The 72,089-nt window shown below is 38.4% G+C and overlaps 1 protein-coding gene across 4 annotated transcripts; it reads right to left on the reverse strand.

Annotated features, from left to right (window-relative positions):
• Positions 1-19,714: 19,714 nt before the first annotated feature.
• LOC132644096 (nardilysin-like) lies at positions 19,715-49,998 on the reverse strand. Of its 4 annotated transcripts, XM_060360652.1 has the most exons (20): positions 49,638-49,998; positions 49,490-49,565; positions 40,405-40,451; positions 40,067-40,179; positions 39,920-39,993; positions 39,741-39,836; positions 39,518-39,637; positions 38,943-39,176; positions 37,558-37,706; positions 34,248-34,404; positions 33,310-33,462; positions 29,089-29,465; positions 28,759-28,908; positions 27,869-28,051; positions 26,765-26,968; positions 26,505-26,611; positions 25,822-25,975; positions 25,225-25,346; positions 20,342-20,404; positions 20,105-20,245 (listed from the first exon to the last, which is right to left on the reverse strand). In XM_060360652.1, the coding sequence occupies exons 1-19, from the start codon at positions 49,911-49,913 to the stop codon at positions 20,347-20,349; spliced, it is 2,850 nt and encodes a 949-aa protein (XP_060216635.1). In that variant the 5' UTR covers positions 49,914-49,998; the 3' UTR covers positions 20,105-20,245; positions 20,342-20,346. The 4 variants fall into 4 exon arrangements, with proteins under 4 accessions (XP_060216634.1, XP_060216637.1, XP_060216635.1 ...); XM_060360651.1 differs by lacking the exon at positions 20,342-20,404 and having other exon boundaries at positions 19,715-20,245; XM_060360654.1 differs by lacking the exon at positions 20,342-20,404 and having other exon boundaries at positions 19,715-20,245; positions 40,067-40,171; positions 49,638-49,779.
• Between the last annotated feature and the right edge of the window lie 22,091 nt (positions 49,999-72,089).

The following is a 72,089-nucleotide window of genomic DNA, read 5'->3' on the forward strand; positions in this document are numbered from 1 at the left end:
AAAACTCGTACCATGCTTGTGCTCGTATTAGTGTACATGTCCTCATTCGTATTCTTATACATAGTCTCATCACATTCTTTTACATAATATATACATACATAGTCATTTCGTATACATGGCATTTACATAGCGTACCCGACCTCATTGGATCAGTATTTCATATACATACTTGGCCAACCCCTCAATGTTACTCATACCCCCTACCAAGGCTTCAGGGTTATCCGTACCATCTGCAGATGTGTGCGCGCGTTTCGTAATCGTATACGTATTCTATACATATTCATACACATATATTCTACCCGGCGTTATAAGCTCGGGGTTTCATTATAGCCCTTCATAGGCACGTATGAGTATAACAGCCCGTAGGCACCTTTAGCATCATTATTATCACCATCATCATTACTATCATTATCGTTATTGTTACTTCTATATCGTAGTCTTACTCGTCACCTGAGGTGCGTAGCGCATTCGTAGTACCAATCAAGGATAGTGAGCTTATGAGCTCGGAATGTGAAACATTTGTAGTCAACATGCTCATATAGAGGGATTAGGAGTTTGGCCAAAGAATCATGCCTTATGAAAGAAGGGTTAGCCTTACATACCTCTTTGTCGAATTATTCTACACTTGCACGTACTCCTTCGATGCTCACGTTTCTACCTTCATTAAGGCCATACTATCATTAGTATCGATAACTAGTGCACATGGCTAGAACTAGAGAAAATTGGACAGCATCTCCTTTATCTATACAACATTTGTCCATATCATAATTCAACCCCAAACGTCAACAACACATTTATAATATCATTTCCATGGCCATTAATCATCTACATTATCCACATTCTCAATTCACTTCCATTTGTCCCTATTTATGGTCACAACACCCAACTTCGTTCATCCATATACAATGTCTATTTCATGATCTTAACGTCATTTATAACACACTCATATCACAATACAACAACAATCATGATTCAATTCAAACTATGTCTCAAAAACGTCACTATTCATCATTCATGTCCTAGTGGACCATGTTTTCTACAATCCATGCATTTTAATTCTCCAATACCGTAAACATCATATAAAAATCATGAATCTTACCTTAGAAGTTGTAGGGACAAGCTTTTGTTGATAATACTCCACTTTGAGTAAAACCCTAGTTTTTCTCCATTTGGGTTTCTTGACTTTAGATGATCCTTGATGGGTTTCTACCTTGGATTTACTTGTTTAATGTGGTTGATGGATTAATACCCTTGAAAACTTGTACAAAAGTTGCAGAGAGATGTTTTAGAGAGAGAGAGGAAATGTGGAAATGATTTTCATGAACTTGGTCTTTATTTATTAAATCATCACCGAACTGTCGGGTTCCATTATACGGTCCATTATACGGTCCGTATAATAGACCGTGAAATGGGTCTGCCCAGCACCCCTTCACTGTGACTACTTGACGGTCCGTTATACGGTCCGTAAAACAGTTTTACGGTCCGTATAACTGACCGTAAAACGTTACCAGTGAGCAACCTTTCACTGTGACCATTCGACGGTTCGTTATACGGTCCGTATAAATTTTATACAGTCCGTATAACTGACCGTAAAATTCCACCAGCAACCAACCTTCACTGTGATGGTTTTACGGTCCACTATACGGTCCGTATAACATTATACGGTCCGTATAATGAGCCGTAGAACTCATCAGTCACTGAACTTAGTTTCGCCACTACGTTTGATCTCCGATCCTCATGGAACCTTCTTAACACTTGTTTAACACTTCAATACTAATCTAAGGGATGTTATAACTCTTTCCCAAAATGCCCTTAAGTCATCATTAACCCGATACTCGTATTTCGCTAGTTCATTCACTTGCGTACCAACGGAAGATTTTTCCGAGGTGTAACATATGTTGTAAATGATGTTTAGACCAGGAAATAAGCATTATATATGAGAAAACGCGATAACGAACTACAACCATAAATGTGGAGAAAATAGAGAAAAATGGTGGATTTTGCTCAAAGTATATGAATGACGATCGTTGATACGATATTGTGAAGTGCTGTTGTAAATGTTTGGGAGTAGATATAGACTATGAGAAAAGTAGTATAAATAAAGGAAGTGTTGCCCAATTTTCTCTAGAAATAGTGATGCATTCCCGTAGTCGATTAACTAACGTCAATACGAATTCTTTCGTGAAGGTAGCGACGTGACATTAAAGGAGAGCAAGTGAACGATAGCTTAGCTAAACGACAAAGGTATGTGAGGCTAGTCCTTTTATTTCTATGGCATGAATCCCATGATATGATTCTTCTCCCTTTCCATGATTCTCCTATATCCCGGAAAGCCAAGAGCCTAAGATCATGAATAGCTATATGAGTCAAGAGATATGATATGACGTTCTTATAAAGTAAATGATGTTGTTCCTTGTATACACTCACCTTATATACTAATCCCTTCAAGGTGAGGCAGAATGTTCATATATGTTCATAATGGAATCGTGGGTTCACGACCTTACGTCACCTCGATAGAATGCAGTTGTTCTAGAGTCTTTATGCATGTACGATGATAAGCATATTTTGATAAGCATATTATTATAAGTATTTTATGATGAGCATGTTATAATCATATTACACCGGGCCTAGTTGGCCAGGCAGTCACCGCGAAAGCGGGCAGCTTAGACGATACACCATAGCTAGTTGTCATGGGCAGACACCACTAGTGGGCGGCATGAGATGGTACCCTGGACGCGGGAGGCCTGGACGCGGGCTAATGTTACTGATTATCACACCGCACCTATATGGTCGGGCAGTTTATATATATATGATATGCATACATGAGATGATGATAAGCTTAAACGTAAGTCAGCATGCATTACTTTTCATGTAATTCCCAGTCAGGTACAGTTGCTCCATACTTGATGCCTCCCTTGTTTCCTTGATGCATTATTATTGTTCATGCCTCTCATACTCAGTACAATATTCGTACTAACGTCCATTTTCTTTGGACGTTGTGTTCATGCCCACAGGTAGACAGGGAGGTGAGCTCGATCCAGATTCTTAGTAGCTGCCAGCTGATTGCGAGCACTCCATTGTCCGTAGGTGCTCATGATTATTCTCTTGGTATATGTATATTTTGGGCATGGTGGAGTCTTGTTCCACTTATATGTATAGTATGTCAGTAGAGGCTCGTAGATGCGCAGTGTGGGTAGATGGTCTCACGAGAGGCTTTTATGTATATGTATATATTATTTTGATGGCCGAGAGTATTATGTATCTAAAACAATTTTTTTATTTTCTCAAATGAAAAGATGATCTTCTTATGTCCTAAGCATGAATTGATAAAAGAGCATTAAATGGGTAAGGTGAGTAGCAGAACGAGTGGTGCTCGGTGGCTAGCCCCGGGTACCCGTCACGGCCCCTAGCTGGGTCATGACAAAAGTGGTATCAGAGCATTTCATCCTAGGAAGTGTCTACGAGCCGTGTCTAGTAGAGTCTTGTTTATGGTGTGTTGCGCGCCACATCAATAAACAGGAGGCTACCGGGCATTTTGGAAAAATGACCATTCTTCTTCTATGAGATCGTGCGATAGAGCCATGTGTAAGATTTTATCCTCTCTAATAGTGCGTTATAATTTCAGAATGCCGCCAAAGGGAAAAGCTACAGCCGCCCAAAAGGGTAAGAGAACGACAAAGAGGCGAGCAGAAAGAGAGCCTCCGATGAATGTAGAGGAGGGCGAATCACAAAATGAGGCCTCGCCCGATCTGGGAGAGCAAGGAGAAGCTCCAGCTCCAATCCCTCCGCCGACTGCTTCGGGTCAACAAATGACCGAGGCCATTCAGCTATTGACACAATTGGTTGCCGCACAGGCACAACAGCAGAACGTGGGCTCAAGCGATCGGGCAGCGAGTACAAAGGCCCGTGATTTTATGAGTTTAAATCCTCCAGAATTCTTCGGGTCAAAGCCGGATGAAGATCCGCAAAGCTTCGTAGATGAGATGTTAAGGACATTGAAGATTGTCCATGCCTCTGAGACCGAATCCGTGGAGTTGGCCTCTTATAGACTCCGCGATGTGGCGGTATTATGGTACAACAATTGGATAGCGTCGAGGACAGAAAATGCACCTTCCCCCATTTGGCAAGAGTTTGTTGATGCTTTCATTCGCCATTATTTGCCGCCCAAGGTCCGCCGAGCTAGAGCGGACAGGTTTCTGAACCTGAAGCAAGGAAGCATGAGTGCTCGGGAGTATAGTATGCAGTTTAATTCTCTGGCCAGGTATGCCCCGACTATGGTGGCCGACATGGGCGATCGTGTACATAGGTTTGTGAGCGGGTTGGGGCCGCACTTGTTCAAAGATTGTTTGACAACTTCATTGCAAGATGGGATGGACATTTCCCGCATACAGGCCCATGCTCAGAATCTTGAAGAACGACAACAGCCGCCGAGGAGTGATCGTGATATTAACCGAAGGCAAGGTAAGAGGACTAGGTCTGTGGGAGCAAGCAGCGAGTATGGAGGGGGTCGAGACAGATGTATTCTAAGCACTCGGGACAGTCAGTGACTAGTGCGCCTCCCAGATTTTCAGACAGAGGGTTTGATCGTTCTTCCCGATCAGGACAGGGCCAGAGTTCGAGGGCCTCAGATTCTCAGTTTAGGGGAGATTTTAGTCAGAGGAGACCTCCGGTACCACGGTGCAGCCAGTGCGGTAGATTACATTCCGGATGATGTTATCGGGGTACGGATGCTTGCTATGCTTGTGGTCAGACTGGGCACATGATGAGGGATTGCCCGTCGGTGAGAGATAGGGTTGGGGCTCAGCCCACAGGTTCAGCAGCGGGATCTTCTTCAGTATGCCCTACAGCATAGACTCCTCAGACATCGCCAGGTAGAGGCAGAGGAAGAGGGGGAGCATCTACTTCCGGTGCTGTTCAGCCCCGCGTATATGCTTTAGCTGGGCGACAGGATCTTGAGTCCTCCCCAGATGTTGTCACAGGTACATTGACTATATTTTCCCGTGATGTGTATGCTTTGATCGATCCGGGTTCTACTTTCTCGTATGTTACTCCGTATGTTGCTGATTGTATTGGGGTGAAACCCGAGCCAATTAAACCTTTCGAGGTATTCACTCCAATTGGTGATTCCATGATAGCAAGGAAAGTGTATAAGAGTTGTTTCGTTATGATATGTGATCGCCAGACCAAAGCCGATTTGATTGAGCTTGACATGGTAGATTTCGATGTAATCATGGGCATGGATTGGCTGGCTTCATGCTATGCCAATGTTGATTGTCAGACGAAAGTGGTTTGATTCCAATTTCCGGGAGAGCCCATACTTGAATGGAAGGGGAATACGGCATCCACAAAGGGTAGGTTTATTTCCTACCTCAAGGCAAGGAAGATGATAGCCAAAGGCTATATTTATCATTTAGTTCGAGTTCATGATACAGAAGCAGAACCGCCAGCTTTCCAATCTGTTCCGGTGGTGAATGAATTCCCAGACGTATTTCCAGATGAACTTCCAGTTCTTCCTCCGGAAAGGGAAATTGATTTCGCTATCGATGTATTACCGGACACCGAGCCAATTTCTATTCCTCCGTACCGAATGGCTCCGGCAGAATTGAAAGAGCTAAAAGCACAGTTGAAAGATTTGCTTGAAAAGGGGTTTATAAGGCCCAGCTCATCGCCGTGGGGAGCACCAGTCTTGTTCGTGAGAAAGAAGGACGGATCCTTACGAATGTGTATCGACTACAGGCAATTGAACAAAGTGACGATAAAGAACAAATATCCTCTTCCAAGGATTGATGACTTATTCGATCAACTGCAAGGTGCTAAGTGTTTTTCTAAAATATATTTGAGGTCGGGCTATCATCAAGTGAGAGTTAGTGAAGCAGATATTCCCAAAACAGCTTTCCGAATGAGATATGGCCACTATGAATTCCGAGTAATGTCATTCGGGTTGACTAATGCTCCGGCTGTATTTATGAATTTAATGAACAACATATTCAGGCCTCTTTTGGATCTATTTGTGATATTATTTATCGATGATATTCTGGTGTATTCTCGCACAGAGTCAGAACATGCAGATCATCTGAGGATTGTACTTGGCATTCTTCGAGCCCGAGAATTGTATGCAAAATTTTCAAAGTGTGAGTTCTGGTTGAATTCTGTAACATTCTTGGGCTATATTATTTCAGATGATGGTATCTGAGTCGACGCTCAGAAAATTGAAGCTGTAAAGACTTGACCAAGGCCTACGACGCCCACAGAAGTTCGCAGTTTCCTGGGTTTGGCAGGATATTATAGAAGGTTCGTAGAGGGCTTTTCATCTATTTCAGCCCCATTGACGAAGCTAACTCAGAAGTCCGCTAACTTTCAATGGAACGATGCATGCGAGCGTAGTTTCCAAGAGCTGAAAGACAGGTTGACCTCAGCTCCGATCTTAACACTCCCAGAAGGGTCAGATGGCTATGCGGTATACTATGATGCTTCCGGTGTTGGACTAGGATGCGTATTGATGCAGCACGGGAAAGTTATTGCATATGCTTCGAGGCAATTGCGGAAACATGAGAAGAATTACCCCACTCATGATCTTGAATTGACTACGGTCATCCATGCGTTGAAGATATGGAGATATTACTTATATGGTGTGCATGTGGACATCTATACAGATCACAAGGGCCTCCAATATATTTTTAAACAGAAGGAGCTGAATTTACGGCAGAGGCGGTGGTTAGAATTATTAAAAGATTATGACGTGAATATTTTGTACCACCCTGGTAAAGCAAATGTAGTAGCTGATGCACTTAGCCGCCGATCAATGGGCAACTTATGTGGAATCCCTCCGGAAAGGAAAGAGATGGTTCAAGAACTACACCAATTAGCAAATTTGGGAGTGCGTATAATTGATTCGGGCGATGCCGGGATTAGTATAAATGATTCCACAATTTCGTCCTTGGGTATGGAAGTGAAAGAACGGTAGTGCGAAGATCCGCAGATATGTCGTTATAGAGACACATCTCCTGGGAAAGAAAGGTCTCCGTTTGAAGTTTCTATGGATGGAATTCTTAGGTACCGAGGCAGGTTATGTGTGTCGAATGTGGCGGATTTGCGCCGACTTTTTTTAGAAGAAGCACGTTGCTCTCGATATTATATTCACCCAGGTGCAACCAAAATGTATCGTGATCTCAAGACGATGTATTGGTGGGATGGCATGAAGAGAGACATAGCCGAGTTTGTGGCACAATGCCCAAATTGGCAACAGGTAAAAGCTGAACATCAGAAGTCAGGGGGCTTGTTACAGGCAATAGAAATCCCTACCTGGAAATGGGAAGTGATCAACATGGATTTCGTTGTGGGATTACCCCATTCCCGTGGCAGGTATGACTCTATATGGGTGATCGTGGATAGGCTGACGAAAGCAGCCCATTTTCTTCCAGTCAAGACCACGTACTCAGCAGAAGACTATGCAAGGTTATATCTCAAAGAAATTGTGCGACTCCATGGAATCCCATTATCTATTATCACATATAGAGGAGCACAGTTTATAGCTAAGTTCTGGAAGTCTTTTCAAAAAGGTTTGGGCACGCAAGTGAGGTTTAGCACGACATTTCATCCGCAAACTGATAGGCAGGCTGAGCGTACTATTCAAACCTTGGAAGATATGTTACGAGCATGTGTGCTGGATTTTGGTGGAAGTTGGGACGATCATTTACCCCTTATTGAATTCTCATACAACAATAGCTATCATTCCAGTATTCAAATGGCTCCATATGAAGCTTTATATGGGAAGAAATGCAGATCTCCAATTGGATGGTTCGAAATAGGAGAAGCACAACTAGTGGGCCCTGAATTGGTCCAACAAGAAATAGAAAAGGTCAAGGTGATCCAAGACCGGTTGTTGACAGCCCAAAGTCGCCAAAAGTCCTATGCGGACAATCGCCGAAGAGACTTGGAATTTCAAGCCGATGATTGGGTGTTCTTGAAAGTGTCGCCAATGAAAGGGGTGATGAGATTTGGTAAGAAAGGGAAGTTAAGTCCCAGATACATTGGACCCTACAAAATCATCCGCAAGGTGGGTCAGGTAGCCTATGAATTGGATTTGCCTTCGGAGCTTGAATCAGTCCACCCAGTTTTCCACATTTCGATGCTCCGCAAGTGTATTAGAGACCCCACCAGGATTGTCCCGATAGATGATGTGCAAGTGATAGAACGGCTTACCTATGAAGAGGTGCCTATTGCTATTTTAGATAGGCAGGTGCGGAGACTTCGAAATAAAGAGGTAGCTTCAGTTAAAGTCTTATGGCGGAGTAGAAATCGGGAATAAATGACTTGGGAAGCAGAAGAGAGCCTAAAGTCCAAGTACCCACACTTATTTCAACCCCCGGGAGAGATCCAAGACGAAATGCCGACGATATGAGGTATGTACTCTTTATTTTTATGCTTTTGGTCGTGTGTGGCCATGGATATGTTGATATTGTGATGTAGCCCTGTGAGGCGATGATATTATGGGTTGTTATGATAGGCTGGTAGTGTCAAATTACAGGGGAAACTCTGACGAAATTTTCGTAGAATTCCGAGTGTTTAACATTCGAGGACGAATGTTCCAAAAGGGGGGAAGAATGTTACACCTCGGAAAAGTCCCCGTACATGTACAATGAATAGACCAACGAAGGGTATGAGTGTGTGACATTTTACTAAGTAGGGAATGACGATTCATGAATTTTTGGAAATAGGAAAGTTGTAGAATTTCAATTCAGCCAGTGGTCGTAAAGCAGAATACGGCCCGTAAAGTGATTTACGGACCGTATACTTCCATCGTCCTCCAACGTTCCAAAAAAATTTCAAATTTCTGTCCAAAGTTTAAATGGTAAAATACGACCCAGTTTACGGACCGTAAACTGAAATACGGCCCGTAAACTGTGGTCGTAAACCATCGACACCTCCAGCAAACCTTTCTGTTTTAATATGCTTAAAAACGACCACGTTATACGGCCCGTAAACTAGTATACGGTCCGTAAACTGTGGTTTACGACCACTGTACACCCCGACGACTGTTCATTAAAAATCAGATTTTGTGACTATTATAAGTGACTTTCTCATTCATTTTCATTCATATTTCATCTACAACCTTCAAGAACCCTCTAGAACTTATCCAAACATTTCATCCAAAAAATTTAATAGAATCAAAGGGAGATCAAGATCAACAACACCAAATCCATGAAACAAAGTGTGTGAAACTCAAGTGAAGTTCATCCAAATCAAGAAATTCCAAGGAAGGAAAGATAGGGTTTTGAGGAAAGAGGAAGAACTCCACTCTAGGCTTGTTCCACCACCATCTAAGGTAAGTTTTATGACTTTAGCATGTTGTTTAAGGTATTGGAAAGCTAAGATGCTTGAATTGTAGAAAGACATGGAAAATGGGTCTTAAATAGGAGAATAGTGTCATAATTGAATAGTAGTTGAATGGAACCATAAACGTTGATGTGCCATGATTATGAATATGTTGTAAATGATGTTTAGACCAGGAAATAAGCATTATATATGAGAAAACGCGATAACGAACTACAACCATAAATGTGGAGAAAATAGAGAAAAATGGTGGATTTTGCTCAAAGTATATGAATGACGATCGTTGATACGATATTGTGAAGTGCTGTTGTAAATTTTTGGGAGTAGATATAGACTATGAGAAAAGTAGTATAAATAAAGGAAGTGTTGCCCAATTTTCTCTAGAAATAGTGACGCATTCCCGTAGTCGATTAACTAACGTCAATACGAATTCTTTCGTGAAGGTAGCGACGTGACATTAAAGGAGAGCAAGTGAACGATAGCTTAGCTAAACGACAAAGGTATGTGAGGCTAGTCCTTTTATTTCTATGGCATGAATCCCATGATATGATTCTTCTCCCTTTCCTTGATTCTCCTATATCCCGGAAAGCCAAGAGCCTAAGATCATGAATAGCTATATGAGTCAAGAGATATGATATGACGTTCTTATAAAGTAAATGATGTTGTTCCTTGTATACACTCACTTTATATACTAATCCCTTCAAGGTGAGGCAGAATGTTCATATATGTTCATAATGGAATCGAGGGTTCACGACCTTACGTCACCTCGATAGAATGCAGTTGTTCTAGAGTCTTTATGCATGTACGATGATAAGCATATTTTGATAAGCATATTATTATAAGTATTTTATGATGAGCATGTTATAATCATATTACACCGGGCCTAGTTGGCCGGGCAGTCGCCGCGAAAGCGGGCAGCTTAGACGATACACCATAGCTAGTTGTCATGGGCAGACACCACTAGTGGGCGGCATGAGATGGTACCCCGGACGCGGGAGGCCTGGACGCGGGCTAATGTTACTGATTATCACACCGCACCTATATGGTCGGGCGGTTTATATACATATGATATGCATACCTGAGATGATGATAAGCTTAAAAGTAAGTCAGCATGCATTACTTTTCATGTAATTCCCAGTCAGGTACAGTTGCTCCATACTTGATGCTTCCCTTGTTTCCTTGATGCATTATTATTGTTCATGCCTCTCATACTCAGTACAATATTCGTACTGACGTCCGTTTTCTTTGGACGCTGTGTTCATGCCCACAGGTAGACAGGGAGATGAGCTCGATCCAGATTCTTAGTAGCTGCCAGCTGATTGCGAGCACTCCATTGTCTTGAGGTGCTCATGATTATTCTCTTGGTATATGTATATTTTGGGCATGGTGTAGTCTTGTTCCACCTATATGTATAGTATGTCAGTAGAGGCTCGTAGATGCGCAGTGTGGGTAGATGGTCTCACGAGAGGCTTTTATGTATATGTATGTATTATTTTGATGGCCGAGAGGATTATGTATATAAAAGCATTTTTTTATTTTCTCAAATGAAAAGATGATCTTCTTATGTCCTAAGCATGAATTGATAAAAGAGCATTAAATGGGTAAGGTGAGTAGCAGAACGAGTGGTGCTCGGTGGCTAGCCCCGGGTACCCGTCACGGCCCCTAGCTGGGTCGTGACAGCTCTGGTGGTCCGGCGAGGTACCAGACTCCACGTACCCACGTGGTGATATCACATGTCGGTTTATGAAATGCTCTCCCTACTTATCATGTTTTACTTATGTTATATATATGTACTCATGCTCATGTTCATGTCCAGGTTTTCAGTTTCAGTTCTTATCATGTTATTTCATGTCCCATGTTATTTCATTCAGTTGCTTTATATACCAGTATATTCAATGTGCTGACGTCCCCTTTTATTGCCCGAGGGCCTGCATTTCACGATGCAGGTACAGATTTACAGGACGTCGCATCTGCTCAGTAGGATTTGCTCGTATCAGCTCATTGGTGAGCCCCATCTCATTCGGGGTTTAGTCACTTATATTTATTTTACTAGTCATACTTTTAAAGGTATGCTTGGGGGCCTTGTCCCAGCAAGTACGTTTTCCAGTCAAGATTCACGATTAGAGGTTTCATAGACTAGCCAGTTCAGTTATATTAGACATGCAAGGTGTTTAGCCATCTTTGGCTCAACTCATGTTATTTCCGCATTTATGATTTAAACAAGTATTTCATTAAATTATTATGACATCTCATGTTTTATAAAAGTTCATCACGTTCATGCTATATTTTCGCTCATGTATGCCTCATGATGATTCAGCAAGCCATGTGGTTCGCTCGGTCACATGCAGTATGGCACCGAGTGCCGTGTTACGCCCAGGCCATGGTTCGGGGCGTGACAATGTCCTCTCCACAATGTGTTGATTTCTTTCACCACCATAGATACACTTCAAGGCACTTCCCATCCTCTATTTAATATCATTTTCATTGCCATTAGATCAGTTTTCATAATTATTGGTGTCAACTGATGTGTAATGCAGCATTTCAGCCGTTGTTTTATAGCAATGGCTTCAGCTACAAAATAACCCTACACAGCATGTATATGTTGAGATTAGTCTCATGAATGACCCTGTTGAAATTCAATTTCCCTCCATACAGCTCAGTATTTCTCCATTTCCAGATTTTCCACATTATTATTGTAGGGAGACCTTTAAAGATTGGTTTGAGCTTATAATGACAGTCGGTTGTCCACCAAGTCCTAATAGCATGCTTGACTTATGTATGTACAATTTTGATAGCTACAGTATATTGAATATCCTCCAAGTTTTTGCGGCAAATAATTTATCAGGAACAAATGATCTATTATTTCTTATTGACAGGTTAAAACATCAACAATATTTAGACACTACTGAGATGTCAATACTAGACAAAACTTCATAAACAGGAATCTTGAGCTTTCATAACCCACAAAAAGAAAGAAATCTTGAATGGTAAACCTTTTTACCCACATATTTTTATATATTGTACTGAAGTATGAGACTTTTACCTCAATAGTTCCCATGCACTCCCAATTGTAAATTTTTCAAAACTTGTCCCACTGATCTGATACTTCATGCATGTCTATCTCCTGTGTAATATGTTGCACCATATTTTCTGAAAAAATTTGCAGAAGCTTGTGCACATTCCATTCATCCTCCACCATCAGCTCTGATAAATCCTCCACACTTTCATTCACTGGATAGTTCCTAGTTACTACATAGTATAGTGCCCAAGTCTAGTCCATTTATCAAACCAAACATTAGGGGTGCCACTTTCAGGTTCCCACCAAATTTCTTGCTCCATACTGTCTCTAGCTTGTATCATCATTTTCCAAACTTAAGAACCTCCTTTTTATTGTACATTCTATGGAATCTGCTTCTTGCAATACTTGTTCCACATACAGTTGCCCCATAGAGAGTTGGTTGTTCTAAATCTCCACCACAGTTTTGTACTTAATGCTTTGAAAACGTCAAAAATGGATCTAAAACTCAAACCACCCTCCTGTTTTGGCAAACACATGTTTAACCATGCACACCACTTTCTATTTCTGCCTTCTTCCTTGTTATTCCAAAAAAAAAAAAAAAAACTTAGCAAAGATCTCATGAACTCATTTATAACACATTTAGGAGGTTTAATTGCTGATAACAGATGAATAGAAATGCTTTGTAATGTACTAGTGATTAACACAGCTTTTCCCCCATATGAAAGCAACTTCCCCTTCCATGCCTTCAGTTTATCCCTCACATTTTTAAGCAACTCAGAATAATCATTTTTCCTCTTTCTAGCATGAGTAATACAACAACCAAGATATGTAAATAGAAATTGTCTCCTTGTGAATCCATTTACTACTTCCACCTGTTGAATCAATGCATTGACCACCTTATTTTACATGTAGAATGAGTTGTTCCCTTTATTGATCATTTGACCAGAAGCTTGTTCATACTCCTAAAGAGTTCTCATAATAAGTTCCAGAGAAGTATTCTCAACAGAAGTAAAGATAATTATATCATCTGCATAGGCAAGATGATTCAAATAAGCACTCCATTTTGGCATCCCATATCCTTCAAAATCACTATGTTCAAACAGTGTGTTTAATACACTGGACAGCACTTCTGTAGATAAAATGAATATGGCAGATCTCCTTGCTTGACACCTCTTGTAGAATGAAAAAAACCATGTGTTTGCCCATTTAGTAACATTGAATACCAGTTATTAGCCAATAACCTCCAAATCATATCAATGTTGTTTTTAGAAAATCTCATTTTCCTCAACACCTTTGTTAGATATACCATGAAATTATATTATAGGCTTTTGTCATATCCAACTTGATGACCACATTAGTTGGTTTTCCCCTCTTCCTGATGTCAGTAACAATCTCTTGTGTTAACAACACATCAATGATGTTCCTACCCTTTACAAATTCACATTGATTAGTGAAGGAACAATCTTGTCTAACTTATCATGAACCTCCCTAGAAATCACCTTGTTGAAGAAGTTACTGAGGCTGATGCACCTCATGTCTGAAAATGTCTCTACTACATTCTTTTTGGCAACACCAGTTAATATGTGTTATTGACTTAGGAAGAGCTTGACCTTCAAAGAAAGCCTTCACCACATTATAGACATCCATACGTATTATCTACTAGCATTCTGATAGAAAATGTTTGAGAAACCATCTGGACCACAAGAACTATCACCTGATAATTCAAATACAATCTACTTTATATTTTGAATAAACTACACTTATAGCGTAGAATTCTTTTATGCTGATAGTGTGAAATATTTTATTTAAATCCGTAAACAAATAATATAACTAAAAAGACAAGAACGTGGGAGAAAAAAAAAGAACAAACGGTCATAAATCTTATGGGACTACCGCCAAATTCCCTAATACTACTTACGACTTATGAGAAGCTCATAAAATTGAACTCTTCGACCTGCAAGACGAGATTTTTTGGCTATATCAAAAGCTCTACACGACATGAAGATAATGGAAAATTAAAATTAGATAACGAATATTTTGCTGAGATGATTGCATGTTCGATTTCACACCAAAATTCATTTCTAAAATACCCAGCAGATGATTCATCTATGGCATTTAATATGTCAACATCACCGTTCAGAAGACCAATTTGCTTTTTCAAAGCTATAATTATATACCTATGTAAGATTTCTAAATATTTCTCACTTTAAAACTGTACTAAAACTTTTACTAAATATTTATAAGTGAATCCAGATATTACCATATATTGACTTGTAGAAACTCATAAATTTCAAATTCATTACAGTTAAAAGGTGAGGTACAAGGGAAGGACCTATACCACGTTAGGCGATTCGCTGCTTCTCTTTCACTCACCCATTCTTTTCATTCGAGACTCGTTTAATTTGTAGAACAAAATAAAATTGAATAGTTTAGCTTGCTTTTAACTTTTATGTCACCGTATACTTAAAAATCATAAGAAGATAGAAGAAGATGATGATGTTGCACCCATTCTTTACAAAAAAAAAAATGAATTTTGTAATTTACGGATCTATATTAAAACAAATGAAAGATTCATGCAACATGGTATTTTTTTTATAGTGGTAAGTTGTATATCATCAATCCTTTTGCCAAAACAAAAATTGGGGTAGTTTGCTGATAGAGATATCTGAGACTTTATCATAACACATCAAACTTTGTTCTCACGTGAGGACCAAAACAGTCTTTAAAAGCACCACGTCCTTAGAGAAGCATGAGGATTTTATCCGCCTTCTCTCTTTAATTAATCACTGACAGGGGAGGCAGACTAATGTCTTTCTAATAAAGACGACCTCTGTGTAGTCCACTTGTCAAACATCGATATTTTCTTGACAGATTTTATTAAATCATTTTGGCAAATAACACGCAAACTGAATAGGACTATGTGATGCATAATCAGTCACATGTTTGTTAAGCCCACCATGTGATATTTCTGTTCATACACTTGGGAGCTAAAGCAGCCAGCAATCTTCGTGGGTTTAGAAATTGCTCAACATCCCATTCAATTAAGTTAGTTGATGTGGGGTTGATGTGTCACGACCCGACTCGGGGCCGCGACGAGCACCCGGTGCTAGCTCACCCGGGCACCCTCTTAGCTTACTCTTATGCTTACATCTAGGTGAGCCACATAATTATACATGCATTTCCATTCATTCATCAACTAGTCCCAATTGGACAACGGTACATTTATATCACCATAGGCATCTATGCCACATCAATGTACGTGGTCAACGTGGCCGACAAAATGATATACAAAACATAGGCCGACGAGGCCGGACATGTCTAACCATATACACATGACTACGAGCCTCTAGGAACAGTATAACACATCACATGAGCGGGACAGGACCCCGCTATGCCCATAATTATATACACAAAAGAATAGGTACCCAAAAGTTATGGCTCCGAAGGAAATGGAGCTCCGCTATGTAATCTCTGAATAAGCAGCTATGGATCAAGTCTGTCTCCCTGTGCACCTGCGGGCATGACGCAATGTCCACAAATAAAAGGACGTTAGTACGAAGAATGTACTGAGTATGTAAAGCATGATCAACATCAATGTAGAAGCATCATAGACAATATATGAAATGGCATAGGAGGGAAGACAATAATATCATCATCATGGCACTTACCTGCCTTTCATAGGAACTTTCCATTTCTCATGCGTATTTCATAATAGGGCTCGCATTCGTATACATAGTCTTTTCACATTCATATTCATATTATATACATAGCCATACACTTATATACATACATAGCGTACCCGACCATAAGGTTCGATGTTTCATACGTACTTGGCCAACCAAGGCTCAATGTTATTTCTACCTGGCCCTACTAAGGCTTCAGGGTTATCCGTACCATCTGCAGACGTGCGCGCGCGTTTCGTAATCGTATACATACTTCATACATATTCATATACATATATTCTACCCGGCGTTATAAGCTCGGGGTTCATTATAGCCCTTCATAGGCACATATAGGTATAATAGCCCGTAGGCACCTTTAGCATCATTATTGATATCATTATCATTACTATCATCATCATGATTGTTACTGCTATATCATAGACTTACTCGTCATATGAGGGGCGTAGTACAATCGTAGTACATGTTAAGGATCGTGAGCTTATGAGTTCGGAGTGTCAATCATTTGCATACAACATACTCATCTAGAGGAATTAGAAATTTGGCCAAGAACCATGCCTTATGAAAGAAGGGTTAGCCTTACATACCTTTCCGTCGCACTATTCTACACTTGCGCGTACTCCTCCGATGCTCACGTTTCTACCTTTATTAAAGTCATACTATCGTTAGGATCGATAACTAACACACATGGCCAAAGCTAGAGAAAATCGGACAGCGTCTCCTTTATTTATACAACATTTGCCCATATCGTAATTCAACTCCCAAACGTCAACAATACATTCATAATATCATATCAATGGTCATTAATCATCCACATTATCCACATTATCAAGGTTTCTCAATTTACTTTCATTTGTCCATGTTCATGGTCACAACACCCAACTTCGTCCATTCATATACAATGTCTATTTCATGATCTTAACGTCACCTATAACACATTCATATCACAACACAACACAACAACAATCATGATTCAATCCAAACTATGTCTCAAAAACGTCACTATTCATCATTCATAACCCATTTTGCTATTCTCTCCTAATGACCAAGCATTTTAACTCTCAAATACTTTAAACAACATATAAATATCATGAATCTTACCTTCGATGTTGTAGGAACAAGCCTTAGTTGATAATATTCCACTTTGAGCAAAACCCTAGTTTTTCTCCATTTGGATTTCTTGACTTTAGATGATCCTTGATGGGTTCTTACTCTTGATTCACTTATTTAATGTTGTTGATGGCTTATAATCCTTGAAAACTTGTATAATAAATGTAGAGAGATGTTTTAGAGAGAGGGAGGAAATGTTGAAATGATTTCATGAACTTGGTCCTTTATTTAATAACATTCCACTGATCTGTCGGGTTCCACTATACGGTCCATTATACGGTCCGTATAATGGTTATACGGTCCGTATAATAGACCGTGAAATGGGTCTGCCTGCACCCCTTTACTGTGACCATTTGACGGTTCGTTATACGGTCCGTATAAATTTATACGGTCCGTATAACTGACCGTAAAATTTCCACCAGCAACCATCCTCCACTGTGATGGTTTTACGGTCCATTATACGGTCCGTAAAACATTATACGGTCCGTATAATGAGCCGTAAAACTCACCAGTTCACTGAACTTATTCTCATCACTTCGTTTGATCTCCGATCCTTGCGAAACCTTCTTAACACTTGTTCAACACTTCAATACCAATCTAAGGGACGTTATAACTCTTCTCCAAGACATCACTAAGTCCTGGCTAACTCGTTGCTCGTAATCCCTTTCCGATATTCGTTCACTTGCGTACCAACGGAAAATTCCCGAGGTGTAACATGATGTTTTTCCTAGTCCAAATCGTTTGACAAAATTTCATTTGTAACAACCTAAACCTATTGACAGTGGCGTTATAATACAATCGTTGCAAGATATCTAGGAACAGAAGTTCAAAATAATTTCCCTTCATTCCAAGATGTGAAAGTTTCAACTATAGATGTTAGCCTCTTCTCAATACTTATTATTACTATTATCAGTAGCTAGTAGAAAAATCGAAATATATTCAGGAACGCACAACAAAGTAAATGCACTAATACAAATTAAACTGCAACTTGGCTTCCCTTTAAAGCCAGATATTGCGATTTAGTCATAAATACCAGTGTTTTAAAAGGCGTTTTCGGGACGAGTCCCAGGATTAGGCGTACAAAAAATGCCCTGAGGCGTACGGTGGTGCGTAACTATCATGGGCCGTAAGCCCCGATCTTCCGGGCATTTGCCTAGGCGTAAGCCCAACATTCTGGGCGTTCCTTTGGGGCGTAAGCCCCGAGAACTTTTTCTAATTTGAGCAAAAATTGCTTAATAATTTTATTTATTTATTTTAAAAAAAAAAAAAACTAAATATCCAAAAGTTAACTCATATTAAATTCTCAAACTAAAATATCAAAAAATTCAAAGGTTTTTTCTAATTGTTTATCCTAATTTTATAATCTTTTCTTTTTGTTATTTACGGAGTAACATATACACTTTAGACCTTTGTATGCAAAGTGCAAACAAAAAGCAAAGAGTTTTGTCCTCCAATTCTTACTATGCTTCCATGCTTGCATTTTCCTTCTTTATGCTTTATTTTCTTCAATTTATCCTTTTCAAGATAGTTTTTAGTTTTAGAATTTCTTTTGGTATCGCTCCAGTTTAGATAACGTTTTTGCAAACTCTATTCTAGCTATTTGTATTAGAATAAGTATTAATTTGTTATCTAGTTTTAGGTTTTAAATAATGACTTTATATTATTGTCATTTTTATCTTTAAATTATTAGGATAGATCATCATTTTTACAACTCTAATTATGTTTCACCATAGTCATATTATTGGTGTAATGCCTACATCTTTCCCTTTTTCAAGATTATTTTATGGTTCGTGGACATGTTAGCATGTTAATAATAGATATATACATTTTCCTACTAATTTTTTTAATTTTTAATTTATTTATATGTTTATTTTATTAATTTATAAAATACTAAAAATTAACTATCCATGGGGCTTACGCCCCATGTCTCGAGACTTACACCTCGCCGAGGCATTTATAAAACACCTCGCCTTACGCCACCGCTTTTTAAAACACTAATACATACTAATTATGAGCCACGACAAATAGTGAAAATGCTATTGCATACTAGTCATGCATAATAACAAAGTATCACGCAATTGAATATATCTCACCTCCTTTAACATTACGAATTAGCCGCAATAAATCATAAAACCTAAACATATTTAAATTGACGATAATGTGTACAATTAAAGAAGATAACATATTTTAAGTGATTAACTTATTTACATAATGGGCATTTGAAATCATGCACAAAAAAAATCCGAACTTTGAACTAGAAGTGTCTTATAAGAATATTTTATCATGTGTTAAGGTGCTTAATTGGAAGAAGTAATATAGCTCTCGTGTCTAAATTAATTTTGCTGGCAAGTTTGAGGAGCTATTTATCTATTAAGCCTTAAGAATATGGTTTTGCGAGAATAATGAATTATTTAGCTATTACAAACCTTCAGCTTTATTAACAAAGCCAATCTGTTTCTTCATATCGAGTTTGTAGACAAAGGTTACGAAGTTTCACATAAATATTTGACATACAATGGCCTCCAAAATGATAGGGAGTGCCACAACTGTAGAAGCACAAGACAACACAAGATAGGGAGTATCAGCTGATCTTGAATACAAGTAATCAAATGGAAAACAAGTATCCCGTGACACCAGATGGAATCGCAAGATACAAGGCTATATACCTTGGAACATGCAAGTACAAACTTCCCCCTATATCAATCAACGAATACAGTTATTTAGCTTTGCTAAATTGAATCTTCCATATCTTCTATGATGAAGACCTTAAATAATTTTTCCGCGTGTTCAAACGATAAATAAAAGACCTCAAGACTATAGATGTCTAGCCAACACTAATAATACAGGAATTTAAAGTTCTCAACATAGGCTTGGATAAAACTTGGCCGACTTCTTGAAGGAAGTAAGGTCTTTGATGACCTGAGCAGATGCTACAGGCGAATCAGCATCTTTCCAGTCAGTGTTGCAACCCCATAACCGAACAGACAGTCTCCGGCACTTGGGAGATGGTCGTCTTAAGTAGGCATGGTACCACTCAATTAAATCACTTTTTTGGATTCTCCGCAGCTCCTCTGCTTCTTTCTCAGACATGTCAAACATGTACCTGAAAACCAATTAAACAGAGTTGAGGTGCACACTAAACATGAAGTATTTCTTTTTCTATTTCATTTGACAACAATGATTCATTATAAGTCTTAACTGCCATCACATGAAATGTTTAAGCCCGTCAGTTGCTGGGAAAAATGAAAAGCTTCTTCTGCATCTTTTTGGATTGGACACCACAGAATTAGAAGCAGAAGGCACTGGATAGATTACTAGAGAAGCAAATTCTGCTGGGCTATGACTATACTAGCGCCACCATGCTGTTAAAACCATTTTGGAAAGATGTTACGTATTTAATTTTTTAAGCAATGAACAAATATACAAAAGATGTACACTTCTTAGACAAAGCAAAAGGCGAGCTGCTCGGATTTGAATTAAGCTAATTCCTTCCCAAGCCAGTTTGTCCTGAAAAATATAATAGCCATTTAATATATACAGCCAGCAGATCAATCACACACACCCCACTGCATCGATAGCGATTCAGAGCATTTCCATATACCTGCACGCTCTAATTAATTTGTGACCAACCGATCATCACAAACCAACAAATCCCCAAAATAAGAGCACCTCAGATACCCTTTACTTTTTTTTTTTTTTTTTTTTTGAGAAACTGGTACTGTAAATACCCTTTACTTTTTATATATATGTATGTGGTGTATAACCCAAAAATTGAAACCAGAAAACCCAGCCAACCTAGGCTTCTCAGCCATAACTGTAGACCACATAGGTAAATTGATCAAATCTAGTGTTTATCCCACACCCACATTATTTTTTTTTACTTTTTTTTTCCTTTGCATGATGGTGCTCAAGCCAACTCGCTGAACATGGACTAATTGACAGGACAACCTACTAATGCTAGGAATTGAAACTACCTCTCAGTCATCTCCTCAAGGACACATCCACACCCAAATTGAGTTGGATTGACACAGGTCCGACAGAGGATTCCGTGACATAAGTCATCACATGTATCCATCCTGGTGACATTTCAACTTGCGTCAAATACCCGATTTTGCTCCACTCAGAAGCATATTGGGTAACTACATACCATCACCATCAATTGAGAAACTTCCTTTGTCACCATACGAGCTGACAGGTCGCACAATTTGGCAAAGTACAGTTACCTCTTCGATAAACTACTATATTACTGCCCTTGTCCCATTTTATGTGGTAAACTTTCTTTTTAGTTTGTCCCAAAAAGAATGATACCTTTTTCTTTTAACTGGTATCCTAAGAACTGGAAAATCCCACTCTTAGTATGTGTCTTCCTTCAGCTTGTTCCACAAACTTCTGATGGATTCCAAATCCCCACCCCCAGTGTTATTAAAAGCGCACGCTTCGGCGCTTAAAGCGTGAAGTGAGGCCACGGTTCTGCGCTTTTGTTCCCTGAAGCGAGGCGACATCAGAAAAGCGTTCGCTTTATCAGAAGAAGAGAGAAACGAGGCGAGGCGTGAAGCGTTGCTTTGGCAAAAAAAATGAGGTTTTTGAAAATTTAATTGAAATAAGGGTTAATTGGAGGAGAAGAAGAGCAGCGAAGAAGATCCGTAAGTCCATTGCACTTGTTTTAAAATTAGACCTAAAATTGACCCTTATTTCAATTAAATTTTCAAAAACCTCACTTTTTTACCAAAAGCGATGCTTCACGCCTCACCTCGCTTCCCGCTTCTTCTGAAGCAAACACTTCTTTTATGTCCCCCCACTTAAGGGAACAAAAGCGCAGACCCGTCGCTTTGTCTCACCTCGCTTCACTCTTTTAAGTGCTTTTAATAACACTGTTTCATTATACCTCCATAGCCACTTCATCAGGAGGCTTTTATTATGGATCCTCAGGCTTCTGATGCCCATCCCCCCTTGTTTCTCGCTAAGCTGAATTGTTTTCCATTTTACCAAATTATACCCTTTGCCATCCTTGTTGCCTTACCACATAAATTTTCTTCTTAACTTGCCTAATTTCTTCACCACTTTCATAGGGATTGGGAACAATGACATCACATAAGTAGGCAAAGAGTCTAAACCAGAGTTAATCAGTGTGAGCCTACTCCATAAAGAGAGATATTAGGCCTTCCATCTTGCCGACTTGTTCTCTATATTCTCTATGATTCCATTCCAAACTTCCACTGCCTTGTGTCTATGTCCCATAGGCATTCCAAGATAGACTGTTGGCAAAGTTTCCATCCTGCACCCAAGATGCCCAGCTAAGTTTGGATATTAGGAACTTCCTTAATAGGAAAAAGAATGCTCTTTCTCCAATTCAACTTTAACCCAGAACAAGCTTCAAAAACTACCAAAGTCATTCTGATATACATGCTGTGTTAAACCCTAGGTTCACAGAAGATGATTGTGTCATCTGCATAAAGCAAATGGCACATTTTCAAATTATCTTCTTCCTGCTTGCTAATTTGAAACCTTATCATACTGTCAAAAACCTCCATAGCTAGGATAAAAAGGAAAGGAGATAAAGAGGGTGTTTGGATTGGCTTTTTATAAGTAGCTTATAAGCTAAAAGCAAAAAGCCATAAGTTGGGGATACCCAACTTTTAGCTTTAAACTTATTTTTGTACTTCTTTGGCCTAAAAGTAAGTGCATAAAAGCACTATTTACGTTTCCCAAACACCACAAAAGAACTTAAAAGCCATTTTGGCAAAAAAGCACTTAACAAAAAGCCAACCCAAACACCCTCAAAGGGTCCCCATGTCTGAGCCCTCTTTCTCAGTGAAACAAAAAAAAAAAACAATCAGTTCCCCATTCACAAGCACTGAGAACTTAACTGTCTTGATGCAGAAGTTGATCCAATTCACCCACCTCTCACCAAAGCCCATTTGCCTGAGGATGTTCAGCAGATAATCCCAATTAACATGGTCATAGGCCTTTTCTACATCTAGTTTACACAAGATTCCAGGCAGTGTTGTCAAAGGCACACTTACGCCCTGAAGCGATCATCAAGGCTCTAAGACATACTTTTCCTTGCCAATGAGCCTCTTTTGAAGAGATGACACTAGATAATTGATATTTCATTTTATCGTAATGTTTTACAATTTCTTTGTCCATATATTTGTTATTCAAGCGTATTATTATTAGTCTTGGACTAAACATATATATTTGTATTTTTGCGCCATTGCGCCTTTTTTCAGTAAAGCCCCAGCTTTATTTGCGCTTTGCGCTTAAAGCCCCAGCTGACCATAGAGCTTTTTTGCGCTTTTCACTTTTGATAAAACTGATTCCAGGAGCCTCCCCCGTTAGTCTAGAATCCACACATTCATTAGCAATTAGAGCAGCATCCATGATTGGTCTACACTTGATGAAAGCCATCTGGTGTTTATTAACCAAACTTTCTTCAATCTTTCTGCCAAAATCTTTGCAAGGATCTTATACATCCCGGTGATCAAGCTTATAGGTCGGAAGTCTCTAAGCTCTAATGCCCCCACCTTCTTTGGAGAGAAAACCACAAATGTGGCATTAAAGCTCCTCTCAAATCCCTGTTGTGTATGGAAGTATTAGCAATTAGAGCAGCATCCATGATTGGTCTACACTTGATGAAAGCCATCTGGTGTTTATTAACCAAACTGTTAATCACTTTCTTCAATCTTTCTGCCAAAATCTTTGCAATGATCTTATACATCCCGGTGATCAAGCTTATAGGTCGGAAGTCTCTAAGCTCTGATGCCCCCACCTTCTCTGGAGAGAAAACCACAAATGTGCCATTAAAGCTCCTCTCAAATCCCTGTTGTGTATGGAAGTATTGAATTCTACTTATGATATCTAGCTTCAACACCTCCCAAAAAACTTGAAAGAAACTCATAGGAAATCCATCAGGACCTGGTTCTTTTCAGAGGCACACAGTCTAATGCATCCTAGAATTTCTTCCTCTTCAAATTATCTCTCCAACCACTCCTTATCCTCACTAGACATACCAGCATTGTCTTGAATCTGGAAATCTGGTCTCGAGGCTTCAGTCTCCAGATAAAGCTGTTGATAAAATGGCTGAATTGCATCTTTTAATTCTGCTGAATCTGTGATAGTGTTGCCATTTACTTCCAAAGAATCTATTGTATTGTTCCTCTTATGTGCAGTAGCAATTCTGTGGAGATACTTTGTGCTTTTATCCGCTTCCTTCAACCATTGGATCCTGGACCTCTGTCTCCAGACTATCTCTTCCCTTTTGCCTTCTTCCTCAAACTCCATTGCCAAATGATTCTTTTGAATAAGTTCATCATCTGTCAAAGGTCTCTGTTCTTGTATAATCTCCAAGCTGCTGAGTTGGTTTAGAATATTACCTTTCCTCTGCTTCCAATCCCCTCTGTTCTCCTTAATCCACTCTTTTAATTGTCCTTTGAGAAGTCTAAGCTTTGAAGCTAACACAAAGCAAGGTCTGCCAGTCACTGGAGAGGAATTCCACCAGTTTATAACCGTCTTTGAATCCCTCCACCCCCAACCACCAATTTTCAAATTTAAAGTACGATTTTTTGAACTCCCAGTTTCCACAAGTCAACATGATAGGATTGTGGTCTGAAAACATTTTAAAAGAATGATACCTTTTTGTATTTAGAAGAAAAAAATAACCTTAAACTTCCTATTCTACCCTTAAAAGAATGATTTACAGCCAAAAAAATACCTATGGCTTGTTTTAGAACACAAGTTTCAAAAGTCAGTCGCTCTTTCTTAAACACCATGCCCAATCAAACACCATCAATAAAATGGGATCGAGGGAGTCATTATAAATCACGCTAACATATCACCATAACGAAAATGTAATAAGCTGCCACGTTATAACTACAACTTATAATTTGTTGGCATGTTCATGAAGTAATAAGGCTATGTGGAGACTTACATGATTCTACATGTTCATGTTAACTAGAATGATAAAAATACAATTAAATCACCGAAACTATTATACTGCAAAGCATCATCACATTTCTAAACTCTCGTAGTTAATAGGTGATATCTAGATATCCAGCATTGTGCAACATGGCATAGACCAAATACCTTTTATCAGTGATCTGACCCCAAAAGCGACTTGTTTCATATGCGAGCGATGGATCTTTCTCCAAAAGTTTCGCTATCAACCCACTCCTGTAGCTCTCAAAAGATTTATCATCGAGACCGTCCTGTCAATTGAATAATATTTAAATTAATGTGCCTGAAATCTCCCTATTCATCTCATCCCAGCAGTCAACCAATGGTGCAAATTAATATTTTCTAATATAATTTGGGACAAACTCCTCGTAATGAATACCATTAGGCATATGAAAAGTCTCTGGCCAATAACTATAATATTCTATCCTAGCGTCGAAGTTTCAGATCTTACAACTTAGTTCATTTTATCTGTGCTCTAATTGATAATCCTTTTTGTACACACATGAATTCCTAATGCCAAAGCATTCTCAAACAGTGAAACCTGCTAGTATATCCTACTCCATGCAACATATCTCAACACAATGTAGACTTTTGGTATTTCAAAACATATTTACTTTTCTGAAAGGTCCTAGGACAAAACCCTAAGCAGAACAAGAAGCAAGTAGTTAAACAGAGCATTAGAGAGCAACTCATGAACCACTTAACAAAACTAAAATTCATGCTTACCAGTAATTCTTCCACACCATTTAAGAAGTTGTCAATCCTCCCTTGTAAGTAGACAGGATCATAGTCAGATGACTGAACACGGAAACAGAAACCCATTATGCGATATGTTACACGTGCGCTACAGTCAACAACATAACCAAGCTGCTCCTTTGTCCTATTTCAGAGAAGAAAAGGTAACACTTAATAAGGTGAAAGTAGTCCTTATGGTAGAAAGTAACAAGTGTAAACAGATTACGGACATGTTTGCTACTTCATACATAACCAGGACTAAAGCACACGGTTCTCAAAAGATAAAGGAAGCAGCTTTAAAATATATCCTAAAATTAATATAACATTAGAAAACTTGAAGATGTGTCCCTCAGAGTGTCAAAGAGGTAAAAGGACCCATCAGAAAATATCAAAGACGCATGAAAGGAAAACACTAGTGGCATTAGGTGGGTCAGGATTAAAAGAACTAACAGAAAATTACACGCAAGCCTGGACACCAATATGACAGCCACATAAAGCATGTCAGATTCACAGAATGCAAGTCATATCACTTATCACAATAAAGTTGTATTTAATTCACTCTCTGCATTAAGGACGGCTTGGAGCTAGAGACGAATCGGATGATACATCTGCAGTCAGAGTACTTATTGAAGCCTCAAAAGGTGGTCATACAAGAGTGAACACTCTCATTTTACCTTAGCTGATTAAAAAGTGGCTCCTCCACAAGTTCATCAAAGAGATCTATTACAGCTTTCAATTTTATCAATGAAGTGCCTTCTTCAGGTTCAATCTGAAAATACAGCTGCAGACAAGGAAAACAGATTAGTCACATGATTCATTGGATTTCTAGAAGAACTGAACAAACTGAAAAGATGTGTGTGTGTGTGTATAGAGAGAGAGAGAGAGGAGAGAAATATAAGACCAAAAAAATGCATAAAGAATCATTTTTAACTACCTCAACCACAGAGTTTGTTTCCAGTTTATTTTTTACTCTGACATCTCTGACTAGATCAGCGGCAGTTGGAAGACACATGACATACTCTTTATGCCTCATCTCAAATGGTAGCGGCTTCACAGAGAAATTACTTCTAAATATGTTTGATATGTTGAGTGCTTCTTCCTCCAGCAAATTGCCATGGCAAAGGCCCTCAATATACAGCTGCAATAATAAAGATGTCAGTGACAAACGGTTGCCTCGATACTGTATATCAATGAAATTCATCACAAGGCACAAGATAACGGATAGTGTGAAGTGCCACCTGTGTAAAACACCACGTCAGCCATATATAAGACAATAAATAGTCAGACTAAAAAGTGGCTAAAAATTTATTGCCAGATTCGAAGTAGGTACTCGAAATATTTCCTGTACATTTGTTGGACACTTCTTTTCAGCTCTTTGAAGCATGCAGCTACAGTAGTTATCGAATCCTGGCCTCAGCAGATGGGGGCCGCTTTAGATTTATCGTTCTGCTTGTGATTTTTTATTTTTCTCATAAACGCCATTACCCTATCGTATTCATAGCTGAAAGAACCCAAAAGGCATAAGGTTTACTCATCTCCTAGGATACATTCATTCCCAGCTTGAGGATTTTCCAGTTACCAAATGCCTCTTGTAAATATTGATAACCTAGAACTACGAAACAAGTAACATTCCTTGCCAAAAGCGCTCAGAACTATGCATCAAGGTCACAGGCTTAACTAGCAATAAATAGTACTTCAGTTATATATTTTGGCAAGCAAATTGGAGTATCATTTCTTAGTTTATTTATCCATCTGAGTCATTTCAAGGCAACAATTGGCCAAGACAACAAACATGATACCAAAACTTTAATCCTGTCTTTTGCTTATTATGGGAACATACAGCTTCAACTTCCCCTCCAGCTTTTGCGCATATATAAAACCACTCAATTGTTGCTTATATACACAACCATTCACCAATACCATCTTCATTCAGAAAAAAAAAAAAAAGGCTCTTAAAAAGGTCAAGATCACAGATAGCTGTATATAAGTTGATGACAATTGACAATCTCCTGGAGATTAATAACTTTAACTGGCACACCTGGGAAAGAAGGTCTGGAATGAAGGCTTTCAGATCAGCGAGAGTCAAGTCATTCAACAAGAACAACTTCTCTTGCACGTCCCAGAAGCTCTGACACAAGACTTGCAGACGCAGGTATGACGAATGATTCAAGGGCTTCATATTGGTGTTTTTCAAAGTTCTTACCATATCTTCCTTGATAACCTGTCAAACTTCACCATTATTTCAAGAAATAAAGCACCTAAATCTCAATTATACCAAAATCATTATCTCAGAAATAGAATGTTCTAAAATGGTCATGTAGGTAACGCGTTTAACTCATGCTAGAGATGCTGAATAGTTACCAATCATGCAAATGGGCCAAAAAGTTCTTCAGCAACAAATAGTGGTTATAAACACAAGCCCATTTAACATGCACCAAATAGTGGTTGTAAACACAGTTACACACATGCCCATTTACAAGCACCTTACTAGCGAATTTATCAACAGAAGTAACGTTGCTTAGGCCTCAACAGAACTCAGGTTCATACATGAAACACTCACAAAGAGGAGACAGTGAACAAGTAAGTCGAAAATGAAAGAGTTGGTGATCATGAGCTATCCTTTCAGTCCTCAAGCATAGCCTATTAAAAGAATGGTGCTAAACTTCTTACATTTTCTTCCTTCAACTCTCACCACAAAAAATGAATCATTTCATTTTGTTTCTGATAGGTAAACAGGGAATCAAAAATGTCCGTAGTTGAAGTGCATGTTCAGAACAATCCTTTTCCACTCCCCTTTTTATTTCCTTCCTTGATATTCCAATGTAGCAGCAGCAAAGAAATTATGAGAAACATAAGATTCAAACAAAAGAACAAGCAATATAGAGGAAACCATATCAATGGAAGCATGTTAAAAGCATTCGCATATACCATGAAGCGATCATCCCTTGGCAAAAATGTTTTTGTCATTGCCAAAACCTTTGATAAAAGGACTGGAAGCTTATCATTGAAACCATAGACCTTAAGTTCCAACTTGTCACCATATAGAGAAACAGAAGTTTCCAATTTGGCCACACTAGCCTGCATTTAGATGCAACATTAACAGCCAAATACCACAAAATGGATGTTAGAATTCAACAACTAAAAAGACCACGAATAAAAGAACTTTGACAGTATTACACCTGCTCTTAATAGATCTTACGTAAATGAGTTATTTAAAAGCTGTTCATCTTTGTAGAAGGCAATAATCAAGTAAATAACCTGATATGTAATCTCATTCAGCTCATCTTTTAGAAGGTGAATAAATAATTCAGTCAGCAAAGCTTTCTTCAAATTACTGTATCCCCCTCTTAGTGTAATACGGAAATATGTATTGGCACGAGGAAGCTTAAATGTGTTATCCAGCTTGTACCAGATCTTCATCAGTGGTTCATCAAGTATGCATCTTGGTTTCGCATTTTCTAAGTCACACTTAGCCTTCTCAGCACGTATTGAAAAATCAGATGGAACAAACTCATTCTTCGCAGGCAAATGTAAGCAAACATTAATTTCTGTAGGGTCCTTCCATAACTCAAATAGAGAAGATGGAATATCTTTTTCCACATATCGTGACCCAAACCATGGTTCCTGCTGAACATCTGAAAGAAAAAGGAGGCCATTTAGAAAAACAAGAAAAGGGAAAACACAGGTAAAATATATGAGATATAGATCACTCTGTACATTTTGGCTTTCTCTTCTGACTTCTGAGAAGTTGAGGGGGGGAGGAATGAAAAAAGGGGAATAAATATGAATATTAAGCTCCATCCCAGAAACAAAAAGACTTGCTGGCTGAGGTGCCTCTGGAGTTTTGCTCATTCGACAAAAGTAAATATGTCTAACGCACGCCTCAGCAGTACAGAGTAGACATATATCATCAGATCCAAAACTCAAACAAGAAGTCCCTTCACCACATATCACATTGTTGCAAGAAGTGAAGTTTTACTTGCAAACTTTATCTGAAAACAACAGGTAGCGTAGGGAAGTGGAGCCGATCTTTTCTGTACTCAGCGTAATCCCTCAAGTGGGTTCAGGGGAACGTGGTGTACACGCAGACCTTACCTTACCTTGAGAAGCTAGCGTAGTTATACGATATGTCAAACCATCAGTGTTATCAAAAGCGAAAAGCGCAAAAAAGCTCTAAGGTCAGCTGGGGCTTTAAGCGCAAAGAGCAAATAAAGCATGGGCTTTAATGAAAAAAAGCGCAATGGTACAAATATATATATATATATGTTTAATCCAAGATTAATTATAATAAGCATGAATAACAAATATATGGACAAAGAAATTGTAAAAATATTACGATAAAGTGAAATATCAATCATCTAGTGTCACCTCCTCAAGCGAGGCTCATTGGCAAGGAAAAGTATGTCTTAGAGTCTTGATGACGACACTGAAGCGCACATAAAGCGAGGTGAAGCGCTCAACATGTTTTGAGCCTCGCTTCAGGGCTTCAGCGCGCTTAAAGCGCGCCTTTGATAACACTGCAAACCATATAACTAAAATCTCATATCTTGAAGACAGTTTATGATCATTTTCCATGGAGAACTTAATTGGAAAAGTTGTGCAACTCTGAGGTTTAAATTTTGATATGGACAGCATGTATGGGATAGTTTGACTTTGGTATAATCTTCGACTTGGAGGATTCAGATTAGCAAATTGATTCTCACATATCAAAAATATTCTTCGTAAGAAAGAGGAAGAATCAGCTAATCATCTTCTTGGCTTTTTATTGTTAATCAGCTAATCATATTTTTAAGGCTAAATACATCGACAACCCCTTAAACTTGACACTATTTTTCATTTAGACATCTTATCTTAGGGTGAAACCTATTGAACACTTGAACTTGGAAGATATGTGTCTATAGAATCTTTTTTTTTTCTTTTTCATTTTTGTTCCTTTTTCTTCTGGTCCCAAAAATCAGAGAAACACTGCAAACCATATAACTAAAATCTCATATCTTGAAGACAGTTTATGATCATTTTCCATGGAGAACTTAATTGGAAAAGTTGTGCAACTCTGAGGTTTAAATTTTGATATGGACAGCATGTATGGGATAGTTTGACTTTGGTATAATCTTCGACTTGGAGGATTCAGATTAGCAAATTGATTCTCACATATCAAAAATATTCTTCGTAAGAAAGAGGAAGAATCAGCTAATCATCTTCTTGGCTTTTTATTGTTAATCAGCTAATCATATTTTTAAGGCTAAATACATCGACAACCCCTTAAACTTGACACTATTTTTCATTTAGACATCTTATCTTAGGGTGAAACCTATTGAACACTTGAACTTGGAAGATATGTGTCTATAGAATCTTTTTTTTTTCTTTTTCATTTTTGTTCCTTTTTCTTCTGGTCCCAAAAATCAGAGAAACACCCATTACACATAAAACTCACTCTTTCTCAGAAGGGTCATCTTTTTATCGATCTTTTTCATGGAAATTGGAGAGAATACCAAGTGGTGAACTCGATGGCCTGCAGATGGCTTCTAAAACTCCCAAGTATTGATACAGTAGAGGAATGGAGTGAAGGATGAAGCTTTAGCTGTTTAGGATTTTGACAGAATCAGTTGCAGAGGAAGATCAGATTGGTGTTAGAAAATAAAATTTCACTTCTCTAGGAACACGGTGCAGGGGATCCTTGAAGCGACGGTAAAGTTGTCTCCCTGTGACCTATAGGTCACGGTTTTGAGCCGTGGAAGCGGCCACTAATGCTTGCATTACTGTAGGCTGTCTACATCACACCCTTTGGGGAGCGGCCCTTCCCCGGATCCTGCTAACGCGGGATGCTTTGTGCACCAGGCTGCCCTTTTTTCTCTAGGAACACGGCAAAAAATGGGCTTGAGAAATGAGAGTACACGAAGGGAGAAATACCCAGCAATTTAAGAGTTTCATTAACGCAGTTGTAGTTTACTTTAAGCAAGGAGGTAGAGAAGGAGGTCATCCTTGGAGAAGGGCAAAAGAAGCAAACTAGTGGTGAGGGAAATTTATATACAAGAGATCAGATTTATTAGCAAATTGCTATTCTTTCTGGACAATGGAGAGAAAGTATAATAAAAAGGGCAGCCCGGTGCACTAAGCTCCCGCTATGCGCGGGGTCCGGGGAAGGGCCGGACCACAAGGTTCTATTGTACGCAGTCTTACCTTGCATTTCTGCATGAGGCTGTTTCCACGGCTCGAACCCGTGACCTCCTGGTCACATGGCAGCAACTTTACCAGTTACGCCAAGGCTCCCCTTCGGAGAGAAAGTATAATAATGAGTTGTAAATTGTGACTGGCATAGATACATTTCTGGGTTATTTTAGCTAAAGAAAAATGAAGAGAGAAGATGAAGAAAACCCGGGAAGGCTTCTCTTTCTCAAGAGAGGGAAAAAGCTTATTTTAGTAACTATGCCAGCACAATTGAGTTACTTTTCACGCTTAATTTTAACTGTGAAACACGAGACCTGCCATGTCAGCACTTATGATTCAATACACAAATTTGACAAGTTGAAGTGTTCAATAGGTCACTCCTGAAGGTTAGCTGTCTAAATGAAAATTAGTGCCAAGCTTAAGGGGTCATCGATGTATTTGGCTCATTTTAATGTTCCACCATCTTTTTATGGCATAGAACCTACATCGTAAACGTAGAAGAAGAGATCGGCAGACAGTTTGATTTGCCTGACTAGGGCCTACTGAATAAAGATATAGTAGATGATCTAAAACAGAATCTTTTTTTTTTTTTAATGATGGAGGTGCCCTGATCAGCTTGTGCACACCTAGACTGTTCCACCGGATATCTGCTACCTCCCACCAGCAAAGGTACTGAGTAACTCTGCCCACCAACGTTTAGGCAGATTGGAAGAAATGACTAGTGTTTTTTGCCTCCACTGGGATTTGAACTTGACCTTATGGTGAACTCTCTCCAACTTCATTGACCACTAGACCACACCCTTGGTTGCAAAACAGAATCTTCACCATTTACAGTATGATATCTTAGATTATCCACTTAGGTTAAGAAAATGTCTGGTAAAGGTGCTCATGAACTTTCCAATACTCTTCATTGGGGTAGTTATTCTGTTGGCTAGGACTTTTTCTTCTTTTTTGTTAAAAAAAAAAAAAAAAAAAAAAAAAAAAACTTTTCAATGTCGTATATCAACTTGCAGTTTGTCATATCCATGCACACCCAAGCTATCTATATATAAAATAAGCTAATGGACATTACACACAAGATCTCCAATCACAACATAGTTCATTCTTCCATTCAATTGAATTGATATTCTAAGCTTTAAGCTGGTGACGCCTACCTGAAACCCATTGTCTACACTTTTTCTTGATCAACAGAATTGGTACCAAAGTCATCTTTACAAGAAAAAGATGCTACTGTAAACAAAGTCATCTTTACAATACAAATATGTTACTGTAAACTTGAAATGCTAAGAAAAATGAGGTTGTGGAAGTTACCATCTGACTTCTGAAAAGACTTCGTCACAACATCAACTCTCATGTTCTCGGGCCTGAAGAAATCCAAAACATACTTTATGAACTCTGCATCCCAAACATCATATGCGTAGTCACCATAAATGACATGCTTGGGAGGATAAACAAGTAAACCCTCTGCAGCAAAGAAGCTATATTAGTAGACATGAGAAATATAATTGAGAAATACAAGAGTTCCCCTGTTACACATCATGCCTATTATATAAAGAAGGAAAAGTATGAAAGGGATTCTGAACAACTTTCTACAGATAAAGTAACAAGCTTGTTGCATACCACCAACTACTCACACCAAGATCCCCATGAAAAAGGTGAGCAAACTTCTTTTAAAGAGATAATGGTGGTGTTGTCATACCTTGACTAATTGCATCATCACACCAGCATAGGTACAGGATGAGCATGTATGTAATACTTGTATGCCTCTTTTAGTCAAGGTACAATTTCACAAGAAAGAGTTAAAACTAATCTCTCTTACTTCTGGACCCTATTGGCTACGGGGAAACAAAGGAGTTTTTTGTTTTAAGGATAAGTGGGAAATGAAGAGGCTTCTTCTTGTCATCAAGAACGTATTCAAAGACCTCAAGTGTTCAACTACCAGATCGTGCTTAACGGTTGCTTCACAGACCACAAGCCCACCCACCCCAAACTGCTCACCTCATGTTATCCTAAAATTTCACAAGAACTAAGATATTATAGGAAACATTTCTTTTGTGCTATTCAATGGATCCTTTGAGTTGGTCAGAACACTAAATGGGGGTGCCAGATTACATATTCTGAAAACAATAATTTATTCAAAGAAAAGAACAGTTTCAGCAACTTGCAAAAGGTTGGATCAACCGACTGTCTGTCTCAATGTTGTTGTAAGCAGAAAGAGATCCAGAAATACACAAGGAAAGGTAGATAACCAGCAAGTTCTGCAGCATAATCATCTTGAGGTTGCTCCTCTGCATATCTAAATTCCATATTTGCAATATTTTGGAGTTCCTTGAATATCCACTCTTGAGGAGAATTTTGACGCAGGAGCTTGAGGTATTGATAGACAAAGCCAATGATCTCATGGATCTATAGAAAAGAAAAAGTTAGATATTAAAGCCACCAATCAACCTAAGTATAGATGATTATGTAATCCTAAAGGTGCAAAATTCTCGATTTTTCTAGTTAGAATGGATTGGTCATACCTATCCAATCAATAATTGTTTATGACTGACTCGCTATTCACTTGGTTTTTGGGTCATAATCATTATGTAGGAGAGATGGCCGAGTGGTTTTGTAATAACACAATTTTTAAATAAGGGTTTAGTTGGTAATTTTAGCTAAAAGGAATTTAAAAGAAAAGAAATTCGTAATTAGAATTAAAGAGAAAATAGAAAAAGAAGCAATTTAGTGGGCCAAGCCCAAAAAAGAAAAGGAAAAGGAGAGAAAAAAAAAAGGGCAAATAGCGTCGGATTTTAGACTTCTATATATCGTTGGAATCCTCTCGTTAAGGCCTTTCCGAAAACATAAGTCTTGTCGGGTTTTGAACACATTGACCAGAGGGCGTTTTCGTCCTTTAAAATTTAACTTTAACCGTTTAAGCCTCTAAAAATATAGAAGTGGTTTACCCTAAGGGTTTTGACCATTCTAAATCCGTTTTTGTGTAGTTTGAGGCAATCCGGAGACTCGAGAACACAGTTTTGATTTATTGGGAAGTGTGCTTGAATTGTGAATTTGAGGTAAGTGAGACTTTAAGCTTTGGGTACTTGCTTTTCAAAACCCGTTTTAAAAATATGTTTTGTCTGCCTGGTCCATGTGTTGGGGCGAGCGTGTGCTTGGCAGAATCGGTGGTTCTTAAGGCCAACCGCATATACTATATTTTCAAATAATCCAAAACTCTCTTTATAAATTATTTTGTGATGTGATATAACTGTGAGCCATGATATTGGGGCATTGTGTATGCTTCCCTTAGCATTGTGTATGCTTCTTGATTATATTGGGGCATTGTGTATGCTTCCCTTAGCATTGTGTACGCTTCCTGACATATTTGGCACATTGTGTATGTTGCCGTGGATTCATAGTGTTGACTAATTCTTTAACTGCCACTTATGACGGTTCGTAGTGTAAATTGTGTTGAGATATATAATATATTTGATAAACAGTGGTTTGGACCTTGGTTGCTATTATATAATAATATATTCATGTGCATAATATTTTTGTGCTTGTTGTGTGTTTGTATTTTCTAACACTTGTTCCAGGGGTAGTTGAAGTGGCGGGTCGAGGATCTTACTGGGTTATATTTATGTATAACTCACTCCTTACCTGCACGTCCATGCAGATACTGTCGTTGAGAACGAGGCTGGTAATTGAAGACTTCGTGAGTGAACTCTGTTGCTGAGGTGAGCCACCGCATTGTTCGTGGAGGCAGTCATTTCAACTTTATCTAGTTTATTTCTAGTTATTTCTTTTATTTTGGGTTTACATGCCCGACACTCAAACTCATGTAACTCTGTTAGATGCTCCATGGTCTTAGCGTGGGATGTGGGCTAGAGATTCTTTTTATCTTAGCGTTGGTTGGTTTTCATAAATCGATTATGGACTTGATTGGCGACTATTTCGCATTTTTATCATTAATAACGTTATTGGACCTGCACTTATTTTCTTTTAGTGCTTTTGTAAATAATTAAGAGTATGATATATGATTCGCCTGGCGGGTGGTGTTTGCTGGGTGTCAATCACGTCTAGCGGGTATTTTGGGACGTGACAGGTTTAAGGCGTAGCATTGGAATTGCTATGTAGACTTTTGTTTACCGAGGGTTCGAATCCCTCTCTTTCCGCACTTTCACCTAATTCACTAATGTTAATGACCGAAATGTATCAAATAGCAATGGAAAAAATGATTCCAACAGTTAGACCTTTCTTTGATATATATTCTCTATTCCTAATTGCTGTTTTTCGAAAAATACTAGAAAGAGTGTGATCATTGGACTTCAAATTAGGTAAGTTGAGACCTTACTTGACTCTATTTAAAGCATTGTGGTTGGTTAAATTTACTAATAAGGAGGAAGTAATGGAGCAACTAAGGGGGGGGGGGGGGGGGGGGGGGGGGGGGCGATACAGGCATGAGTTCAAATTCCAGTTAACCCACACAAAGATTTATAGCTTATGGGGTACCAGTGAGAGTCTCCTTCATAGTAATAGGTGGGTTCAATTCTCACTATTTAAGATGGATATGCTGTCATATAAGATTATAAATGACCGATAAGATTATAAATGATCACATTCGGCAGAAGATGCATAGTACACATAAAGGATAAAATGAGAGAGATGGCCTTGTAAACAACAGTTCAAGTCCCAATAGAGAAAAAAAAAAGAATACTAGGTGTCGTAATTTCTTATCATCTGCCTTAGGTGAATAGAATAACATGGTACATGTGTTGGCGAGAGGTAGCACATTTCCAGTGGATCAGTTAAGGTTCATTAGCAACCAAACAAAAGTGAGCGAATAGGTCACATGAAATGGTTCATTCATTCATGTCCTACATCACAACTTCCAGAAGCGACGGTCTAAAGTGTGAAACCATGGTGATTAAAGGTAAGGGGACAAGGTAGCCCTAAAACGACATAGAAATACAATCTCTGGGGATCAATATATGGAATCTATAAAGTCTTAGCACAAAGTAGAGCACATCCGAAGGGGAAAAAGTATTATGGAAGATGCCAATTAATTGTAATTAAGGTTTAGTTTGTTAGGAGTCTTAGTCTTGTCAGAGATTTAATATGTCAATAGAAAATGTAGAGAACTTCAAGTAGAAAACCTAAATCTTCAAATATTGGATTGCTACGAGTCTAAATAGAACAACATGGTTAATGAGAATTTATATAACTGACCCCAACTAGCTTGTGATTGAGGACACAGTTGTTACTGATCAAAAAGCTATAGTTTCCCTCTTAAGGATCTTTTTTCCTGGTCAGAATTCCCATCTTAATTATTTAATGGATCCGCATACCTACATGTTCATATTCTAGTATCAGCATGATTTAAGCTACTAAAGATCTAATATTTTTATAAAGCAAAGATACTTCTCCTGACTATCAATTAACATTCATGCATCAAAAGGTTGTCTTTCCACACAAATTATACTGGAAGCTTTACAAGCATCAATGATTATGAGAAGTATGTCAAATGATTGTTCAATATGAAATTTTGATCAGAAAAATAAGGGAAGCAAAGTAAACAACCTTTTCCAAGCCAAAATCAGTTAGATGTATTGACATGCCAAATATGTACGCAAATGAGGAGCGATGCATTCCTTCATCACCAACGCCAGCAGATATTGATGTTACCCAGCCTCTAGCCTTTAGGAAGAAAAGCAAGGAACCTTTTCCTTCTGAAACATTTTAATTTTCTCAATGCTCAGATCTCAATAAAACTACCACCTTCATCAAGTAAAAGCACACTTGTACAAGCACAGAATTTAAATTTACCAGCCACAATCATCACAACTGAAAATTTGCTAGTGAATCTAAGTGTGATAATGATACAGTATAAATTTCTTAGAGACTGTTATCAAGTACTAAGTTGCTTGGACTCGGGTGCGGGTGTCCGATACAGGTGCTCATCTAGAGGTCAGATCCTTCAATGATCTAAACAAGATTCGGGGTATGGATACGGGTGCGGATTCAGCTAAAAATAATTCAATTATTCAAAAATAGAGTTATAAAATATGCCTAAGTTATGGTGGACTATTTGGAAGGGAATGAATACGTGAATGCTTTAGAGCAAGTTTGAATCTGTAATTATATTAAGTACTGATGCATCTCCTTACTGTTTTTTGGTGTAATGGGGCTATTGCAAATGAAATAGAGGCCATGATAAGACTTCTTGAGTTCATTGCACATTCAACAGTGATGTTGACCTGTAAATATCTTTAAACCACCTTCTGGTTGTTGAATTTTTAATACAAATATCTACTAACTACAAAAAAACATATGCCTATAAGATTTCACCCTAACTTTCGTTTTTATTTCAAAAATCATTGTCTCTGTCTTGAACTTCTCTATCAATTTTGGTCAAAGTACCCTAAATCGATTGACCATATCCGGTACGGATCCCACGCCCATGTTGTGTCAACACGGGTGCGGCACCGTAAGTGAAGAGTCCGCACAACTTAGATCAAGTAAGGTCACGACACAAAACAACTCAAATAACGAATATGGCATATAAACACACCAAAGGGAAAATAGAGATTAGAGATACCAAAATTGTATCTTCCAAGTCTAAATCAGCTTAAGCAGCATTAGATTTTATATGATAGTGTTCTCTTAGCCCCGGATGATGTCTTACTAAATGTATCATTACCCAATTATGATGCTGATCGACTGCACTTGAACACATGACAGTCTGTCTAACCAACTGCAGGCAAAAGCTAACAAGCAATGCAGCCTGAAAACAATACTATAAAGGGAAGCAGAAGCATGGCAATAGGCAACTATAATGCATAACAAGGTGCCTGGTAATATATCTTTGATATGAAGCAACAAGAACTACTGATAAGACCTCCGTTACATTGTAACATATGCTTGACTTGAAACCAAAGGTAAGACACACATCTAGTACACCTTACCATGCCCCAGTAGATGAGCCAGATAATCTTCAGCTTTCTTCAAGTACCCTTTTCGAAGAGAAGGCAGCGTCCATGATAAATCAAGGATATGAACATCTTTAACTGCCTCTAACCAATAAAGTTTACCAACCTTCCAAATTGGAAGTTCACTTCCTCTGTCTGGATTTACCAGAGGGCCTTTTTTGACACTGCTAAATAATTCAAGAACCCAACTTTCAAGGATATCTAGGGACTCTGCAGTATTAAAAAATTATAAAATTAGTACGGAACACTTCGAAATGAAAACTTATGCGGCTACTTCCATAACTATCTGAGGACCATCTAAAGTAAAATATCATGAACATATTACCAGAAAATTTTCAGATACAATGAAAGAGCATTTAGAGTGGAGATCATCCACATCAATGTGGCCAGTATGTACTTGAGACCAGTTTCTACAGATTACAGAAACTAATACTCTATATCAAATTGTCATCTACCAACAAAAACCTCCTTGAAGTGGATTTAGCTAAACATAACTTCTAAATATTATTTATTGAAGTTCCTTTCCTTATTCTGAATCGCAAAAAAGTTACCTCCCCCTATAATAACCAGTTTCATGGATCCACCACGATAATTATCATGGTATAGTTTTAGAATTTGTTCCCTCAAATTGACTCCTTTCTCCACCGCATCAGCAAGGCTCTTCTTATTCCCTTCAAAAATCACGACAAGAGCATAAAAGGACAGTTCATATATTAAAATATTACATCCAAAGGAAAAGACAAAACAGAGATGATTTTGATGTCGTAAACTTACCCCAAAAGAACCGGTTAAAGGGATGGCCAGGATTAGATGTATGGCACTGTAGTTGTTGCAGGCGGCAGGAATCATTTTGTAAGACCTGATTAAATTCTGTAACACAAGTGTCAAATAACAGCATCTGAATTGGGTACGATTTGCGTTAGTGAGATTAAGAAAATTATAGTACAGCATACCTGAGTCCACAGCTAGTACCTCTCGCTCCATGGCTTCAGCTTTAACCAAAGGTGAAACAAAAAACTGAGAAAACCTGAAAAGGACACATAACGAGGTAACCACCTATTGCTCATAAACTTAAAAGAGACATAAAACATGCATTTTACCTTCTCAGTGCGCCCTTAAGGCAATCCCTCTTAACTTCAAAATGGTAGCAGGTATGTTCTGTTTCTGTGTATGCATTTGAACACCCTCCACGCTTGGACAAGTAACTATCATACTAGCAAATAAAAGAGTCAAACTGAGATCCACATTCTCGAATTGGCTGCTAGAATTGACACTTCATTCCTCTAAGCCATGGACTCGTATTTATTAATGCTTTAACAAAAGCATGAGATGTGAAGAAATTGCAAAGGTTTGAGCGGATGATAATTTTTTCAGTGAGATTGAGAAATAATCAGAGGACACCAAAGTATATACAAAAAGCAAGCAAAGAATGACGCACCTCATTTTCATCAGGAAAATCAGTGCTTCCCATGAATAGCATGTGTTCTGAATGCATAACAAATAAGAAGGATTACTTGAGTGTCAAAACGAATGATATCAAAATGCACATTACCAAAGTCAGTTTTGTGATATGTTCTTCAGCATTATTGACACTGGTGAATGAGAAAATTGAATTTTGGAATAATATTTGGCTTGGGTAGGAGGAAAAGAAGATAAAAAAGAAATTGCAGACTATACTAAGAAATTTTCATACTAGCGTGGTTTAAAAGAGAAGAAAGGCAAGAAGATGAAAAAAAAAAAAGTAGGGAACAAAAGAAAACTAGTATCTCCTCCTCACACTCTGATGTGATTCTTCGAGTTAACAAAGAACCAATCGACCAGGATCTTGTTCTTGAAGCGATTGATGGGCAGAATTCAAGAAACAGACGTAAATCGGGCTATACTTCTCGGAATTATGTGATTTCAAGACGAGGAGAAAGATGACGATTTGAACTATAAAAATGGCTCTTGAATCGTTTAAAACAAATAAATATTGAGGGTACAACGATGGAAAGAAAATTAGGATTCTGTGTATGAACTAGAACGAATTTTAATCAAGAAACGCGTTCTTAAATGATCAAGAACAAATAAAGTTCCTAAGTCACCACTTGAAATCAATTAACGTGATAAAGAAACACCACACGCAACTGAAAACAAGGTAAAGACTATCACCACCTTGCTTGGAACCAAAAACAAGGATAAAGAACAAGAAATAGAGAGAATAACTCTATTGCAAAATTTAGGTTTATGCTAAAAACGTGAATAGTGTTTAACAAAGAATAAGAACCCTTTATATAGGCCTAGGGTCTCTTCTTTTATGACTACAAATCCCTATTCTACTCTAGAAAGGAAATAGCTAAAAACAAGGAAAGTAAAATCCCTATTCTACAAGGAAAAGAATAAAGAAAACTGAATCCTACTAGATCTACGATAAAAGTCCTACCAATGATAGGAAATTAAATCCTACTAAAATAAAAATCAAGAAACAAGAAACCTATTTAGAAAAGGATTCAAGAAACAAGAATTGGAAGTAATCTTCAAACTTGAGCTTCTTGGACTTTTTCTTTTTCTTGAATTTCAGTCTTGTGTTTCTTGATTTTCTTGAATTTCTTGATATTCTTCATCTTTCATTATGTGTTCTTGATTTTCTTGAATTTCTTGAATTTCACAAGTAAATGCTCAAAAGAAGGTTAAAGGGGCACACCCACTATCTGCGAAGTTCCAAGTCATGCACATACTGGCTGTCATGAATTTCTCAGCTACCAATAAAAGAAGATGGATATTTCACTTTCCCTTCTCCCTAAACAATGTGTAAGATGCTACTTCAATTTTCATGAACAGATTCATATTTTTGCTCAAGTGTCTCATGAGCTCAATCACCAAGATAACAAATCCAACTTCCATTCAAAGCTTAAACAATATGTTAAAGGATCATGCATGAATTGTGCATCTTGCAATAATTTAACTTGGCAATAGAAAGATAGGTACCATTTAAGAAAGAAGCCAAGAACTAAAGCTCAAGACTCTAACCCCAGTGGTTTATTAGCTCTTCACAATTATGGTTCCTACTACTTTAGCACATTAGTCATTGAAAACCACCTAATTAATATGATTATATAAACATCATTCAAGACACACGATTCTCCCCGAAGAGGAAAAAGGGCATGAATTGCCTAAGTGAGGAGAGGAGACTCTCCGAGACTTGGTACGAAGCACTTCATCCGGAAAAGAACCATCAATTGTTCAAATTGTCAATGATTTATTTGGACTATTTTTATATGAATAATTTATCTACACCGTCATTAAAACAACCTTTTCTGGGTCCTAAGCCAAGGGCGTGCGATATATAATTCTAAAGATGTAGCTTCAATAGATTATGCCTGAAGCCATGGAGGATGGCCTGCATTAAAAGGGTTACAAGTGCAAAAAGTCTAGCCAAAAAAATGAGGAGTTCAAAATAAACAAGGTTCAATAGTTTCCAAGCTAATTCTATAATTTCATAGAGCAACAGCAAAGGAACATCGATCGAGTTTGACAGTTGTGAGGGGAATTAAACTATGCAGTAGATGCTTTTTGTGCGAATCTGACAATGAATCCCCTGCAGACCTACTATCGTGTTGTTCATATTCATGGGAGGTTTGGACCTTGTTCCTAAATATACTTGGGGTGCAAATAACAGAAGATAGGGTGTCGTAATAAAAAAAACATATCTTTTTGTCAGTTTTTTTTCTTTTTTGTATACTACTTTGTTTAGGGGTGTTTTTTTTTACATTGATGTTTAGGGGTGTTTTAACCCTTCATTCATGAAATTTATTACTTTATCAGAAAAAATACTTGGGTGCAATGGGTGGTTCCAGCATTACTGAAAGTAGCAATACGGAGATGGCATTAGGAGAAAATAAGGAAACAACTAAAATGCTTATGGAACATCATCCATTTAAGCATCTTTGTTTTTTGGTAACTGTGGCAGAAAAGAAACAACAGAGTTTTTCAAAAGCAGGCATAGAACAATACATGCAATGGAATATAGAGTCTTATCATCTTACAATTCTTATAGTCCTAGTGTAATATACAGGTACCAACCAAGATGTGTTGCCATATCCCAATAAAGGCTACAAAGATTCTCGACTTTTGCTGCAAAGATGTCTCTTTAGCTTTCTCCAACTCCTTCATAAGGGTAGACTTCATAGAATCTAAATCCCTACTGATTTGAATAGTGGAGCGTAAGAAGTCTCCAATCATGCCAAGGACTTCCTTGATCTATTTTCTGATGTCTAGCTTCAGTTTTTTCTTCGCTAGGGGAGCATCTTGTCTCCCTGTATCTCATAACAATTCCACCTTTAACAACTAAATCAACACACTCCTCATGCTCCAACCACATTTTTAATTTAAAAAATCATTTTCCCTTCTACCAATTCCCACACTCAGAATAGGACAATAAGACAATGGTCAGAACAAGATCTTAGAAGAACCCTTTGTTTTATATACTTAAAGAAGTCACCCCAATCATTGGAAATGAGGAACCTATCAATCCTTGAATTGAAATATTCATCTTCATCTTTGAAATAAGTAAATTGCACACCATGAAAAGGACGATCTATTAGTGATAACTCTCCAATGTTTTTTGAGAAATTTCCCATAAATGTTGGCTCTTGCACTTCTTTTCTCACTAAAACTTGTGACATTTAAATCCCTTCCAACAACACACAACAACGCTTCCAACCCCCTTATAGCAGCCAATTCATGCCAAAGCTCTTTGTTTTTTCCCTATCTCAGGTTCATATATATCAATAAACATAAAACTAATCCAGACTTTAGTTCTTTGATAAAGGAATTAGCAAAATGAATACTCTACAATTTATCATTACATTTCCACCTTTTATTCTAGAAAACTATAATACCCCCACCATTACCTCAAAATTCCATGATGTCCACCATCTATCGACCCTTATTTGCCTCATAAAAGAATAATCAACACTCTTCACTTTTTCTCCAAGAAACAATTGATATATGCATTCCATTCTTTGACCGTATTTGTTTCTCTTTATCGTCGAACAACTTACGTTCCGACTGGTTATCTTTAAGCTCATTTCTTCTCCTCTGCCATAATTTTTCCAACTTCGCCATAATTGACATTGAACTCAAGTAGTTTCAATTCCGTCTCACTATTCTTTTTTGGCATAGAGCTTTCAGAAGAGGACTCCATCTTGTAGACTATATTTCAATTCGTAACAACAAATCAAGAAGCTAGTTTTCAAATTGGAGGTTATTTAAACTATCCCTGGAATTGTGAGCTTCACCTTCATACATGGAAGCATGAGTATAGCATAAGAGTCAATTGCATGTCTTTTTCAGATTCTTCTTCAAAATTGTGGTATCTTACCCTCTCAAGTAGGCATGTTCATCAGTCAGATCGGACCGGGCTTAGCACATTTCGGATTATAATTTCGATTTTCGGATTTCGCAAAATGTAATCCGAATTTGATCCAAATACGTTCAGATTGGATCGGATTTTTTAAGTTCAGTTTCGGATAAATTGATTTGGATAATTCGGATTTTTGGTTCGGGGCATAAGTTGAATTGCTTCTTCTTCTTCTTACAAAATGACAACCAAATAAAATATTCATACTCAATTGCCTTAATATATAGTTCCTCATTGCTATCACAATCATACAAATAAAGTATTCATACAACAATAAAATCATTTTCAAGAATCCAATGGAAGCACTGATCCTATGAATTAACAAGTCCAATTTGGTAAAATCATCTCATACATAGAATATACTTACAATGACAACAAAAAGGAAATCTAAAAAGTAGCCATCTTTAAAATTAACAAATTCAAGCATATTGAACTTAGTAATATTTTTGAATATATGGGTTGATGTGTAATGAGTAGGGTATATTTGACTTATTAGATTGGACATATAAGTAATGCGCTAATATCCAATGGATAGTCGGGTAGGCTAAATATAAGGTATAACTCATAAGAAATTCTGTTTTCGGATATCCAAAAATCCGAAATTCCAAATCCAAAATCCGATCCAAAATCCAACAATGTTAAAAATGAAATCTGAAATCCAATCCAGAATCTGAAATTTTCAAAATGTAATTCCAATATGTTCGGATTTCGGTTCAGATTTCAGGTTTATCCAAACTATGCACACCCCTACTCACAAGTGAATGGAGTTCTTTTTGCTCTGATGTTGTTATATGGAACACTATCTCTGTGAAGGATCGGATCCAACTCTCCTCTTTCACCATCAACATTATCCAGAAATAAATTTTCATCCTATCCAACAGAGATATCTTGGACGTACACATCCAAATGAGCAGATTTTTAAACTGTTGCATCTCTGATTTCCACCATTCCCAGCATTTACATGAATTTTGTAGCTTTCTGACAAGGTGAATTTAATTAAGGCTTTTGGCCTCCATCTCAATTTCGAACGTGTTTTAGAAATTAATGGAGGAGAATCTGTAAAATTTAAAGGCTCGGCAATTTAACATGGATGAGTAGCTTTGCACCAGTAAATAAGTTTTGATTATCACACCGTGCTTGAGAAACATTTTAAGTAGAAATTACTAGGTTGTTTTTTCTCTCTGTCTGCTTATCAAAAGGCTGAGGCCCGACAGGTATAAAATTAGAGGTCCCTTACAAGCTGGCCTTCTAACATACTTAAAATTTGAATTAGGCAGCAAATTTGATAGGTATCACGTATGCATGTTATAATACAATGATGAATTATTGGTGAGAGTCAATGGCTCAGCCTTCAGTTTTCCAATGCACGCCTTCGATAAATCGAAAATTACATGCCGACTAGCTTTTCCAACCAAGATATTGATTCCACCTATATTGAAATACTAAATCTAAATTCATACAATGCAACTCTGAATCCATGCCATCTTCTAATCCATTTCTAGAAAGCCACTTAGTGTCACCAATCACTTTGAAAATGCTCTCCAACGAAAGAGGAGTTGGAAAACCAAGCCATTTTTCCATACATGATCGAGATGCCAATTTTTGCGGTAAAAAACACTGATTGGCGAGAACCATTAAAGATGTTGATCAAGATTTTTGAAACCCCAGCTAGCCATTTTAATTCTTTTCACTTCACTTCTTCAAGGATATTCAAACATGAAAAAAAATTACATTCAATTCTTTAACTCCCACTGAAATTTCTCAATTTCTATCGGCCCAAATTTTAATCTCTCAGCGACTGGAATCACCAAAACAACCACGATCCAAGTACTCTATTCTTAATCTGGGGGTGTTTGGTCAACTAAGAATATATTACTGCATTTTCCTTCTATTAAGATTTTGATATCTTCTCTTAGCCAACATGTTTTTTTATCAATTTGCCAACGTGTTATCTAAGCAACTTGGACATAACTCCACTTCATAAGACATAGACATCTCCTTTAGGCACAAACTTTTCTCCACCAATTTGATGATTTTACTAACATAATCCAGCCAGCCACAAACTTAGTCCAATCTCCTTAATGATAACAGTAGATTTGTTCCTTCCTTTCACGAATACTACTCTCATCGATTGTTACAACAAAATTCCCTAATGATATAGTAGATCATATCAAAGCAGATATTCGTGTGGAGGAACTGGAAGCTAATGGGAAAGACCGTGGTGGATGGCTACTAGCACAGGTAACTTTACTATCAGTAGTGCGTGGAATATAATCATAAATAAAGCCACCGCTGAACCTGCTTTGAAGCATATGTGGAACAAAGGTGTATCATTCAAAATCTCCTTCTTTCTATGGAGATTGTGGAAGCACAAAGTAGACAAACACAACAGGAAAGAATTCAACATTTGTTCCTGACAAGCACTTTTGCAACAGGGGTTTGGAGAGTGTTTTTATCGGCAGCAGGACTGAATGTGCACATGGCTCACATACACCAGGTAAAAATAGCATGGTAGGAAGCAGACTGTTGTGCTAAGCTTAAACCTTTGTTTAAAGCAGTGCCAGCATTTGTAGTATGGGAACTGTGGAAGGGGAGGAACAATCAAAAGTATAGGGTACCTAGAAAGTGGTACATGAGGTGAATAACAATTTATTTTATTTAACAAAGGTGATATGTCCATGGTTGAAAAACATACCTTCCTTATGGCCTAACACAGTGGCGGAGCCAGGATTTCCGCCGAGGGGTTTCAAAATATAAAAAAGTAAACATACGAAGAAGCCTAAGGGGGTTCAACATCTACTATATATACATAAAAAATAATTTTAACCTTGTAAAAACAGTGTTTTTTTCCGCCGAGGGGGTTCACATTTTAACCTTGTAAAAACAGTGTTTTTTTCCGCCGAGGGGGTTATGAACCCCCTCGGCTCTATGTGGCTCCGCCACTGGCCTGACATGATCAAGTACCTAGAAGATTACAAACCTCTTATTGTAACAAACACAGTATCTTGGCAGTGTGCACATGAAGGCTGGTACAAATGCAATACTGATGGAGGCTCAAGAGGCAATCCAGGACCAAGCTCTCTTGATTTTTGTGTGAGGGACAGTCAAGGAGATCTAGTATATGCTAGGGCCAAGAAGTTGAATGATACAACAAATTTGGTGGCTGAGGCTAGAGCAATACTGGAAGGACTTACACATTGCCTGGTGCAGGAGCTGCATCCTTTAATACTGGAAACTGATTCTATGATGATGAAGAAGGTGGTGAAGGGGAGTTGGGAACAACCTTGGAATATTGTGATGGAAGTGGACAAGATCAACCAGATGCTAAATAGTTTTAATGTGATTGTGCAGCATATCTTCAGAGAAGGCAACACCATGGCAGATTATTTAACCAATATTGCTTTTGATTTTGCAGGTGAAATTAATTTCAATACATTCTCTGGAACTGCCAAGTGCAGGAAGTAGGATTCTTAGTTTAGACAAGGCAAATACTATCTTAGGATCAGAACATACAGAAAAGAGGCGCAAATGAATAGCAGGATAGGTTGTATGAATTAATTTTTGACATGTTATTGACGGATTTTCGACGTGCGGTATTAGCTTTGCTCACTCTATTGAAAGTTAGTCAATACATGGTAATCTTGAAACATACAGTTAGCCAAGAAGAAGAACAAAATAAGAGCAGCACACAGAAGAAGCAGATGTTAGAGGCAGAGGAGTTCATCAGCACTGAAAAAGCAACCATCACAGTTCACGACTGCATGCACTGTTTGTGAGATTCAGGCATTACTTTCTCTTTTGAGTAATTCTCAGCATGGCGTAAGATTAATGGTACCTGGTGAGAGCTTGAGGTGTTGTTACATGATATTAGCCAAAGGAAAAAGGAAGAATATAATCTTAGCAGCAGTTCATAGTCAAAAATCTATACTAGTTGCTAGTTTTCCAGCTTTCATAAGCGTAGTTTCTTTCTGTTTTTTGTTTTCTTGTAATACTTGATTTGTTTTCATATATGATAGTAAACCACTAAGCTGCCTGCTTAGTGGTATATTTGCCTAAAAATAACTATTATATCTTTCAAAATAGTTGTAGTTTTGAAAGACAACACAGGAATTAAGCAGACTAATATTCTTCCATCTGCTATAAATACTCCTTTTTTCCTTCGAAGCCAGCATTTACGTAGTTGAGAAACAACTTCATGCAGTTGCAAAGAACCAAAGTTTTTTAATTACCTAGAAATCCACAAAAGTGAATGGCGCATGGTTCGAAATCCGGTGGATAATAAGCCTGCTCTTCTTTGACCCTATATCTGGTCAAATGCTATTATGTGAACAAATTCCTTTCCTCATTCCATAATCTCATACCAATTTTCCCCCAGTTCAGCCACTCAAAAGGATTTTATCCCAGAAAGAGAGAAGGCATTTCTTCCCATAATATCCAAATAGTTCCACAACAATTTCCTTTCTGTTCATCATAAAACTAGGCTTAAGTTACAAAGTCCTTTACTTTTCCTTCTCTCTCCCACTACTATTCTCACTGCATAAAAATTGGCCAAGCAACTCTTGATTTTTTTTATAAGGTAAATAATCAGGCAGCTCTCGGTTCTTTAATTTGTTTGTTAAGATCTCTGTCCACAAATATTAGTTAGTCTCCACCTTTTGAATCTCAATAAAGGCTACTTAACCTCCTTTCACTTACAGACACAATAAGTTCTCCACATGCTTTGTTCAACAAAGAATTAGACATGCCCTTTTCCACTATTCCCGCAAGTCAAAACAACAGAGTAAAAAACTAATAAGAGAAAAATATACCTGGCTTGTCCACTATGCCTGTTTCATCTTTATCCCTTTCACTTCCTTTGTCAGTTACAAGACTTACCGTGCTTTGCTAATCCATTCAACCCCCCCCCCCCCCCCTCCCGAAACACTCCTCACCCATTTAATGATTAGAGAAACCCTTAGCCCGGTCAAGTACTATTGAAAAGTACACCCTAATTTATGAAGAAATTAAGTAGATGTCCAAGCAATTAAGTAGATGAACAATATAATCAATCAGCTTGTCTTGGGGTTCAAGATTTGTGAAGGACAAAGTATTTTATTAATAAGTAATGTAATACAAAACTAACCAAGAAAATGTGCAAGACCCTGAGCCTCATTAGGATCAGAAAAGCTGCCCATTCTTACACACATTGCAGCTGCTGCCTGCAAAATGCCAACCAAATAAGAATAGCAACATATACTCCCTTGATTGAATGAAATAGAATAGAAACTGACCTTTTTCTGTGAAGCAGCTTTAGTACTCCCTTGAGTTTCTTCTTCTTCATCATCAGCGGCATCACTTTCTTCTTCATCATCAAAATCGCTATCTTCAGTTTCCTCATCATCATCATGTTCGTCGTCTTCACTTCCTTCATCATGTTCATGTTGTGGAAGTCCGATATCAGGATCGTGAACAACAAGAGCAGAAAGGCCATTAGGGAGTTGTATGTATCTGTACAAACGCTTATCATTTGGAGACTTTTCTACTACTATCTCACTACTAGTAGCCATTGTCGAGTATATATCTCACAATCTCAAGTCTTCACTTTCACCCACATCTCTTCTCTAGGGTCTCTCTCTCTCTCTCTATATATATATATATATATATATATATATATATATATATATATATATATATATATATATATTCCGCCTCCCACTTTCTCATTTGCACATCACCAAAACCCTCCAATTAATTTAAACAGAAAAGGGTCAAATTTGTCCCTCTGTTATGCCAAAAGGATACATCTTACCCTTTAATTATACTATTTTGTACAAAAGTATATCGTTAGTTCAAATATATCCCTCATTTATTGGGGATGTTCAAAGTGGATTCCCAATACTAAATGGCATTAATATTTGACTGAGGTGGATATCACATTAAAAGCCATCTCAACGCCCCCATTTTACCCATCCCATTCACTTGTTCTTTCATTGCTGACATTTCATTTCCCTCCATCTTCATTACAGTCACTATTTATTTTGCATCTCGTTATACAAAATATTTAGTGAGGTATTTAGGTCACAGGGGTCTAATCATTTCGACTCGAAAAGAAAGAAAGAAAATGGGCATTCCATATTTATGTATTTGTTGAAAGGTTATTGGTTTAAATCTATGATAGGTTAATTGATATTCTGTTTAAGAGAGCAGCATCTAAACTAAACTAAATCACGCTGAAAGAAAGAAAAAACTTATTATTTGATCAAACATTTTGCATAATATCTTTCTAATATCCCAACTTTTAGTACTTTTTTCATTATAAAAGGCAAATGACAAACGGTTGGCTATGGTCAGAGAGAGCCCTAATTCTCGGGAGGAATACACATGTGGTACTCTTATTACAGAGAAGAAATAATTTAAGGTATTTTTGTTGGAGCGTTGTTATAATGATTGAAGTTTCAAAATTTTATAACATCATAATGGTGGTGAAGGGGAAGAAGAACAAGTGGAAGGACGGGTAAATTGGGTTGGGGCACTGAGGTAGAATGCTACGTGGCGTCCACCTCATCAAAATGTCAATGTCGTGTGGGATTGGGTGTCCACCTTGAATAGCAATAACAGAGGAGGGGTATATTTGAACCATTTAGGTAATGCGCAGGGGTATTTCGTACAGATAGTATAACGGAGGGTACAGTCGATTCTTTTAGCATAGTAAAGGGGAAATTTGAACATTTTCCCTAATATAAATACAATTACTAATTAAACAATTCCCGATGAATTTTCATAAAGCTGGCGGAAAATCTGACGAGAAAATATGGCTATTAATGTATGTGGATTGGATTATTTTAGTCTTTGATATACTCTCCCGACAGATATAACCTTTAATATATCTAGAAAGGTGACACGTTTGATTTTAAAACGTAATATATCAAATTCACTCAAAAAAAGGTCCAAACTTACACTAACTATTAGTTGGTATGACTTTTTTTGGACTGCTTATTAATATTATTCACTATTGGAAATATGTATAATTGAGAAATAACCACTTTTTAATGAGAAAATAAAATTTTGATAGGAAGACTGTCACACCCCGATCCTACTAGGGTGTGATGGGCACCCGACCCCATATTCGGAGCCGAGCGAACCCGCTGACTCTTATTACACATATAAACTTGTGAATCAATTAAGAAACAAATACACAGCAAGCTCTCCAATTTTTTTTTTCTTATAAGTAAAGTCTATCATCATGTGGGACCCGTGGCATGAAACATAATAACATATTGACTGGCGAAGCCGTCTACAAAGCTGACACTCTATACCCACGACTCTGTCTGCAAAGTCTCTAACTTCGAACATAGCGTCATAGTACATATACTCTGACTTGGCAGCACTCCAGGACAAATGGAGCCTACCAACTCCGCTGGAACATCTTCTATGCTAACTTCGCATCCTTTGGGTGTACCTGCGCGGCATGAACGCAGCCCCCGAAGAAGAGGGGTCAGTACGAGTAATGTACTGAGTATGTAAGGCATAAATAGTAACACAGTAAGAAATATGCGTATGAATAATAACTGCATGGAAACGTAGAACATATCATAGGATAAAAGAGTGACTTGTACATATGAGTGCCGCTGAGGGCGAGTACCATGCATGCTTGTCTTTCCTTTTGTAAAAATATTTCTTTTTCATAGACATAGAAAATAGAACTTATATCATATCATGTCTTATCATATCGTATCGTATCGTATCATATCATATCATATCGTGTCATGTCATAGCATATCATGTCATATCATGTCGTGTCATATCATAGCATATCATGTCATATCATAGCACCGAACAATGTCGGCTCGCCCACATAGCGCCGAAATACGTCGGCTCGCCCATATATCCCGCGTCCGGGCATCCCGCGTCCGGGATGATAAGCCAGCTGACCAGGTGGCAATGAAACATGTTTCCCTTCCCATTTCCCCCATGTATACCTTCCCCCCATCCCATGTTCATATACATATCTTATATACATATGTCATATAAGCATGCAAGAGAGCCCAAAGAAAAATCATGTAGCCATCGGAGTGACGTAAGGTCGGTGACCTCCGATTACATTATGGAACAATCGTGGTCGCTTTGTCTCACCTTGAAGGAACAAGTATTTTAAGGCGAGGCCACCAACGGAGAATAGCATTAGAAGTAAACATAGAATGAAATCATGGGCATCATAGACGTCAATTCATAGGCTTTGAAATCCTTAGAAAATAGTGTCATAGCTAGGAAATAGAAATAAGGTTCAAGAACTAGTTTATCACCTTCATTTTCACATTGAATCCTTAGCTTAGAAGTCTTAGTCATGGAATCATTTTGGTCATACTTATCATAGGCATATTCTCTTTTCTAACATCGTCGTTATCATTATCGTCATAGAAGTATTCTCGTTAGAATAGTTATAGTACTTGTCATTTGGTAACGGAATCAGGATCAAAGGTTTCCTTTGGATTCAACCTCAAAGTAAGTCAAACAGAACCATAAGGATAATCCGGGAGCAACGGGCCCGCCTCGGGCCGAATGAGGTAGCGTACACGATTTACATACGTTACATTTCATGACGTCACTTGTGAGAGTTTTAAGGTAGTCGGGTCCTATTTGTGCAAGTTCTAGATGTTTAGGCAATTTTTCAACATTTCATACAATATTTAATTCAATTCTACTGAATGAAAAAGGGGAAACTTTGGGTGCGGATTCCGGAGAATAGAATTGTCCCCGAGGCTTGTATCCAACTTATTATGTCTAAGACATGCCATAGAAGGAAGGGTGAAGCCTTACATACCGTTTCCGCTTCATACACGTCTCCAAAATCAAGTTTCAAGTTCGCCAAAATCTACAATTTGGTCACAATTACCAAATGTTAATTGTAAGACTTTAAGATTTCAATCTTAACCAATACTTGTCTACAAAAATTTGGGCAGCATCTCCCCTATAAATACACCATCCCCAAAATTCAACTTAGCCAATTTTTATCAACAACAATCCGGGAATTCAACCCGGCCAAACTATCAACACAATGACAACAACCATGACTACAAAACACAATATAACACAACTAGTCTTCTTTCCAACATAATGCAATAGCTTTCATTCCAACTTCACATTTCCAAACCAATCTCAATGTTTTTACATCCATTACTAATCAAGATCATTACAATATAATTCGGAAGCATTTCATATCATTTCTACAAAATATTCACAAGATATACAAAATATACAAACTTTCCACCAAAACCATAATCCATCCAAAACTTCTAATCTTCAATCTACATATTCATAACATATTTCCATCTTCCAATTTCATCAACCATAATCATAATTTGCACCTTAACAATTTCATTTTCATAATTACATAAATCTACCATAAAATCACAAAACTTCTCATAACCACTTAACAACCAATTTTTCATGTCAATATGGACTATTATCCTTCCAAATTCACCAACTAACATAATAATTCACATTTAAAACTCCACTTCCATAATTACATAAAAACTTCATTAAAATCACATAATTTCCTATAACTATTTCCAATAATTTTCCATGCCAACTTGAACCATTTTCTTCATTTCCAATATAAGGTCCACCACAACTACAACTAGAATACAACATAAAATTCAACTCATCTTATTTATACAACCTTACATACACATGCACACATGCAAACCCACTTTGTAAACTTCCACATTTCCATAAATTCTACTCATTTCTACATACTAAAACATAAACCAACCTTCATAACATAATAAAAAGGAATTAATTCTTACCTTTTTCTACAATCTTCTTCACTTAACCAAGTTGTCAACTTGAAGAAACAAGTGCTCTTTCTTCCAAAATAATTACACCAAGTTGTAAAGGACCCTTGAATTAGTAGGAATACCACAAGAAAATAATTTTTGGGAGAAGATTTCAAAGGGACAAAAATTGGAGAGCATGGCCGTATGCCATGTCTCCTTTGCTCTTCATTTTTTTGTTTTTCTCCTCTTCTAATGTTCTTGAAACTTCTATATGTTTCAAGACAACTAAATGACCCCTTTTATTTAATTATCACATGGAAATTAATTAGAATCCATGGGCTTGGGCCATTGTATGGCCGGCCACCCCTCTTTTGGGCCTAATTTTTCTCTTCATTTTTTTTTTGGGCCAACCCGGTTGGTCCCTAGTTGAGCCTAGCCCACTGACCTTTCGACCTTAAAATGTCCATATCTCCTTGTACCGACGTCACCTGGGAACCCACGACCTATGGTTGGAAAGCTAATTCAATTATCTACAACTTCTATTTCTTGGTATTTTTCCAAATTCTAAACTTATAATACCGTTTTTGCCCCTAGAAGTCAGATCACCCGAAAACGTTTTCTTAAAAATATTAGTTTAGAGGGCTTCCACTTTGATTTGGCCCAAGGGTCCTTCTTGAGTTGTGTTTAACTTCACATATGTGATTCATATGACTTGTCACATGTTCCAAAAAAAATCTTGACGTGTGGGCCCCACCCCATCTTACAAATAATCCGACGTTCAAAATACGGGATGTAACAAAGACCCTTTACTTGAACACAGGATAACTCCAATACATTATGTTGGAGTTCAAAGCTTTTACAAGTGAAACTCAAGCACACTGTGTTGGAACTTAAAAATTCCCAACATGTAAAACTTTAGCACATAGTACAGGGTTCGGAAATTTTAAAGATGAAGCTTAGCACACAATGCTGGATTCGTGCAACAATTGCATATCAGCTACAACAATACCTAAAACCTCTACCTTTATTTTTTAGTTATTTGTTCATGAATTTGATTGTTAGAAGTGTTATGTGTGTGACTTATATATTTAGTATTATTACAATTGAACGAGTTGCACCTATAATTGTGCTAACTATTCAGCTTTTTATAAAGTTTGACTTGTGTTATCTCTAAAAATGAATATGCAACGTAATGATTCAGTGCTTCAGGTATTGGATTTACTATAGTGTTACTTATTAAGTGTTGAGTAGCAGCTGACTCAGTAATGTTGTTGAGCTTAAAATGATGTTTTGATGATTTGGCAAACAATGCATTCATAAGACAATCAAGTACAAGGGAGTTATAAGGAAGGCATTAAAGAACCAGAAGTCCAGACAGATATCTAAAGAATTCAGTGAAGCAGTCACAACATCAGAGGAACTGATCCTTATCACGGTACACTATAGACTGTCGAAGAGCAATTTCATAACTAACGAGAAGAATTGGAATTTGACTTATTTCTATTCTATAAGGATTCAGAGTCCAACTATATGGAATCCTTACCATAAGTTGAACATCATGCAATTAGTGTTGGAGTAGGAAAAGGAAATTCCGACGCGCATACAAAGAAAGAAGGAGATCCAAGTCAAACATGGATTGATTTTCGGGTACAATTGTAAAACCAATACTTAGTTGGATTCGAACAAGATAAGGCGACAACTATTTCTATATAAACACATCACAAACAAGCTTTGGAGCTTAACCGCAATTGCAATCACAACGTCCAACATGAGGCATCAAGTGAGCAGAGTCAACACCTAAGTCTCTACAGATCTAACCACACACCAAAAAGAACTCCAGCTTATTAAGATTTATCATTAAGTTCTTTCTTTGTAATAGCTAGGTCCTAGTTGTGTTTCCATCCATTTACCTTTGAAGGAATTGTGTAATAGGTGTTTAGTATCGAGTTGTAAGGGACTTCCTTAACTGGGTAGAGTCATTGAAGTTTTTCTAGCAGCTTGGTACTATTGGGCGTTAAAAGAGTAGAGGCAAGATTGTTTGGAACATTTCCTTAGGTATTGCAAGCGAGATTGTAAACCTTGCATTTATGGGCTCGTTCAGTAAAGTGTTTGAGAAAATTCCTACTGTGTAGGTCGTGGTTTTTCCTCCCTTGAGCAAAGAGTGTTTCCACGCTATATTCCTGTATTGATTTATTTTTCTGCAATTTACCTTCTTGCGTAGTTGCTCAAAGAATCTGGTTCTTTGAGTGCATAGGAAGTAGCTTTTGAACATTAAGTTTGTTATTAATAGATTGCAAAACAAGGACAAACCTAATAGTAGATTCAACACACTATGCATGCTAAGCCTTAGTGGCTACCAACTATGTCAATAACTGAATCGCACTCCTAAGATCCTGGTCAGATGATCCAAGTTGTGGAATTAGAGGGGTTGGGGCTCCTCGAAGCTCCTTAGGTGCCGATGGAGGTGGGGACACCTGAGAGGGCGACTCGTTCTGGGCCTCACTCTAGCCCACAGTAGTGGGTGGCGCTTAACTAGTTCCTTCCCTTGCAGCCGCATTAGCCCGTTAGCTAGTAGTTGTATTTCTAACCGTAGGCATTTCTGTAACACACACATAACAAAACACTATTAGAATCAAATCCTTATGACTCGGCTCTATCCCACGATCTTGGAGTATGAAAGAAAGGTAACAATTTCTAAATGCCATGTAGCCTCCTAATTATAAGTGTGGTGCACAACACACCCATAAGTGAGACTCTACTAGACACGACTTTGTAGAATCCCCAGGACACATAATTGCTCTGATACCAAGTTTGTCACGACCCAAACTTGAGTGAGGCAGACGGGCACCCGGTGCCTTACTTGACCGAGCGAACTAACTTGTAACACATATGTACATCCAACCTGTCATCAGAGTACAATTCACTAGATATACTATACGTGTCTATAAAGCCTCTACAAGTGTCTGACAACTGACATATAGTCGGGATAGGGCCTCGAGCTACCTATAATGTCTGTACATAACTTATAAGAAAATTATCTAGACTCGTGTCACGACCCAACTAGGGGCCATGACGGGTACCCAGAGCTACCCTACCGAGCACCACCCATCATACTTGTCGTCAAACTCTTCCTGAATATACATTTCTCTCAGCACGGAACTTGTCATAATACAATCGTTATCATTTCCAAAATACATCTACCTTTGTGCACATAAGCCTACGAGGCCATCAAAAATGATATACAAATATACACTGTAGTAATCATGAGACGTCTACTACCCACACATAAGTATCTACAAGCCTCTACAAGAATACTGAGACATAAGGGCGGGACAGGGCCGTGCCATACCCAATACATGTACACAAAAGGATATACCCAAAATCTGCAACTCCGAAGTAATGGAGTGCTCCTGTATATATATGCTGAACAGACTCCTAGGAATCTGGTCCATCTCTCTGTCTACCTGTAGGCATGGACACAACGTCCGAAGAAGAAGGACGTCAGTACGAAAAATGTACTGAGTATGTAAGGCATGAATAATACTAGCATAATAAAGAAATAACGAAACATGAGGCGAAGATATAACCTGTACGTCAATTGCCTCCTAGGGCGAATACTATGCCTGCTTAACTTTTAAAGGAAGACACGTGTTATACATATCAAATATACCATCATCGTTAACCCGCGTCCGGGTAATCATCGCACGCAGCCCACTTGTGGTGTCATGTCCGGCCCTCTAGGCACGGTGTAATTATAAGCAGCCCGCCTTAGCGGTGTCATGTCCGGCCATCTAGGCACGGCGTAATCATAAGCAGTCCGCCTTAGCGGTGTCATGTCCGGCCAAATGGGCACGGTGTAATCATAAGCCGCCAGCCTTAGCGGTGTCATGTCCGACTATCTAGGCACGGTGTAACCTTATCATTTTGTACTTATCATAAAACATGCATTAGAAATCAATTAAAAGATACAACTCTATCGGGGTGACGTAAGGTCGAGAACCCCCAATTCCTTTATGGAGTAGTCATGATCATCATGTCTCACCTTGAAGGAACTAGCATTATAAGGTGAGTCTAGCAACAATGAATAATATCAAGGAATCATATAAGGATCATTAGCTCCATAAGAATATCGTATCATAAGCTTTGGAATCTCTAGACTTAGACTCACCATCATCATTGTCATATTCACAACGCATCTCTTCTCTTTATTTCATGAAAAGCTCTTATTAATTATAGACTCATAATTTCCGGAATATGAGAAAGTCATGGAAAGTTAAAGGAAGTCATATTACGGAAGTCATGCCTTAGAAAAAGAAGAGACTGGCCTCACATACCTTTATGTCTCCTTAACCCTAAACGCGCTTCTTCCAAGCCTGCGATTCTACATTCAAGAGAGTTCGCACTATGATTAGATAATCGAAAACATACTTGAGCTTAAACTAGAGCGACTAAGAGTTAACGAAAATTGGGCAACATTTCCTTTGTTTCTACAACTTTCTCCATATAATAACCAACTCCCAAACATTATTAACAATACCCAAGGCATCATAATCAACAACTTCATCAAGCTGGACACTATTCAATTCTCACAATTCCATTTCAAGGTCATCCATAACCATGATTTCCACCCTACGTCGTATTCATTCACATATAATGCTTCTTCAACACTCTTAATGTCATTCACAACAAGTTTATACTCATAACATGTCAAGAACTATGATTCAAGTCAAGTTACTATTCAAAAACACCATTATTTTCACATTTGAGCTTCCATATTCTAGTTTCTTCCATAATCTAAGTCTTTCAACCATTCAATATTCTTAATTAGAAATGATCATAAAACTCACCTTTCGTTGTTGGGTTAGGATGCGTGTTAATGCAGCACGGTAGAGTTATTGCATATGCTTCGAGACAGCTGCGAAAACATGAAAAGAACTATCCAACTCATGATCTCGAATTGGCTGCGGTTATTCATGCACTGAAAATGTGGAGACATTACTTGTATGGAGTGCATGTCGATATTTATACAGATCATAAGTGTTACACCTCGGAAATTTTTCCGTTAGCATGTGCAAAATAGGCTAATAAGGATAAAATGTGTGTGTGGCATTTCGAAGGCAAGTAATAAGGTCCCGTAGATTGGTATCGAGGAGTTGAACAACTTTTAAGAAGGTTCCATAAGGATCGGAAATGAAACAAAGTAAAGAAAATAAGATTCAGTGAACTGGGAGTATACGGTCCATTATACGGACCGTAAAAGTGTTTTACGGTCCATTATACGGACCGCAGAAGCGTCACAGAAGAGACTGACTGAAGGGTGAGTTTTACGGTGTACTATACGGACCGTATAATGGTTTGACGGTCCGTAAAATGAATCGTCAAAGTGTCACAAAATGAGGTTGAGAGAAGGTCAGTTTTACGGTGAATTATACGGACCGTATAACGATTATACGGCCCGTCAAATGGATCGTCAAATGGTCACAGAGAGGGGCGATCACTGAGTCCATTTTACGGTCAGTTATACGGACCGTATAACGAACCGTATAATGACATCGGGACTGAAGTGTGTTTTATAAAAATATGATCCAAAGTTTCATTTTTCATTTCCCATTTTCTCCTACACGATCCTCTCTCTCTCTAGAACCTCCCACACACTTCTAAACCAAGAATTCAAGTAAGAATCAAGATCAATAACAACCAAATTAGAGGAATTAAGAGTGTGGAACTCCTCATTGTTCATTTAAGCCAAGAAATTCCCTAGATGGTGGAACTAGGGTTTTGTGAAAGTGAAGTATTTTAACTCAAGGTTTGTTCAATCACCATCCAAGGTATGTTTCATGACTTTATCAAGTTATTTAAGTGTTAGAAGACTAAGGAAAGCTTGAATTGTAGAAAGACATGGAAAATGGGTCTTAAAAGGGTGAATAGTGCCACTAGTGAATAATGATGGAATTAAATCATGGAAGTTGAGGTGTTATAGTTATGAATATGCTAGAAATGCTGCTTTTATCATGAAATAAGTATTAAAGGTGCGGAAACACGATAATAAGCTATATGGATAAATATGGGGAAAATTGGAGGAAATTGGTGGAATGTGATGAGGGCATGTAAATGATGTTTGTTGATTGTGATATTGTGGTGAATGTTGGATGTTGATATAGAACATGGGAAAAGCAGCATAAACAAAGGAAGTGCCGCCCAATTTTCTTTAGAAATAGCGACGCGTTCTTATAGTCCATCAACTAATGATAATTCGAATTCCCTTATGAAGGTAACGACGCGATATTGAAGAAGAGGAAGTGAACGATATTTAGCTAAGCAAACAAGGTATGTTAAGGCTTGTCCCTTTCTTTCAAAGGCATGATTCCTAAGTTGCGAATTCATAAATGCTTCCATGACTTCCTTAATTTCAAAAGTTAGAAGTTTATGATTCCAAAGCATGATTCCTTCCTTGATAACCCGTAAATGTTTTCCAAATGCCTGCATCGTTCCAAAACGAAGGTTTACGAGTTTGTAAGCTCTTATGAGAACAATAATGGACATATTTTTTTTATCATGATTACAATGATGCCAAAGATGAGAATATTTTCCTATGATGACTACGATGAGACGGTTTCATGTTTAAAGGTTCCAAGTTGTGAATTCAATGACGATGTAAGAATATTGAGCTATTTCTTGACTTCTCAATTTTATTCATGGATGACTACTATATTTCCTTTAAGATTTCCTAAAGTATACAGAATGACTTCTTACAAGATTATGACCCTACTCTCTGTTCTCTTTATATTAGCTTTCGTTGATATTCTCGCCTTATGATGATTGTCCCTTCAAGGCGAGACATGACGATCATGATTAATCCATAATATAAGCGGAGGTGTTCGACCTTACGTCACTCCGGCAGGAACATAACTTTCCTTGAGCCCTCATGCATGTTACGTATATTATGTATATATATGTATATGATATGAAAATGTTTTCAGGGGAAGTGGGGAAAGGTGAGGCGCTATAGACGCATAGCCACATGTACAACTGGCATATCATGATTCCATCCCGGACGCGGGGTGCCCGGACGCGGGGTATATGGGTGATGGATCGGGCCGTACGTTCCTCGGCACTAACATACTATATTATTTATGGATCGGGCCGTACGTTCCTCGGCACTAACAGATATATATATATATATATATATATATATATATATATATATATGATACATGGATCGGGCTGCACGTTCCGCAGCAATATATGATATGATGATGGATATGAAGTAAGTCAGCATGTGCTATTTCTTCTATACGAGACAGTCACATACAGTTGATCCTTATTGATGTTTCCTTTATCTCATTGATGTATTTCCATTGTTATGCCTTACATACTCAGTACAATATTCGTACTGACGTCCGTTTTCTTTGGACGCTGTGTTCATGCCCACAGGTAGACAGAGAGGCGGCGCAGACCTATAGGAGCTATCAGCAGATTTACAGGAGCACTCTACTATTTCGGAGGTGCCAGTCGGGCTATGCTTTTGTATATATTTGTATATGTCTAGTTCTCCAGTAGAGGCTCGTAGATACGTAGTGTGGGATATGGGGTCTCCCAAAGTTATATACATATACGTGCATATTATTTTGATAGCTTATGTTTATGAAAGCATTTATGTTTCAAGCGAAAGATGATTTCTTTATGATTTGAATATAAATTGATTAAAAGAGCATTAAATTAGTAGAATAAGTCATAGAGCGAGCGGTGCTCGGTGGTTAGCCCCGGGTACCCGTCGTGGCCCCTAGCTGGGTCGTGACAATAAGAGTCTTCAATACATTTTCAAACAGAAGGAGTTAAATCTGCGGCAGAGGAGGTGGTTAGAGTTATTGAAAGATTACGATGTGAATATTTTATACCACCCCGGAAAAGCAAATGCAGTAGCTGATGCGCTTAGTCGCCGATCAATGGGCAGTTTAAGTGAAGTTCCTCCTGAAAAGAAAGAGATGGTTCATAAGCTCCACCAACTAGCTAATCTTGGAGTACGAGTAATTGATTCGGGTAATGCAGGGATTAGTATTAATGATCCCACAGTTTCGTCCTTGGATATGGAAGTGAAAGAATATGAAGATCCTCAGTTGAATCATTACAGAGACATATCTTATGAAAAAGAGAAGTCTCCATTTGAAGTTTCCACGGATGGAATTCTTAGATACCGAAGCAGGCTATATGTGCCGAATGTGGCAGAATTGCGCCGACGAATTCTAGAAGAAGCCCATTGTTCTCGGTATTCTATTCACCCAAGTGCAACTAAGATGTATCATGATCTCAAATTGATATATTGGTGGGATGGCATGAAGAGAGACATAGCAGAATTTGTAGCCCAATGTCCAAATTGCCAACAAGTAAAGATCGAACATCAAAAGCCAGGAGGATTATTGCAAGCCATGGAAATCCCTACTTGGAAATGGGAAGTGATCAATATGGATTTTATCGTGGGGTTACCTCGTTCCCGAAGCAAGTATGATTCTATATGGGTGATCGTGGATAGATGTACCAAAGCAGCTCACTTTCTTCCAGTCAGAACCACATACTCAGCGGAGGATTATACCAGGTTGTATCTCAAGGAAATTGTGCGACTTCATGGTATTCCACTATCCATTATCACAGATAGAGGAGCACAGTTTACGGCCAAGTTCTGGAATTCTTTTCAAGAAGGTTTAGGTACTCGAGTGAAGCTTAGCATGGCATTCCATCCGCAAACCGATGGGCAAGCCGAACGTACTATTCAGACCTTGGAAGATATGCTCCGAGCATGTGTGTTGGATTTCGGTGGCAGTTGGGATGATCACTTACCCCTTATTGAGTTTGCATACAACAATAGCTACCATTCCAGTATTCAAATGGCTCCGTATGAGGCATTATATGGAAGGAAGTGCAGATCTCCAATTGGATGGTTTGAAATAGGAGAGGTACAGCTAATAGGCCCTGAATTGATTCAACAAGCGGTAGAAAAAGTCAAGGTGATCCGAGACCGATTGTTAACAGCCCAAAGTCTCCAAAAGTCTTATGCGGACAATCGCCGACGAGACTTGGAATTTCAGGTTGATGATTGGGTATTTTTAAAAGTGTCGCCCATGAAAGGGGTGATGAGATTTGGTAAGAAAGGGAAGTTGAGTCCCCGATACATTGTACCCTATAGAATTACCCGCAAGGTGGGTCATGTAACCTATGAATTGGAATTTCCTTCAGAGCTTGAATCGGTCCATCCAGTCTTCCATGTTTCGATGCTCCGCAAGTGTGTTGGAGATCCTATGAGGATTGTTCCAATTGATGATGTCCAAGTGACAGAAAAGCTAGCATATGAAGAAGTGCCTATTGCCTTCCTAGACAGGCAAGTGCGAAGACTTAGAAATAAGAAAGTAGCTTCAGTCAAAGTCTTATGGCGAAATAACAACCGGCAAGAAATGACTTGGGAAGCAGAAGAGGAGATGAAATCCACCTATCCGCACTTATTTCAATCCTCAGAAGAGATTCGAGATGAAACAATAACACTATGAGGTATGTACGCTTACTTTTTATGCTTTTGGTCGTGTGTGGCCATAGATATGTTGCTATTATGTTGTGGCCCTGTGATGCAATGATATTATGGGTTGTTGTGACGGGATGGTAGTTCCATATTACAAGGGAAACTCTAGCGAAATTTTCGTAGGATTCCCGAGTGTTTAACATTCGAGGACGAATGTTCCAAAAGGGGGGAAGAATGTTACACCTTGGAAAAATTCCCCGTTAATGTAAAGTGAATAGGCTAGGGAATAGCACGACGTATACGATGAGTTGATAAGTAAGAGATAGCATTTGATGATCCTAATCGAGACTCAAGGACATTTGACCAAAAGGAAGAAGTTTGACAAAGAAAGTAAAGGATATGTAATGTGTCGGGTAGGAATTTTAAGCGATGAGTTAATGATGGCGTAATAACATCTTAGAGAAGAGTAATAACGTCCCTTAGATTGGTATTGAGGTGTTAAACAAGTGCCAAGAAGGTTCCATAAGGATGGGAGATCAAACGAGTCGACGAGAACAAGTCTCGGATAGCTGGACATTATACGGCCAGACATACTGGCTGTATAAAATCCACGGACCATATGTCCAACCGTAGATTTAGCCCAGAATTGCACACTTCACTGGGCCAAACATACGGTCCAGACATACGGTCAGTGAAAAATATACGGACCGTATGTTGGTCCGTATGTTCTGGTCGGGACAGATTGTGAATTAATATAAGGGACCTCTTTCTCATTTCATTTCATTTCATTTCTATCACACCCCGACTTTACTAGGGTGTGATGGGCACCCGACCCCATATTCGGAGCCGAGCGAACCCGCTGACTCTTATTACGTGCATAATATCTTTGGACTCTTGAATGGAATAAGAATGAAATACATAGTAAGCTCTCAGAATCTTTCTTTCATCTTTCTCAAATAAAACAAAATCTGTAAAGACACATCGGCTGGTGAAGCCGCTTTCAAGACTGACATACTACACCCACGACTCTGTCTGCAAAGTCTCTAACTGCGAACAAGACATCATAGCATAGTACTCTGACCCGGCAATACCCCAGAGCAAATGGAGCTTGCCAACTCCGCTGGAACGTCTTCTATAATGGCTTCTACTCATCTGGGTGTATCTGCGCGGCATGAAACGCAACCCCCGAAGAAAAGGGGGTCAGTACGAGCAATGTACTGAGTATGTAAGACATGAATAGTAACATAGTAAGGGATATAAATATGAATAATAACAGAATGGAAATATAGAGCATATCATGAGGTAGAAGAGTAACCTGTACATATGAGTGCCTCTCAGGGCGGATGCCATGCATGCTTAGCTTTCTTTGAAAAACATTTCTTCTTCATATAGAAAATAGAACATATCATAGCGCCGAACAACGTCGGCTCCCCCACATATGTCCCGCGTCCGGGCATATTAACCGATGTGGGATTTGCCTGAACTAATGTGGGATTTGCCTAAACCAATGTGGGATTTGCCTAAGGCAAGCCTTATACTCACCCCTACTCTGGGACTCAGCGTTCTTGCTGAGGTTTGCCCCACCATTGGGTTTGCCCCACCACCGGCTCCGATACCAACTGATTAGGTGGCTACGCGTATATAACGCTCTGGCCCTTTTTCCCATCTTCCCCATATACATATACATATACATATATATAAGCAGCATGTAGGAGATCCCAAAGAAAGTCATGTATCTATCGGAGTGACGTAAGGTCGGTAACCTCCGAATATATTTGTCACACCCCGACTTTACTAGGGTGTGATGGGCACCCGACCCCATATCTGGAGCCGAGCGAACCCGCTGACTCTTATTACACATATAAACTCGTGGATCAATAAAGAATAAAATACATAGTAAGCTCTCAAAAAAACAAAATTCCATAAGTAAAGTCTTTCATCATATGGGACTCGTGACATGAAACATAATAACATATCGACAGGCGAAGCCGTCTACAAAGCTGACACTCTATACCCACGACTCTGTCTGCAAAGTCTCTAACCTCGCACATAGCGTCATAATACATATACTCTGACTTGGCAGCACTCCAGGACAAATGGAGCCTACCAACTCCACTGGAACATCTTCTATGCTAACTTTGCATCCCTTGGGCGTGCGTACCTGCACGGCATGAACGCAGCCCCCAGAAGAAGAGGGGTCAGTACGAGTAATGTACTGAATATGTAAGGCAAGATTAGTAACTTAGCAAGAAATATGCATATGAACAATAACTGCACGGGAACATAGAACATATCATAGGATAAAAGCGTAACCTGTACATATGAGGGCCGCTGAGGGCGGATACCATGCATGCTTAGCTTTCCTTTGAAAAAAAACATTTCTTGCTCATATATATATAAAAATAGAACATGTCATATTGCCGAGGCGTCGGCAGCTGATCCATTTAACCATAAATATATACATCCCACGTCCGGGACGATATCATGTCATGTAGTGCCAACTGATCAGGTGGATATGCGTATATAACGCTCTGCCCTCATTCCCATCTTCCCCGTATACATATGCGTACATCATATATATATATATATATATATATCAGCGTCTATAGCGCTCTGGCTCGTTTATCATATACATAGACGTGTATCATGTACATATATCAGCGTCTATAGCGCTCTGGATCTTTTATCATATACATATACGTGTATCATGTACATATATCAGCGTCTATAGCGCTCTGGATCTTTTATCATATACATATACGTGTATCATGTACATATATCAGCGTCTATAGCGCTCTGGATCTTTTATCATATACATATACTATACTTATAACATGCATACCAGACGCTCGAGAGCCCAAGAAAACCATGTCCACGTCGGAGTGACGTAAGGTCGGTAGCCTCCGATTACATTATGGAATAACCATGATCGTTATGTCTCACCTTGAAGGAACGAGTATTTTAAGGCGAGACTACCAACGAAGAATAGCGTTGAAAGAAAACATGGGACAAGATCGTAAAGCTCATGAAACATTACTTCATGTACCTTAGAGTTTTTAGAAAATAAAGTCATGGCAAAAGAATAGGGTTGGACTCAAGGACTAGTCCATTATTCTTGTATTCATATTGAATCCTTCCTTTAAGACTTTTAGTCATACAATCATTCCCGTCATACTTGTCATAGACATATTCTCTTCCTTACTTCATCATTATCATTATCATCATAGAAATATTCTCGTTAGAATAGCTACATTATTTGTCGTTTGATAAGCGGCATAAGGATCAAAAGTTTCCTTTGGATTCTACTTCAAAATAGGTCAAACGGAACAACAAGGAAAATCCGGGAACCATGGGCCCACCTCGGGTCAAATGAGGCGGCGTACCAAATTTACGTTCATTACATTTCATGACGTCACTTGGGAGGGTCTTAGGGTAGTCGGGTCCTCTTTATACAAGTTCTAGATGTTTAGGAAGTTTTTCTAACATTTCGCACAATTTTTAGTTCAATTCTACTGAACGAAAAAGGGAAAACTTTGGGTGCGGGTTCCGGAGAATAGAATTGTCCCCGCGGCTCGTATCCGACTTATTACGTCTAAGACATGCCATAGAAAGAAGGGTGAAGCCTTACATACCTTTTTCCGCTCCTTACGCTTCTCCAAATTCACGTTCCAAATTCGCCAAAATCTACAAATTGGTCACATTTACCAAAACTTAATTAGAGCATTTAGAAGTTGATTCTTCAAAGTAACATTTGTCTGCCGAAATTTCGGCAGCATTTCCCCTGTAAATACATCGTCCCCAAGAATCTATCTTGGCCAATTTCAATCAACAACAATCCGGGAATTCAACCCGGCCAAACTATCAACACAATGCCAACAATCATACCAACAATTTCCATAACCAACCCAAAGTACATTCTAACAATTTAATCAACATACTACTTCCTTCAAGATCTTTTAACTCCAATAAGAACAATAACAACTTAATAATTTACACATTAACAACATCATACCAACAACATTATATTCTATTCATGCAAGAACATCACATTCCATTTACATAAACTTCCACAACAAGCCTCCAACTACTACAACTTCACTAAACTCATTAGGCTTCTATTTGCAACATAAAATCCATAGCACAACAATCAAACTACTAAATAAAACTTGCTCACCATTCCTTCATAATTCATCAATATACACGGCCATATGTACCATATACAACTCACGGCCACAACAACCACATGCATATTTTCATAAACTTTCATCCTTTTTCATGCATTACATCAACAACCAACATACTACACAAAATTAATTCAATCTCTACTTCTACACCAACATATTCGGCCACATGCATATTTACATATTCATCATGCAAACTTCCATCTTAGCATACTACAATACATATAAACCCTTCATAACACATAAAACAAGATTAAAACTCACCTTTCTTCTTCAACTTTTCAACTTGCCTCAAATGCGGGAACGACGAAACGGATGACTTATCTTCCGAAACAATTATGCCACGTTGTAGAGGACCCTTGAATTAGTGGAGATACCACAAGAAAATAATTTTTGGAGCAATATTTCTATGGCTTGAATTTCCATGGCTTGGCCGAATTTGCCCTTCTCTTTGCTCTCTATTTCTCTTTTTCTTTCTTGAAGTTTCATGAGCTTGTCTTGAATTAGAAGACAACATGTATATATATATATCTCCAATCATGTGAGGGGCACATGCCCCTCTCTAGAAAATTCTTTCTTTTTCTTAAAACTAAAAGAAGATTACTAATGTCTTCTTAAGAAGCTTTGGCCCCTAACTTTTTAAAATTTACAAATAGCCCCCATTACTTATGAAATGGCCACATGCTCCTTTCTTCATTTCCTAGAGAATTCTTCTCTTTTTCTTAAAGAATTAAAAGATGACTCATTGTCTTTCCATGTACACTTTGGTCCATAGATTTCCATCACATGGTCAATATGCCCTTTTTGGAACCTTCATGAACTCCTTTTATAAAATTCCCATTTGCTCCTCGACTTTCCTCAATATTGCCATTCCGCCCCTAGCCTTCCACATTATTTCCACGACTCCTTTTTGTGAATTTCTCTTCTTATCCTTAACCTTTCTCAATCTCTCCATACTACCAATATTCATAAATAATATTCATAATCGACTTGTATATAATAATAAGTTTTGAAAATGGTCTCGCCCTTAACTTTCCACGACGACCTTGAAATATCCAAACGCACAAAGTACGGGCTATAACATCCTCCCCCCCTTTAGAACATTCGTCCTCGAATGTTCAACTGATCTTGTGGGGTCTGGTAGCACTTCGGGAGGGGGTTCCTTTATAGTTTCCCTTTTCTCCATGTCCGTTCCATATCCTTTACCTTATTTTTCCTTATAATCGAACTCCTTGCCTTTTCATGAGTCACTGCTCTATGTCATAGGTTTTGTCTAACTCACTGTGTCACCTCATTATCCTTGTTCCTTCCGGGTCCTTCCTTTTCTATTATTGTCTCGTCACCGCACCTAAACGGAAACCATGTCTTAGTGCACCATCCTTACTTAACGGTTCAGTGTAGTCGTAGGCTATTTCTTCATCTTCAGGTCCATCTCTTGGTATACTCATTGTTATTTCGCTTCTACTTCCCTCCCAAGTATTCTTGCGACACGCCGACCTATTTTAAACTCTGATTCCAAGCTAATAGGTTTCCTTTTTAGGTCTAATATGGTCTCCCCCCCATTAGGGGACTCCTTATATGCCAACAGTCCTCATTTTGTCCATATTTCCACACCTTTCCATTCACTATTCGTCCTTTCACTCGTTTGGCCCACCTGCTCGTGATTCTCCTTCAACTACATGTTTGTATTACAGCTATACGTCCATATCTCTCAGGCGTCCACTACTTTTGTCCTTCGCACCAAATTCTTACAACTTCCGCTCTCCCTATCCTTGCTCGTACATTACCATAGCTACATACTTATTCTTTTATAGATCTCTCACCTCAACATCATTGCAAGCCTAAGCACTTTTCCTCTCACTTCACGTTCTCTTATCCTAGTCACTACTCCTTTATCCCCCTTATCGACATCCGTTCTCGAACTTCATACACTCTTCTTTTGTTCCACCTAACCACACTTTATCCCTTTTTACATGCCTTCTTGAATTTCCATCCGAGCGGGTTCGTGTTTTGTCGGTAGCTTCTCCCAAGATTTTACTCGCGGAGGTTTCTTACTTTTCCCTTTTTCCTGTGATACTTTGATCTCTTTGTTTTCCATCTACTCACTCTTTATTTTCCAAGTGTTGTTATACTAGAATTTCCAATCTTTACCTATAGTAGAACAATAATGATTTACCTGGCAACAGTTTCCCGTTTATCTTTGCCACTTTTCGAACTTCGGTATCCTTGCGTGATCAATGCCCCTTTTCCGTAGCTCCGGGCGCTGGGACTCACGTATCCTCCGCTACAATCATGTATGGGATACGCTACACCTTTATATATTTATATATATTTACTATCTACTAGCCCACAAAATACCTCCAAACGCTGTTCAGGCTTAGCCTAATTCTAGGGCTGTGATGCCTTTTCTGTCTCTTCACCGAGCTAGTCTGCCTCGTCCTACGTGTCTTCTTATAGTCTCCAACCATCCCATACACTCTAGTTTTTCATTAGCCTACCCTAGCTTTTCATTTGTCTCTTATGCCTCAATTTATAAAATTTCTTGTCAACTTCCCAGGGGGTCACCCATCATGGAATTGCCCCTCCTGAGCACGCTTAACCCAAAGACTTCACTGGAATTCAGTGTCTTAATGCTGATATTGTCACGACCCGACTAGGGGGCCACGACGAGCACCCGGTGCTACCCCACCCGGGCACCCCCTTATCATGCATATCATAACATCTAGGTGAACCATAATTCATTTCATGCATTTTAAATCATTAATCAAGCTAGTCCCATTGGACGACCATCATCAATTAACATATCATGGGCATCTATGCCATGTCAAATATACAAGGCCGACGAGGCCAACAAAAGATATACAAAACATAGGCCGACATGGCCAAACATCTCTACCCACATACACATGACTACGAGCCTCTAAGAGTATGACATATCATGAGCGGGACAGGACCCCGCTATGCCCATAGTTATATACACAAAAGAATGAGTACCCAAAAGATATGGCTCCGAAGGAAATGGAGCTCTCTATGAAATCTTCAAATAGGCAGCTATGGGTCAAGTCTGTCTCCCTGTGCACCTGCGGGCATGACGCAGCGTCCACAAACAAAAGGACGTCAGTACGAAGAATGTACTGAGTATGTAAAGCATGATTAACATTGATATACAACATAATGAACAATATATGGAATAGCATAGGAGGGGAGACAATAATATCATCATCATCATGTCGCTTACTTACTCACATCGTCATTCGTGCCCCATAATAAAACTCGTACCATGCTTGTGCTCGTATTAGTGTACATGTCCTCATTCGTATTCTTATACATAGTCTCATCACATTCTTTTACATAATATATACATACATAATCATTTCGTATACATGGCATTTACATACCGTACCCGACCTCATTAGATGAGTATTTCATATACATACTTGGCCAACCAAGGCTCAATGTTACTCATACCTGGCCCTACCAAGGCTTCAGGGTTATCCGTACCATCTGCAGATGTGTGCGCGCGTTTCGAAATCGTATACATATTCTATACATATTCATACACATATATTCTACCCGGCGTTATAAGCTCGGGGTTTCATTATAGCCCTTCATGGGCACGTATGAGCATAACAGCCCGTAGGCACTTTTAGCATCATTATTATCACCATCATCATTACTATCATTCGTTATTGTTACCTCTATATCGTAGTCCTACTCGTCACCTGAGGTGCGTAGCGCATTCGTAGTACCAATCAAGGATAGTGAGCTTATGAGCTCGGAATGTGAAACATTTGTAGTCAACATGCTCATATAGAGGGATTAGGAGTTTGGCCAAAGAACCATGCCTTATGAAAGAAGGGTTAGCCTTACATACCTCTTTGTCGAATTATTCTACACTTGCACGTACTCCTTTGATGCTCACGTTTCTACCTTCATTAAGGCCATACTATCATTAGTATCGATAACTAGTGCACATGGCTAGAACTAGAGAAAATTGGACAGCATCTCCTTTATCTATACAACATTTGTCCATATCATAATTCAACCCCAAACGTCAACAACACATTTATAATATCATTTCCATGGCCATTAATCATCTACATTATCCACATTCTCAATTCACTTCCATTTGTCCCTATTTAGGGTCACAACACCCAATTTCGTTCATCCATATACAATGTTTATTTCATGATCTTAACGTCATTTATAACACACTCATATCACAATACAACAACAATCATGATTCAATTCAAACTATGTCTCAAAAACGTCACTATT

The sequence above is a fragment of the Lycium barbarum genome, chromosome 6, assembly GCF_019175385.1.
Source record: "Lycium barbarum isolate Lr01 chromosome 6, ASM1917538v2, whole genome shotgun sequence".
Lineage (NCBI taxonomy): Eukaryota > Viridiplantae > Streptophyta > Magnoliopsida > Solanales > Solanaceae > Lycium > Lycium barbarum.

Bases quoted from the DNA above. Each gene is read 5' to 3' on its own strand.
- LOC132644096 (XM_060360651.1), bottom strand. From the start codon at position 49,913: ATGGCTACTAGTAGTGAGATAGTAGTAGAAAAGTCTCCAAATGATAAG. The intron at 40,452-49,489 runs GTTAGTTTTGTA...TTATGCATTCAG, and splicing joins GGGTCTTGCACATTTTCTTG to AACACATGCTATTCATGGGA. The intron at 39,994-40,066 runs GTAAAATGCATG...TGTCCTTTTCAG, and splicing joins CTTAAGGGCGCACTGAGAAG to GTTTTCTCAGTTTTTTGTTT.